This window comes from Leucoraja erinacea, chromosome 4, assembly GCF_028641065.1.
Source record: "Leucoraja erinacea ecotype New England chromosome 4, Leri_hhj_1, whole genome shotgun sequence".
In the NCBI taxonomy this organism is placed as follows: Eukaryota; Metazoa; Chordata; class Chondrichthyes; order Rajiformes; family Rajidae; genus Leucoraja; species Leucoraja erinaceus.
The window spans coordinates 92,397,725-92,459,449 of record NC_073380.1 but is presented as its reverse complement, the minus strand read 5'-3'; the positions used below and the strand labels follow the sequence as shown (position 1 = coordinate 92,459,449).

The 61,725-nt window shown below is 41.6% G+C and overlaps 1 protein-coding gene across 1 annotated transcript; it reads right to left on the bottom strand.

The window, feature by feature from the left end:
- Positions 1–1,595: 1,595 nt before the first annotated feature.
- slc35b3 (solute carrier family 35 member B3) lies at positions 1,596–43,680 on the bottom strand. The gene is made up of 9 exons (XM_055634793.1): positions 43,255–43,680; positions 42,993–43,114; positions 32,930–33,084; positions 30,880–30,987; positions 22,039–22,136; positions 19,557–19,649; positions 13,482–13,593; positions 4,157–4,226; positions 1,596–2,162 (listed from the first exon to the last, which is right to left on the bottom strand). Exons 1-9 carry the CDS (start codon positions 43,450–43,452, stop codon positions 2,015–2,017), a joined length of 1,104 nt encoding a protein of 367 aa, XP_055490768.1. The 5' UTR covers positions 43,453–43,680; the 3' UTR covers positions 1,596–2,014.
- Between the last annotated feature and the right edge of the window lie 18,045 nt (positions 43,681–61,725).

Below are 61,725 nucleotides of genomic sequence, written 5' to 3'. Positions count from 1 at the left end.
AGAGCATTCTCAACATGACCATATATGGGCTAACCCTTCCTCTCTCTGAAGAACCTGTCAATCTTGACAAGCAAGTGGATGTACAATGCAATCTTGACAAGTAAGAGGATGTACAATGCTCAGTGAGATAAAGTATTGCTGAATCGCTGATTATTGAAGTATAGATATATCTGATTAAACATTACCCCTTTGTGTGGGGATAGAGTTGCTCTGTATCTACATACTGTAACAGTCACTACTACATCCGCCTGGCGAAATAAAGATTTTACTACTTGATTACTAATTTTATTGCGTTTTCGTCTGTTTGAAGTGAAACGAACCAAACATGTGGAATACATCAAGTCCAAATTTCCACCTGAACTTTCAACCTATCACATCAGAATAAAACAAAATGTCTTCATATCCATGGTGCAACTTTTGTATTGTTACATTTTCCACACAAATATCTGAACATGCCATTTCTTTGGATTACACTGAAAATTTTAAAAATAGATGTTTAATGGGAATTAATGGCCATCAGCCAGTCAGAATTCAAGATTGCAACAAATTAAACCAATTGTGCTCAATCATCCATAGTCTGACTCCTTCCCCATTTTATGATTTGCACTCTGAAATTATTTAAAATGCAACAACATGCACAGATATAATTATATTATGTGTAACAGTATATAGGCTACAAATACAATGTTGTATATTCATTGTTAATGATCCAGTCATTGAAAGTGTTATCAATATTTTAAACCTAAGGAAACAGAAGCCTGTTCATATCCCACATTAAAATGTCTGCTACATAAATAATGATGATTAAATGGATGTAAATTCTTCCAATAAACGCATTAATGCACAAAAAAATCTACTAACTACAAAAAAATTGAAATTTTAGCAATATGCTTTACTTAGTTTCTTCTTTTTGTAACAAAATACATCTAAACTTCAACACGTTGAAATACAACTTAATTAAAAAAATAATCATTAAGGATTAAAAAGGCATTGTGCAAAAACAGAAAGATGTAAAGATCATAACACAAAGTTGGTTTGGTAATAGGGTAGTTTGAGGAACACTGCAATGTGTTTGTACTTTTCTGGCCCTTGCCTTTTCTCATGCTCTTAATGAAAAGTAAACAGCAGACTAGGTTTGAGGCACTAGATGATACAAAATATTTTGGCAATGTATGGTAATCATGTTTTACTACTTTTTTTTTGCAATGTAGGAAGTTAAGTACAATAAAGAAATCTTGACCGAGCTACGGTCACCATCCAATAAACGTTTCATGACATACCTCATCGTAACTATATCATTTAATGCACATTTTCCAAATGCATCTCACTTGCTGTGGATTGATCTAGGAATACAATCAATTTGCATCAAAAATACTTAAAAGGTGAATATATATATATAATATAAATATATACAATTTTTGATGCAAATTGATCAAGAGCGAGACATGCATTTGGAAAATGTGCATTAAATGATATAGTTACGATATATATATATAATTGTACAATCATGATAAATAACAATAAGTGCTACTATACTATAATTACTTCAATTAAACTGCACACACATGTGATGAAAAAAAACACACACACACACATTTAGCCATAATTGATCCCAGTTTGTAATTTCCATTGAAGAAAATCTAAAGCAAAACACATATTTGATTCATTTACAAATCTTAAAAACAACAGGCCACTGCTCAGAATTCAAATGAAGAACAAAGTACAGAGGGAGCAAGTGAGAGAATTGCAATTTGTAAATCTGGAATTTTGTACACATTATTAGCAAACAATCATTGTGATATTTATGGTAAACATTGTCCAAACCTTGCATTGTTCCCTTTACCACATGTGTACAATTCGTACGATTGATTAAGTCTGTTTATCATCCAACTAACATCATCGGTTGTATTAGTAATGGGCATACATCACAAGTGCGCTTCTGCAGAATGTCCTGTCAAGGCCATCCAGTGACGGCTTTGCTCAATCATGTCAGAAGTGAAAACCAGTATAGGATCTACACCATCTGGGACAGTGAACTTGTTTGTTTTTTCTGAATTATATTCCAAACGTTACGCAGTGAAGGCAGCCTAATTCTGTCCTTATTTTTGCTGTAAATATTCAGGAAGATTCCAATTATGACCAGAAGACCTGACCATATATAGCTTGAAGAGAAATAAAAATATATGATTAGTAATGTAGAACTTCTAATGATCCACCAGACAGTTGAAACTTTGATATCAGTAACACCCTATCAATGTCAGTGAGCACCACTTACCTGACAGTAATATTTCTGTATTATTACATTAGAAAAATACATTGAAAATGGATTCATTTGTATCTCTCCGAGTAGCCTCGCAATTTACTGTAATCAACTGACAGTAACAAAAAAGTTAAAAAAAATAAACATGAATAAATGTGTGACAACCATTCTTACGTTCTTCCAAAATGAATAGAGTGGGATGAGGGAAAGAAAACAAAATAAAAATAGCAGAGGATGATGTTATTAGTGAGGACAAATACATGGTCAGAATAGAGGAAAACTATTTAGTGGTCATATATTAATGAATACACATCAACTGTTTGTGGTCTAATTCTCTCTGCGATAATCTATCACCAATGAGATCCTGAAGCTGCTGTACAGACATACTACAACCATAGTCTTTTTTAGTGTCCATAGAATAATAAGAGTAACATAATTCCATTTTAATAAATTTATATGAGATAAATTAAAAGGGCAACATAACAACTATAATAGTTGTTATAACATGCCATTCAATAGGTTCAGGGGTTATAGTGGGCTAAATTTACAAATTCAGCAGTGTGTTTAATTCAAGACATAATAAAGACTTTTATACTGGATGTTGTTAACAAGGGACAAATTACAAATCCTAAAGGGATATATGGCTGCTCCACAAGCTATTGGTCATAGAATCAAATTGCATGACTTTGACCATCAAAGCTGATTCCATTTATCAATAATTTGTGTTAGGAGCACAGGTTATACAAGTTAGACTGCTTTTAATTTGTGAGAAAAATATAAAGTTGACAAGAACTATCCTGCCAAATATGATGAAGAGTCCAAATACAATGGGACAATTTTTTAATTGGCAAGATGGACACGAAATGATGGAGCAATTCAGCGGGACAGGCAGCATCTCAGGAGAAAAGGAATAGGTAACGTTTTGGGTTGAGACCCTTTTTCAGACTGAGTTACGGGAGGGGGAGACTAGAGATATGGTAGGGTAAAGTGTAAAAACTATAAATCAAAGCGATCCGTAGAGGTGGAGAGCAAGAGGAAACACAGAAGGGGAGCAGCGAGAGTCTTTCTGAGGATCCTTCAGTGCTTCTACTCTGGGGCTGCAGAAAGCATCTTGTCCGGCAACATCTTAATCTGGTTTGGGAACAGCTCTGCCCAGGACAGGAAGGCTCTGCAGAGAGTAGTGCGTTCGGCCAAACACACTACGGGAACTACACTCACCCCTCTGCAGGACCTATACACCAGAAGGTGCAGATCCAGAGCCAACAACATAATGAGGGACCCCTACCACCCCAGCAACGGACTGTTCCAGCTGCTACAGTCAGGCAAACGCCTCCGCTGAAACGCTGTGAAAACAGAGAGGATGAGACGGAGTTTCTTCCCACAGGCCATTAGGAATGTAAACTCTTACCTCACCAGGGACTAATTCACTGTTGTGTTGTGTCTTTTTTTAATTATTTTTTCTAAAATATAAATACTGGTTCTGTTCTAGTCTGTCTGTTGTTTTTGCACAATCCGCAGGCATTGCCACTTTCATTTCACTGCACATCTTGTATGTGTATGTGACAAATAAAGTTGACTTGATTTGTTGGTTGGTAGCAAGAAGTAGACTTTCATTCTCAAAATGTAAAATGTTACAAGTGCAAGATGTTTTGAATGCTTCCCTAGAGAAGGGAACCTTACTGAGAAACATTGAAAAATTAAAAAAGTAGGACTATATATGAAAACAAAATGAACATGGGCAATGTTAACCATCCTACATACTGCTCTGCCAGAAATAATATACCTATTTGAGTTGTTTGAGTGGTGTGGGAAGAACGTCAGCTTTGATATTAGACTGCATTACCACTTCATATATCAAATGTGCCACTTTTGTACATAAAAAGAAGAATTACTTACTGAAAGGTAAAAGGCTTGGAAAAGATGAGAAATGAAAGGCACATTGTCATTGCTTTTCTTCCAGTGGTTACTGCAAAGAAAAAAAATAATGTTTATCTCTATTAAGGACATGGAGCATCTTAATTCATCAAAAAAAACATAATGTTCTAAATATTTCCTCAAGAAATTAATAAATACCAATATGTTTATAGTTAATTAGCAAAAAAAGATACATTCGCGATGGTATAGTGAGTGAATAACTCTCTAAACAGCTTGCCTGAAAATTATTTATTTTTCCAAAATAGCATACCAATTATAAAAGCAGACATAATCTATTTCAAACTCTGTAGTGAAGATGACTATTAGTTATACTCTATGATTAAAGAACCACAACACAGTAAAATAACTTACATAATTTCCCAAAACACTAATAGATCATTTGTTGAAGTGTGATCATGACTGTAAAACTGGAAACATGACAGCCAATTTGCAATCTACCACTAAGGAGAATATGATAGACATAGATAAACCATTTTTATGTTGACTGAAAAAAAAATACTGGCCAGTATAACACTATATAACGCAGTCTGCGGAAGGGTCCCAACCCGAAACGTCACGTCCATTTTCTGCTGCCTGACCTGCAGAGTTACTTCAGCATTTTGTGTCTATTTTTGGTATAAACCAGCATCTGCAGTTCCTTTTTCAAAAGAGTGCCATGCCATATTTTACTTTCACCTGAGACTCAGAAGGTATCCTAGTTGACAGTTGCAGGTTAAAATTACAATTTCCATATTCTTTGATATTGCATTTGAATGGCATTTTTCAGATCAAATTTTAAACGTGAGACTTGAATCCATATTCCAGAAACAAGAGTGCTACCATTGAACCAAAGAGGTTATGCCAGCTAAGGTTAGGGTGCTATGGCTTCAATAATACATCGAAGCAGCAGTAGGACATTTGGCCCCTGAACCTGTTTCAACATGCAGTAAGATCATGACTGATCCCTCAGTACAGGCATCCAATGATTACCTTAACATTTTAACATTTATTGATCACATTCTTTAATACACTCAAGAGGCAGAGGCTTTACAGCTTCTTGGATAGATTCATTACTCCCTGGAGCAAAACATTTATTCTCATCTCTGTTTGAAAGCCCTGCTCTCACCTTGAGAAGATGGCTTCTAGTTCCAGGCATTGCAGCAAGGAAAAATCAACTTACACGTTAACTTGAGAAGTTTATGTATTTGAATGAGATCATCACTGATTCTACAAATTCTAATGCGTATAGACCAAGCCTACTGAATTTCTCCTCACAAGAAAGTTCCACAACCAAGGAATCCACTTGGTGAACCCTTACAGTCCTCCATCTATCACATGTATCTGCTTCTTTAAGTAGGAGGAGCAGACCGTTGTCCAGATGCAACCTCACTGGTATACAACAAGATTCAGGTCCCTTTGAACAACAACTCTCCATCTCTCTTCATTTAAAAAATAATATGTTTTGTTTTATTCCTTCCAAGTTGGATGACGCTACATATTTCTACACTACATCCGCCTGCCCATTCACGTAGGTTGTTTATATTGCTCTGAAGGCTCTCTGCTACCTCATCACATTGCAAACTAGTTTTGTATCCTCGGCAAACTTCAATATATTACATTTGATTCTCTCATCCAAATCACTGATATAAACTGTGAACAGCTGGGGCTCCAGTACTGATCTCTGCGGCAGTCCATTGGTCACAGTTTCCCAAAATGAAAATAACCTGTTTATTCCTATCCCACTTTCTGTCCATTAACCTAAGCCTTAATCCATATGAGTATATTATTCTTAATATGACTAACATTAATAATCTCTTGTTAAGCAGCTCATTGAAGGTTTTTGAAAGTCCATGTACACCACATGTATCGTTAAAAATGTCAACACATTTGATAAACATAATCTTCATTCATAAATACGTTCTATATTTAAGAGGGAGTTAGGCTATATTTAAGAGGGAGTTAGATGTGGCCCTTGTGGCTAAGGGGATCAGGGGGTATGGAGAGAAGGCAGGTACGGGATACTGAGTTGGATGATCAGCCATGATCATATTGAATGGCGGTGCAGGCTCGAAGGGCCGAATGGCCTACTCCTGCACCTATTTTTTATGTTTCTATGTGAGCTAAAGATGGCTGCAATACTATGGCTAACAAATAGATGCCTGCATTATATGTATTCATGATGCCAGACTAAATGATCAATAATTCTCTAGTTTCTCTCCCCTTCCTTTTAAATAGTGGGGTATGTTTTCTATCATCCAAGCTGTGGGAGTTCTTTTTTGGAAGAATACAATGAGTTCACCTTCCACATCTACATTCTACACCGTCAAAACCAAAATGTAGGTTATCACGTCCAAGAGATTTATTGGCTGTCAGTTCTATTAATTACCCCAGTACAGTTATACACTAATGCCATCTCTTCAACATATTTTCTATATTAAGGTGCCCAAATCTAAAACACTTCAATGTACTCTAATTGTGCGCTTATACCTTTGTATATTTTATTTTTCTATTTACAAGATCAAATTAATTTAAGATCAGAATGCAGAATTTCTAATTGTCCTCGTTTATCCACAGCTGTCATTACTTTTAATCAGCTGTATCTTCAACAAAGACTGAATATAACATAAAAGAATGTGCAGAATCAGGCCATGACTGTGAACACTTATTCTTTCATTCATTTCTTAAAGCTGAAGGAGTATTAAAATGACTTTGGATTTACAGAAAATATAGATTTCAACTGGCTTTCTCAATACCTGAGCTCCAATCCTTTATATTATTTACATGCAGTAACATTTTTAATGTTATGCCCCACGCTATACAAATGACTTCCAGAGATCTAGATAATGGTATTGGTTTGTTAATGCCCCATGTACCAAGATACGATGAAAAGCTTTTAAGTTGTGAATGATCCAGGCAAATCATACTATGATATAAATGAGATATTGTTTGCTCTAGGTTGGAGAAAAAGGGACGAGTGTAAAACAATTGATCTGGGCGTTGTATGACATATCCTAGCATTTTAAGCTGAGATTCAAATGTATGTCCGACCACAACTAGATTCTGCTTTTGGTTAATTTTGAGGGTCTTTCTAAATGAATGTGTGAAGATTTGATGCAGTTCATTTTTATTAGGGAAAAGGAACTAAAATACAAAACTGCCAACCCCACTCAAATACTAGTATGATAAATGAGGAAAAATATATCAGTAATAAACAAACTGTCTTCATCTGAGGTTGGGAATAATGCATATTATCGGGGAGGACTGCTATCTGTCTGTGTTGTACCTAAGACTGAGAGTGTTTGAAATGGGGAAAAAGTACAATTTCCCCTGCATTCATACCCCTATTGAACTAAATGAAGAGGCTGCACAGTGGCGCAACGGTGGAGTTGCTGCTTTACAGCACCAGAGACCCAGGTTCAATCCTGACTATGGGTGCTGTCTGTATGTAGTTTGTATGTTCTCCCTGTGACGTTATGGATATTATCTGGGTGCTCCGGTTTCCTCACACTCTCCAAGGATGTATAGGTTTAGAGGTTAATTGGCTTTGGTAAAATTGTAAATTGTCCCTCTAGTGTAGGATAGTGCTTGTGTTTGTGGATCACTGGTCGGCATGTACTTGGTGGGCCGAGTGCCTGTTTCCATGGCTGTATCTCTAAAGTCTAAAGAAAACATTGGAAAGAGCCCTGGTTTTCAAGGGAAATTGGACACTTGGTTCGGAAAAAGAGAGAGGTCTACAATAATTATAGGCAGCATGGAGTGAATGAGGTGCTTGAGGAGTATAAAGAATGTAAAAAGAATCTTAAGAAAGAAATTAGAAAAGCTAAAAGATGATATGAGGTTGCTTTGGCAAGTAAGGTGAAAGTAAATCCAAAGGGTTTCTACAGCTATATTAATAGCAAAAGGATAACGAGGGATAAAATTGGTCCATTACAGAGACAAAGTGGACAGCTATCTGCAGAGCCAAAAGAGATGGGGGAGATATTGAACAATTTATTTTCTTCGGTATTCACCAAGGAGAAGGATATTGAATTATGTGAGGTAAGGGAAACAAGTAGAGTAGCTATGGATACTATGAGATTCAAAGAAAAAGAAGTACTGACAGTTTTGAAAAATATAAAAGTGGATAAGTCTCCAGGTCCTCACAGGATATTCCCTGGGACATTGAGGGAAGTTAGTGCAGAAATAGCTGGGGCTATGACAGAAATATTTCAAATGTCATTAGAAACGGGAATAGTGCTGGAGGATTGGCGTACTGCGCATGTTGTTCCATTGTTTAAAAAGGGGTCTAAGAGTAAACCTAGCAATTATAGACCTATTCGTTTGACTTCAGTGGTGGGCAAATTAATGGAAAAGATACTTAGAGATAATATATATAAGCACCTGGATAAACAGGGTCTGATTAGGAACAGTCAACATGGATTTGTGCCTGGAAGGTCATGTTTCACTAATCTTCTTGAATTTTTTGAAGAGGTTACTAGGGAAATTGATGAGGGTAAAGCAGTGGATGTTGTCTATATGGACTTTAGTAAGGCCTTTGACAAGGTTCCTCATGGAAGGTTGGTTAAGAAGGTTCAATTGTTGGGTATAAATGCAGGAGTAGCAAGATGGATTCAACAGTGGCTGAATGGGAGACACCAGAGAGTAATGGTGGTGTTTGTCAGGTTGGAGGCAGGTGACTAGTGGGGTGCCTCAGGGATCTGTGTTGGGTCCACTGTTGTTTGTCATGTACATCAATGATCTGGATGATGGTGTGGTAAATTGGATTAGTAAGTATGCAGATGATACTAAGATAGGTGGTGTTGTGGATAATGAAGTAGATTTCCAAAGTCTACAGAGAGATTTAGGCCATTTGGAAGAATGGGCTGAAAGATGGCAGATGGAGTTTAATGCTGATAAGTGTGAGGTGCTACATCTTGGCAGGACAAATCAAAATAGGACGTACATGGTAAATGGTAACGAATTGAGGAATGCAGTTGAACAGAGGGATCTAGGAATAACTGTGCATAGTTTCCTGAAGGTGGAATCTCATGTAGATAGGGTGGTAAAGAAAGCTTTTGGTATGCTAGCTTTTATAAATCAGAGCATTGAGTATAGAAGTTGGGATGTAATGTTAAAATTGTACAAGGCATTGGTGAGACCAATTCTGGAGTATGGTGTACAATTTTGGTCGCCCAATTATAGGAAGGATGTCAACAAAATAGAGAGAGTACAGAGGAGATTTACTAGAATGTTGCCTGGGTTTCAGCAACTAAGTTACAGAGAAAGGTTGAATAAGTTAGGTCTTTATTCTCTGGAGAGCAGAAGGTTAAGGGGAGACTTGATAGAGGTCTTTAAAATGACGAGAGGGATAGACAGAGTTGACGTGGACAAGCTTTTCCCATTGAGAGTAGGGAAGATTCAAACAAGAAGACATGACTTCAGAATTAAGGGACAGAAGTTTAGGGGTAACATGAGGGGCAACTTCTTTACTCAGAGAGTGGTAGCTGTGTAGAATGAGCTTCCAGTGGAAGTGGTGGAGGCAGGTTCGATTTTATCATTTAAAAATGAATTGGATACGTATATGGATGGGAAAGGAATGGAGGGTTATGGTCTGAGTGCAGGTAGATTGGACTAGGGGAAAATAATTGTTCGGCATGGACTTGTAGGGCCGAGATGGCCTGTTTCCGTGTAATTGTTATATGGTTATTAAATTGCCTGCATTTTCAACAGACTAATGGCATAGATAAGGTCACAAATCACTTGCTCTTGTATCAGGGTGGTCTTTGCAATGTTCCTTTGGGAGCTGATGATCAGCTAGGCACAACATTATGCAGGGCTTTTCAAGAATGCAAGTAGCAGGCTGCACTCCCAGAATGGCTGTTGGAGACTGTTTAAATGTTATGTGCTCTTGACATTCACAAATATCCAAAAACATTAACAATTAGAATAAAATACAACAAAAACAATTAAAAGTTCTATTATTCTAAAAAAAAAGCTAAAACATTCCACACTTGAAAACCAAATAAATCAAATAAAAAGCTTCATGCCATTCTTCTAGTACGTTTCCTCTAATTTATTTCAATGGAACTGCTGTCAAAAATGGTTCTGAGGCAGATTTCCCAGGCCAAGAGCCAAGACTTTTAAGAAATTTGTTCCCTTGATTTCAACGAAGAGTTGACTGCCATAGCACAGCTGTCCAGGCACCTGGATGTTAACTACTGTTTCAGCCTGTGCTGAGGTATCCCGTTCAGTTAGATGTTTTAAAGCCAGCAAATCTGAGCAGATTGACCAACTTTTAAATGGAAGATCTGCCGATGTGTCATTTTAAACAAGAGCAGTACGATTAGACAAAAATATTTTCAAGCTAATGTTTGACGTGTTGAGATGTCTTAATTAATGAACGGGCCTCTGAATTTCATGTAATATAATAAACATATTTTGATTCACAGATCAAAGATTGCACCAAAATGCATTTCCTCATAAGGAAGATATAGCCTTGTGGGATTGTCCTGAATTAAAGAATCACCACTTCCTCATAAGCTAATAAGACTCTTTCACGTTCTCCAAACCTTCGATTAAATCAAGTGGCACAATTTCAAAATAAAAGCTTTGTGTCGGAAATGTATGACAATACGTTTCCACGTCTCCTCTCCTCTTCCAATCACTTGGGCTAACTCGAACCCGATCCAGACCCAAGACTACAAATATCAAACGTGGAACAAAGAATTTAGAATTAAATGTATCTAACTATTGGAGAGTAGGCTATATTAATGATGGAAGATATGGTAAACATGAGCTGCCTCTTTGTTATTATACATAAATGACTAACTTCTAACTTGGCCACATGTAGGAAACTAAAAAAAAAAAAATTCCCTATTCTGATGGGTTTTTTCCAGCCAAATATGCTTTGAACGGATTTGATTTCAAACAGCATCAGTATCCTTCTAAGATATTTAGTGGTTATGTGACCCAATAGAAACTCATTGTGGATGTATATTGTTTCCAGTCATTCATTGGTCAAAATTTTGGTTTGGTCTTTATTTCTAGCACTAAGCAGTAAATAACAATTGGCAATAGCTTGACCTTTGGTTTATCATAATTAACCAGTATTGAGTAGATGATCAGGAATATTGAACAGACTATTAGATCAATCAACAAATATCAATAACTGGCAACATAGCAAAGGCTGCATATTCCATATATTTAATGGTAGGCAGTGGTGCTTCAGATTGAGAGGACTCGATTTTATTTCAAAGAAGGTAATTCACATTGTGCAGAACAGATGAAATTTTTATTACTAGGCCAAGTGGGACCAGTTGGGCCCCGTTTCCCCAATGCAATATTCCACCACTCACCCGTTCCCCCAACTCAACCTGTTCCCCCAATGCACTATTTCACCATTCACCCACAGCCCCCAACTGTACAGGCACGGCTCATTTCCCCTCAACCTCCAGCACTCCCTCCCCCGCCTCTTCACCCACCCTCTTTTTTCCTCTCTCCTCCTACCCTCACCCACCACTCCCTCCCTCTCCTTTCCCCTACCCTCAGTCACTTCCTACCTCCCTCCATAACACCTCTCCCCTCCCTACCCCCGTCCTCTACATCTATCTCCATGCTCCCCCATTCCTCACCTCTCCCCTATCTCACTCCCTCACTGAACACAATGTTTAAATAAAATGTCTCCTCCTCCCCTTCCCCACTCCCTCCCTCGCCTTTCCCCTACCCTCAGTCGGTGCTCCCTGGAGCCAATCAATTGTCCCTACGTGCGGGGGTGGGGGGGGGTCGGCGCTCACGCCCCCCCCCCCCCACACAAGGAAGGAAAACCACAAGTTTTTTTTCTGTAAATGAAATCTCCCTCCCTCCCCCCTCTCCCCTCCCTACCCCCCTTGAGGTGGAAGCTGCTGATCCCATTGTGATGTAATTGTGGGCTGAAACACTGCTCATGGGCAGTTTGTGTACATGAGATCCCATTGTGATGTCATTGTCGGGTGGAGCACTGCTCACGGACAGTTTATGTAAATGAGATTCCATTGTGATGTCATAGCTGTAACTGCCACTGCAACTTCAAGTCATTTTTCTCAAAGTGGGGTTTTGTAAAGTAGAAATTGTGAATAACGTAAAATATACCATCAATCTGAAACAAACTTGACACACCGCACCACAGGACAAAGGTAAGGTGGTCCTAACGTTGTAGTGCAATCGTGTACCGTTTTGGCGTAATTCAGGGCAGGACGGGCACACACACAGACAAGATGAGAGTTTTAGTAATATATAGATTATCTATCCTGGTGAAAACTAAACGGATAAATAAAATTCTTGATGGGTTGCAATACACAGAAATGTAAAACTGATGACTAGCAACCATCACTTTGCTACCTTAATAGTTGGGCGAGTCCAGAACCAGGGGCCACAGTCTTAGAATACCCAAGTGAAATATGAGGTGCTGCTCCTCCAATTTGCAGTGGGACTCACTCTGGCCATGGATGGTTTACTGGATGGATTTAAGAGAGTTAGATAGAGCTCTGGGGGCTAGTGGAGTCAAGGGATATGGTGAGAAGGCAGGCACGGGTTATTGATAGCGGACGATCAGCCATGATCACAATGAATGGCAGTGTTGGCTCAGAGGGCCGAATGGCCTCCTCCTGCACCTATTTTGTATGTTTATCTATGTTTCTATGAAAGTACTCAACAATGCTTGAGAAACTCCACGGGTGAGGCAGCATCTATGGAGCGAAGGAGTAGGTGACGTTTCGGCTCAAGACCCTTATTCAGACTGATGTGGGGATCGGGGGGCAGGAAGAAGAAAGGAAGAGGCGGAGACAGTTAAGAGAGCTGGGAAGGGGAGGGGAAGGAGGGAGAAAGCAAGAACTACCTGAAATTGGAGAGGTCAATGTTCATACTGCTGGGTGAAGTATGAGGTGCTGCTCCTCCAATTTGCGGTGGGACTCTCTCTGGCCATGGAGGAGGCCCAGGACAGAAAGGTCAAATACGGAATGGGAGGGGGAGTTGAAGTGCTGAGCCACCGGGAGTTCGGGTTCATTAATACAAACTGTGCAGAGGTGTTGGGCGAAGCGATCGCCACGCCTGCGCTTGGTGCGGAGGTGTTGGGCGAAGTAAACGCCAAGCCAGTCTGTCTTTTTGCTTATTTTGACCTATTTTACCATAAGTTTTAGTTTGTCCTGTGTAACCTTAATTAAGGAGAAAAAATTAGTTTAGTAAGCTTTTGCTTACAATTACAACTGGCTGGCAGGCTTCAATCTAACATTTTCAACCAATTTGACATTGTAGTAAACCTTAATAGTGAATACAAATATGAATTGCATATTACCTGTTACAGCAACTAGTGCACCAAAAAGCTTTATCAAGGCTAGTACGAAGGAAATTCCAAAATATCCCGTCAATGAAAGCATAAATGCATATCCATAGGTCTGCATTGGATGCTGTAAAACAAATATGGAAACCAAACATTACAGGTCATTAATGATGTCAAACTACACAGGGTCAGGATATTTTCAACAATGGCCAGTGTCACATTTCTACACTGTGACACTGGCCATTAAGTAACTTGAAAGTTTGTAAAGCATTAGTCTTTGGAAGAGTAAAATTTCCAAGCTAAGTCAATGAACTAATTTGTATTAATTCTTGCCCTTCGCATGGAAAACAAAGCAACTGGCACTGATATCTGAAAAAAAAGATTTGTAATACATATATCAACAGTTCAAAACTTTACCAGACCAGATAAGTTAGTAATTATTGATTAATTGATATCAAGTCTCAAGCATTATTCGATTGAGGATAGTAGCAATTCAGAGAAAATGAGCCTCAAAAAACCCCGCAAGAAACTGGATAAATGTTGAATTTAATAGTGGCAACATAACAGGAAGCAAACAGTGCCCTCCATGTTTGGGACAATGACCCATCATTTATTTATTTGCCTCTGTACTCCACATTTTGAGATTTGTAATAGCAAAAAAAAAATCACACGTGGTTAAAGTTCACATTGTCAGATTTTAATGAAGGCAATTTTTATACATTTTGGTTTAACCATGTAGAAATTACAGCAGTGATACAGTTATACAGTCTCCCCATTTCAGGGCACCATAATGTTCAGAACACATGGCTTCACAGGTGTGTTTAATTGCCTCCTTCATGCAGGTATAAGAGAGGCCTCAGCACCTGGTCTTTCCTCCAGTCTTTCCACCACCTTTGGAAACTTTTATTGCTGTTGATCAACACGAGGACCAAATTTGTGCCAATGAAAATCAAAGAAGCCATTATAAGACCGAGAACCAAGAATAAAACTGTTAGAAACATCAGCCAAAACTTAGGCTTACCAATAGCAAAGAGACTGGCAGGGCAAGGAAGACCTCCACAGCTGATGACAGAAGAATCTTCTCTATAATAAAGAAAAACCCTAAAACACCTGTCCGACAGATCAGAAACACTCTTCAGGAGTCAGGTGAGGATTTGTCAGTGACCACTGTCCGTAGAAGACTTTAATATGTTGAAAAGAAAACTGAAGGGGACTATCCGCCAAAACAAGCATAAGCTAAATATAGCTGCAATATAGGCTTGGCAGAGCATCACCAGAGAAGACACCCAGCAACTGGTGGTCCATGAATCGCAGACTTTGTGCAGTCATTGTATGCAAAGGATATGCAACAAAATACTAAACATGACTACATTCATTTACATGACATTGCTGTGTCTCAAACATTATGGTGCCCTGAAATGGGGGGGACTTTGTATAAACACTGCTGTAATTTCTACATGGTAAAACCAAAATGTATAAAAGTGGCCTTTATTAAAATCTGACAATGTACACTTTAACCACATGTGATTTTTTTTCTATTACAAATCTCAAATAGTGGATTACAGAGGCAAATAAATAAATGATGGGTCTTTTTCCTAAACATTATGGAGGGCACTGTACTTACTGACGAGGTATAAGGCAAAACTTAACTGTAAATTAGAGGGTGCAGTGGGAGAGGGTCAGTACAAAGGAAAATATATTCCATATCTCCCTTCCTTTAGGAACATTTAAAAACTGCTTGCGCAGATATAGATTGTAATTTTGGCCCATGAAGGTGCTAAGCTATTTACATGCTGCATAGTGTTATTAAAGTGCATTTAAAACCACCTCCCTTGTAGGTTAGGAATGCTAGTCATCTGGAGTAAAAATATTTTTGATATTAGCTGAGTTGTATTCCGAAACTGCTCTTAAACTCAGTCTACGCCTCCATGGCTGATCTATCTCGCCCTCCGAACCCCATTCCCTTGCCTTCTCCCCATAACCTCTGATCAAAAATCTATCTATCTCCAAAAAATGTTAAAAATATCCACTGACTTGGCTTCAACAGCCTTCTGTGGCAAAGAATTCCACAGATTCACCACTTGCTGACTAAGAAATGTTTCCTCATCACCTTCCTAAAAGCACATCCTTTAATTCTAAAGCTATGTTCTCTAGTCCTAGACTCTCCCACTAGTGGAAACATCCTCTCCAACTTCCACTCTATCCAAGCCTTTCACTATTCTGTATGATTCAATGAGGTCCCCCCTCATTCTTCTAAACTCCAGCGAGTACAGGCTTAGTGCCGACAAACACTCATCATAGGTTAACCTGCTCATTCCTGGGATCATTCTTGTAAACCTCCTCTGGACCCTCTCCTGAGCTAGCACATCCTTCCTCAGATATGGTGCCCAAAATTGCTCACAATTTCCCTCTTTTTTTCTTTGTAATTCTTGGTAAATGAGTGTAGTACATTATCGAATTGCAAAATAGGCTTAAGGTTATGGATTTGAAGGAATAGAAAGTGTATGCATTGATGGAACGCTGAAGCATTTGTGGAACCTATAACCACATTATCAAAAGTTGTGGGTGAGATGGTAAGGAGTGAATATCGTGCAATAAGGTGATTCATTGGGGTCGGGGAAGCATTAATCCTCATCCTAGTTTACAGCAGTGTGATAAAAGCATTTACCAATTATTTGAAAAGCAAACACTGCAAATGCTGTAAATCTGAAATAAAACAGAAAATGCTGTAACACTCGGGCGAGTAGACAGCATCTGCAGAAAGAGAATCAGAGTTAACATTTCACCTTGATCTCGGTTCAATAGAGCTGGGAATGAAAGCAAACATGTTATAAGTTTAAACTGCAGTGAAGTGGGGAGGTGATTAGGAGAAAGGGAGTAACTCCGATAAGGTGAGACCAGGGTTGCCATGGAACTAATCAGTAAACTATATTACATGGTTGATATGCTATTGGCATTGGATAGAGAGAGACATAGCTGGTAGAGCAGCTGCCTCACAGCGCTAAAGACCTAGGTTTGATCCTGACTGTTGGATTTCTTCTGGGTGTTCCTGATTCCTCCATATAGCAATGATGAGTGGTTTGTAGGTTAATTGTCCTCTGTAAACTGCCTCTAGTGTGTAGGAAGTGGGTGATAAAGTGGGATAACACTGAACTAATGTGAACGGGTTAGCATGGAGTGTGTGAGCTAACGGACCCTTTTCCATGCTGTATCTCTAAACTAAACAAAGGAGCATAAGATATATGAATTGAGGGTACAGCCTGGAGGGTGAGAATACAGACAAAGAAACATGAAAGTTAAGAAATATATAGCTACAGTAGGATAGCTCCAGCAGATCTCTCTAACCTTTCGCCTAATAAACCTATTTACAAGTTACCCCCATGACAATCCTGGCCACTTCTTATCCCTTTGTCCTATCCATGCCTCCTCCTTCCTCTTGCAATTTAAAACTAGCTTATTTTCTTTTCCCCAGGTCTGATGAATGGCCTTCGACCTGAAACGACTCTGTTTATCTCTCCACACCTGAGTGCTTTCAGCATTTTCTGTTTTACTTACCTAGTGTAACTTTATTTTCTACAAAAGAATCATAAACGCAGTTGGTAGAATGAAATGAACGGAGCTGGCATTGGAAAGGCAAAATAGATGAGGGACACTGCCAATGAAACCTTAAGTGAGTTAGCTGACACAAATCCAGAGATCAATTTGAACTCTTAAAAGTATGTGCATAGCAATCTGTGGGGTGAATTTGTGGAATGGTCTGGAACAGGAGATAAAACTTAGCACAAACATAATTCAGTTTAAAAAGATGTACAAAAACACTTTTTTTAAAAGGATATTGGGATGAGGATAGGTGATTGTGAGTGGGATATTTGTTATACTGATTGTATTGGGAAGGGTGATTATAGGGTGATGGGTTGTATATATGACTAAGATACCGTATAGTATATGAGGGTTTTTTCTTTTCTTTTCTTTTTCTCTCTTTGTTGTATGGCTTTGTAAATATTTGATTAGTGTATAAATGTAAATAATTTGGTGTACATATAGCTGCTTGTGTACATATGGTGTACATATAGCTGCTATATTTGTATAAGATAATTATAAGCAATTGAATAAGGGGTGGGAATTAATAAGCTTTGGCTTCTTCCTGCTCCTTTTCGGACACATACGATTTCATTTATTTATAGATATTGTTTATGACACTTTATAAATATTCTTGTTTTGTTTTTTGTATGCTGTTTCACACTTGCTTTTTATTCTTTTCTTCTGTTCGAAATAAAGAATCAATTTAATTGTCATTTGGAATCAATATTGTCATAAAGAATCAAATAAATAAATAATAAATAAATAAAAATCACGAATACCGTAATGCAAATATCAAAAGCCTTTGAGATGTCTTATTAAGGGATATTAACCATTATTCAACAATTGAATTTCAGAAATGTGTGTTATGGACCACAATCACATGTGGACAGTTATGCTGAAAATTGTACTGACAGTCTTATTTTTTTTCTTATAAACTTATTACAAAATGGTATGATGTTCAACATGCAAAAAATACAACCTTATTGTGCCACTTCAACTAGACTGTATATCTGTACAGCTGGCAGGAGGGAATTGAACCATCGGGAGCATACTGTACAAAAATGAACAAGCTGAAATAAAACAGGCTCAATGTACCAGCTTGCCTTTATCAACCTACTTTATTTAAAAAAATATGGTTAAATCAGTTTTGTAACCATATGTTTAAATATCAGTTCTATAAAATGCACTTTGGACTTCAGCAGGGACTGAGATATCTTTTATCACCAAGGAATTAAAGCCAGTGGGAAACTACATTCACTGAAGGAAGAAGACATCTTGGATGTCCAAGAGTGGAAAGTTTCATCTTGGGGGCAGATATGGCACAGACGGAAGAATTGAGAGTAAGTAATGGCATCCTTGCAAGTGGATTGTTGCAGAAAACATTTATAAGAGGGATTATCGATCATTACGTCTTCCTCTTGAACTGTGTAAATTTAAGCATTTTTAAGGTATTGATACATATTGGTACACAAACGTAAAAGGGAAACTTTTTGCCAAAACAAAAACTCCACAGAGAAATGTGCAAGAAGAAACAAAAATACCAGAAATGTTCAGCAGTTCATGCAGCATCAATGGTGAAATAAACAGAATTTGTGCTCGACAGATACTGCATGGCCTGCTTCCAGCATCGACAGTATTTTCTTTCTTCATTTAAACATAGTGGTGGATTTTACTCAATGTTTGTTCTGGGCTCAAATTTCCCCCTCACCGAAATATAACATTAAATCAAATTGCATGAAGAAGTGTTGCTGACTTGAATTTAAATATTGGTGTGGATTCACAATTTATTGTACAACAGTTTCCTTCAATGGATCAGTACCACAATACCCAATGAGACAAGAGGCAGGGATACTTGTTACAATTCCCTGTCTGTACAGTTTTTTAAACTGAACAGCTTTCTATATAATTGTTTATTAGTGATTTGAAACTACACTTCATATTCTCATTAATCTGATTGGTCTAATAATAGCTTCATTTCCTGCTTTCTTATGGACAAGGATAATGATTGTTTAACTTTGATGCTTTGTATTTTTTAATACACTACAGGTTCATATCATTTTGGCAAAGCACCCGAGAACTGTAATAACTGCAGAACATTGCCTGCCCACTAGAGTAAAGGTGTGTAAAATGGAAAGACATTGAAGAGGAATACAATGGAGAATTGGTTCATTGGATTTAAGTAATTCATATACTTCACTTTGTTCAGCCAAATTTTATCCATAATGTGTCAATCATCACTGCAGTGAGTTTCTGTACAACAGTAAAAGGCAAAATAGAACACAAACACATCCTAAATAAGGAAAACTAGTACACAGAATCTAGATCATTAATCATACAGCATGCAAGCAAACTAGAATTGGAAACAAAATGCACTTTAAGTGTAACACGGATGGAGCAGTTTTAATCATTTAATCAAAAATGTCCGATTGGATGAACATAAACATTTCACTTTCTTTGAACTACGTTTAAAGGCAGACATTAAGAATATATATGGATAAGCAGACTTACCTGAGAACAAAAGACAAATGCAGGGCTCAGTCCACGGGTACAAAACAAACCCATTAATATATACACAAAACCTATTGAATAGGAATATAAAACCTAGGAGCAAGAGGAGACATGTACATTAACAATCCTGGATGTGCAGCTGTTCAAAATGAAAGCCGTTACTTATACTGGTATACAAACTGGAGAACGGTGCAAGTGATAAATGTGAGGCAACAAAGGTGCCAGAAGGCAAACACCTGGAACCTTGCTGAAAATATATGGTTTGATCCGAATTTCCTTTCAATACATGACTCTTATATTAGCAAGAAATCCCTGAGATAAGTAATGGTTGATCCTTCGTATAAAAGTTGGATAAATAAGATGACTCACACCAGTAGAACACATTCACACATAACTGGTGAGTCACATATTGATTGATATGCGCTGAGAAATTACGATGTGATCAATAGAAGGGAACTAATGTGTAGGAAGGAACTACAGATACCAGTTTACTCCGAAGATAGGCACAAAATGCTGGAGTAACATAGCGGGACAGGTGGCATATCTGGACTCTTGACTTGACTTTCGAATCCCATGCAGTCATAGAGAATGTGAAAACTGCACATAGATACCACTGGTGGTCAGGATTATAAAGCTCCAGCAATGCCTTCTACACTATTGTGTTGTTATTTCTCACATTTCATGGTTCCGTTCAAACACTTTCAACCTTAAACATTAACCATTTTCCCCTTCGCAGAAGCTGCTTAATCTGCTGAGTGTTTCCAGTATTTCTTTCTTTTATTTCCAGGATCTGTAAAAAATTGCTTTGATTGAACCCGGGGCACTGGCGCTATAAGACAGCAGCTCTACCGCTGTACCACCCTGACGTCCCGCGCTATGACAAAAGAATGGTTCACTATGTGAACATGGTATGCAACTTGGAGGGGAATATACAGATGATGGTGTTCTCATTCGTCCAAAAATCCTATGCTTCTTGTTGGCAGTGATTTGGGAGGTCCAGAGTAGTCATGGTGAATAACTGCAGTGCAATTTGCAGATGGTACCCACTGCACTCCTGGTATGGGATAGTGAGGGAAATGAGTGGTTTGGGTGATGGATTGGGTGGCAATCGAGCAGGCTGTTTCATCTGGATATCGGCCTCCTGAGAATTATTGCAACTGCATTCATCCTTGCAAGTGTTGAGTATTCCATCAAACTTGTGATATTTGCTATATAGAGGTATGGGTTGTGAGGAGAGGTTAAGGGCTGTCAATCTCTGAAGGAAACCCACCCCTTGACTTGCTGTTTTAGCCACAATATTTATATGAAATAAGAACAGAAAATGTTGGATATATTCAGCACTTCAGAGAGAGAAATAATAACTATAATAACTTTATTTATAGAGCACTTTAAAAACAACCACTGTTGCAATAAAGTGCTGTACATGACTAATCATGGACAAAAAATTATTACACGACAATAAAAACATTAAAAGAGAGAGTAAAAACAATAAAATTAAAAACATTAAAAGCACTAAAGCAGGAGCAGTCTCAAACAGGGTCAAAAGCCAAGGAATATAAATGTGTTTTAATACTGATTTTGAAGATGGACAGTGAGGGGGCCTGTCTGATGTGCAACGGCAGAGTTAACAGAAACAGAGTTAACATTTTAAATTGTAGACACAAAATACTGGGGTAGCTCAGCTGCCTGTCCCACTGAGTTACACCTGTATTTTGTGCCGATCTTTGGTTTAAACCACCATCTGCGGTTCCTTCCTTAACACTTTAGATTTTCATCAGAACAGTATTTATGAGGTTGATGCAGGACATTGATAATGGGGAATCTGGTATGGTCAACAAATGACAAGGGGTAGACATTTACTCTCCGCTGGGGAAAAATATTTTGTTTATCTATCCTTTCTATACCTCTCATAATATTTTATCCTTCTATAAGGTCACCCCTCAGCCTCTTTTGCTCCAGGGAAAGCAAGCTCAGCCTATCTAATCTCTTCCCATTACTAACGGCACCAACCTGGGCAACATTCTGGTGAAGCTCCTCTGCACTCTCTTCATCATAAGCGAATCATTCCTACAGTGTGGCAGCCTGAACTGCACAGTGCTCCACCCTATCAAAGAACATTACTGCAGACAATGTTCTTTCCAAGTGTCAAGTTCTCTGCAGCCTATGGACAATTTCTTGCTTCACTCCCATTATTGTGACATCTATTCATGCCAAACCTAGTCCAGTGATTAACCTTCACAGAAAAATAACTTTCCATATGTTCAATATTATATTCAATATTGAACATATATTATATTATGTTCATGTTGAATTGTGCATTAAAATAAAATAAAAACCATCTTGATCAAAATACAAAATGCAGAGTATGCAGAATACAGATTAGTTAATAATCTTTAATTAAAGTGAAAAGGATGCACTCTGTAATGCTGTTACAAAGCTACTGATATAACAGGACAACCAGTTAGTAATTGAAGTTACCTACCATTTCTGAATTTGAACCATTGTGCAATTTCATTGCTTTCTCTTGTACATTTCCAATAGCTGCATCTGCACAGAGTGCCATTGAGATAAGTGTTATTCCTAAAGGACACAGATGTTTTAGAATGACCATCAGCATAAGAAACACAATGTTTGTGTTTTAATTTATGTTATTAAAGAGCAAGAAAAACTTGATTAAATTTGCAATGCAGTTTGCAGTGACTGCAGAAAGTGTTAACATCTCAAAACATTGGTTCTGTAAATATTTCAGTATCTCTAAAACACATTTTCTAATGTATTTACAACCTAGAATTTCTACAACAACTCTTGAATTTAATACTTGGTCAGCCTAAATTGCCTGCAAATAGTTAAGTAATCTGTGGCTGTCGAGATTTAAGAACAGGTTTCGACCCAAAACGTTGCCCATTTCCTTCGCTCCATAGATGCTGCCTCACCCACTGAGTTTTCCAGAATTTTTGTCCACCTTCGATTTTCCAACATCTGCAGTTCCTTCTTAAACAGGTTAAAAATGATATAGTTTTCATATAGTGGTCTAATTATAAGAAAAAGAGTATGCAGAGGCTCAAGGTAGCATACAATGATGCAATGAGGTTGCTGCTTCGTGTCCCTAGGTGGCATAGTGCCAGTCAATTGTTTGTGTCCATTAGAGGTACAACCTGTGAGGCACTCTTAAGGCAGCTGATGTTTAGTTTTATGTGTCGCCTGGACAAGTCAGAGAACCACATAATTGAAGCCCTAGTCAGCCCTCTGAAAAGCTGCTATAGATTCACTTCTAGGCTAAGATGGCATTGGTGCAATAGCTTGTATATCTTATAGGCTAATATGCAATTTTTAATGTATTTTTTGTATCTCCTTATAATGTATGATGTGTTATATGGACCTGAGTCTGAAATAAAGCTTTATTATATACCCTGGAAAAAACATGCATTTATGGGCGGTAAACTTCAGAATCAACGTGAGAAAGGGAGGGAAACTGGGAATGCAAAGGTCCCCGGGTGTTGTACCTCTTGTGAACAGGTTCGCCCACTTAGAAGCCGTCGGGACAGAAGACGTTATCACACTGAGCGGCGGACTGGCTTACGAAGCAAAAAGGGCTGTTGAGTCAAAACCAAAGAGGCCAACGTCAGGCAACGCCATTGTAGTTGGAGACTCCATTGTGAGAGGTACGGACAGGGGTTTCTGCGGCAACAGATGGGATTCGAGGATAGTGTGCTGCCTTCCTGGTGCCAGGATCCAGGATGTCACGGACAGAGTGCAGAAAATCCTCAAGGGCGAACAGCCAGAAGTGGTAGTGCATGTTGGCACAAACGGTGTTGGAAAGAAGGGGATGAATATTCTGCAGCGTGACTTTAGAGAGCTCGGAAAAATGCTGAAAAGCGGGACCTCCGGGGTTGTTATCTCTGGTTTGCTTCCAGTTCCTCGTGCTGGCGAGAGCAGGAACAGGGAGATACGGGACCTGAATGTGTGGCTGAGAAACTGGTGCAGGGGGCAGGGATTTAGATTCTTAGATCACTGGGATCTGTTTTGGAGTAAGGGTACAAAAGGGACGGATTGCATCTTAACAGGTGGGGGACCAGCATTCTGGCAGGCAGGTTTGCCACTGTGACACAGGTGGTTTTAAACTGAATAAGGGGGGGTGGGGTGTCAAATGGGATAGTCGAGGATGGAGTTAAAGAGAAAGAGTGTAAAGGGATGGTTAATGACCCCAGAATTAACGGGAAAGGAAGCTCACAAAGGGATAGGAGAGTATGGCCAAGTGTAATAGGGATCGATGTGAAAGGTGAGATGCGTAAGGAATTAAAGGTATTGTATATGAATTTGCGAAGTATAAGAAGTAAAGTAGATGAGCATGAGGCTCAGTTAGAGGTTGGTAGACATGACATTGTGGGGATTACTGAGACGTGGCTGCAGGTGGATCGGGCCTGGGAACTTAATATTTAGGGTTATACATCCTATAGAAAGGCAGGTGGGCAGAGGAGGGGGGGTAGTTCTGCTGGTGAGGGATGGAATTCAGTCACTTGCGAGGGAAGACATAGGGACAGACGAGGTAGAGTCACTGTGGATTGAGTTGAGGAATTGTAAAGGCAAGAAGACACTAATTGGTGTTATTTACAAACCCCCAAATAGTAGCCCGGATGTAGGGTGTAAGTTGCAGCAGGAGTTAAAACTGGCATGCAACAAAGGTAATGCCACTGTGGTGATGGGGGATTTCAATACGCAGGTAGACTGGGAAAATCAGGTTGATTCAGGACTCCCAAGAAAGAGAGTTTTGTAGAATGCCTCCAAGGTGGATTCTTAGAGCAGCTTGTAATGGAGCCGACCAGAGAAAAGGCAATTCTGGATTTAGTGTTGTCCAATGAACCAGATATAAGAGAACTCGAGGTAAAGGAACCTCTTGGAGGTAGTGATCATAATATGATTAGTTTTAATCTGCAATTTAAGAAGGAGACCGTTAAATCGGAAGTGGCAGTTATGCAGTTGAACAAAGGGGACTATGAAGGCACGAGAGGGGAGCTGGCCAAAGTAGACTGGAAAGGGATCCTAGCAGGAATGACGGTGTAACAGCAATGGCAGGAATTTCTGGGCATAATCTGGAAGACGCAGGATCATTTCATTCCAAAAAGGAGGACAGATTCTAAGGGGAGTAGGAGGCAACCGTGGCTGACAAGAAAAGTTAGGGATAGAATAAAACTAAGAGAAAAGATGTATAACCCAGCAAAGATTAGCCGGAAGCCAGAGGATTGGGAAACTTTCATAGGACAACAGAAGGAAACAAAACGGGCAATACGGGCTGAAAAGATGAAGTACGAGGGGAAGCTGGCCAGGAATATAAAGGACAGTAAAAGCTTCTTTAGATATGTTAAGGGAAAAAGAGTAGCAAAGTCAAATATGGGTCCCTTGAAGGCAGACACGGGTGAAATTATTATGGGCAACAAGAAAATGGCAGAAGAGTTGAATAGGTACTTTGGATCTGTCTTCACTAAGGAAGACACAAACAATCTCCCAGATGTACTGGAGGACAGAGGATCTAAGGGGGTAGAGGAACTGAAAGAAATTTTCATTAGGCGATAAATAGTATTGGGTAAGCTAATGGGACTGAAGGATGATAAATCCCCTGGGCCTGATGGTCTGCATCCCGGGGTCCTCAGGGAGGTGGCTCTAGAAATAGTGGACGCATTGGTAATAATAATAATAATAATACATTTTATTTATGGGCGCCTTTCAAGAGTCTCAAGGACACCTTACAAAAATTTAGCAGGTAGAGGAAAAACATGCAAGGGGAATAAAATAAATAGTCGAGACATGACTAGTACACAAAGTAAAGACAGAATTCAATACAAAACACAATATGAGGCCATTAATGCACAGATGAAAAGGGAGGGGGACGTGGGGCTAAGGATAGGCAGAGGTGAAGAGATGGGTCTTGAGGCGGGACTGGAAGATGGTGAGGGACACGGAATTGCGGATCAGTTGGGGGAGGGAGTTCCAGAGCCTGGTAGCTGCCCTGGAGAAGGCTCTGTCCCCAAAACTGCGGAGATTGGACTTGTGGATGGAGAGGAGACTGGCTGATGTGGATCTGAGGGACTGTGAGGGTTGGTAGGGGGAGAGGAGGTCAGTGAGATATGGGGGGGCCAGATGGTGGAGGGCTTTGTAGGTGAGGATCAGGATTTTGTAGTTGATCCGGTGGGAGATGGGAGCCAGTGAAGTTGTTTGAGGACTGGAGTGATGTGATGCCAGGATTTGGTGTGGGTGATGAGTCGGGCGGCTGCGTTCTGGACCAGTTGGAGTCGGTTGTGTAGGTGGAGCTGATGCCAAGGAGAAGTGAGTTGCAGTAGTCCAGTCGGGAGGAGATGAAGGCATGGATGAGTCTTTCAGCAGCGGGAGGTGTGAGAGAAGGTCTGAATTTGGAGATGTTGCGGAGATGAAAGAAGGAGGTTTTAATGACATGGCGGATGTGAGGCTCAAGGGAGAGGGTGGAATCAAAGATCACGCCAGGGTTGCGGGCTTGGGGAGACAGTGGTGCCGTCGATGGTGAGAGTGGGGTTATTGATTTTGCTGAGTGTGGCTTTGGAGCCTATGAGGAGGAATTCTGTCTTATCGCTGTTGAGTTTGAGGAAATTATGTTGCATCCAGGTTTTTATAGCTGACAAACAGGGGTTGATATGGGAGAGAGGGGGGGATTGTGGGGGGATTTGGTGCCGAGGTAGATCTGGGTGTCATCAGCGTAACAGTGGAAGTCCAGGTTGAAGTATCTGACCAAGAGGGAGGATGTAGATGATGAAGAGGAGGGGGCCGAGTACGGAGCCTTGGGGAACGCCTTGAGTGACTGTGGCTGAAGCAGAGGTGTGGTTGTGGAGAGAGATGAAGTGGGATCTGTTGGAAAGGTAGGAACGGAGCCAGCTGAGTGCAGAGCCTTCAATGCCGAGGTCTTTGAGTCTGGTGAGCAGGATGTTATGGTTCACTGTATCGAAGGCTGCGCTCAGGTCGAGGAGGATGAGGATGTTGAGGGAACCAGTGTCAGCAGAGGTGAGGAGGTCATTGAAGACTTTGAGGAGAGCAGTTTCTGTGCTATGGAGGGGGCAAAAGCCAGATTGGAGGGGTTCAAGTAGATTATACGCAAGGAGGTGGGAATGAAGTTGCGACGCAACAATACGCTCCAAGGTTTTTGAAAGAAAGGGGAGGTTTGAGATTGGGCGGTAGTTAATGAGAGAGGAGGGATCATTAAGATTGGTGTAACAGCAGCAGTTTTGAAAGCGGAGGGGACAATTCCTTCGGACAATGAGGAGTTGAAGAGATTAGTGAGGTAGGGGCAGAGAACGGGGAGGCAGGACCAGCAGGAGAGTGGGGAGAGGGTCGAGGGAACAGGTAGTGGGTTTGGAAGAGCTAATGAGTTTGGAGATTTGGAGATTTGAATAAGGGTGACCAGGTCAAACTGGGTGATCATTTTCCAATGTTCAATAGATTCAGGATCAGTTCCTGTGGATTGGAGGATAGCTAATGTTATCCCACTTTTCTAGAAAAGAGCGAGAGAGAAAACGGCGTATTATAGACCAGCTAGCCTGACTTCGGTGGTGGGAAAGATGCTGGAGTCAATTATTAAAGAGGTAAAAATGGGGCATTTGGGTAGCAGTAAAAGGATTAGTCCGTCAACATGGATTTATGAAAGGGAAATCATGCTTGACTAAACTTCTGGAATTCTTTGAGGATGTGACAAGTAAAATGTATGAAGAGGTGCCAGTGGATGTAGTGTATCTAGACTTTCAGAAAGACTTTGATAAGGTCCCGCACGGGAGACTGGTGACTAAAATTATAGCACATGGTATTGGGGGGTAGGGTGTTGACATGGATAGAAAATTGGTTGGCAGATCGGAAGCAATTAGTAGGATTGAACGGGTCCTTTTCAGAATGGCAGGCATGGCAAGTGGAGTGCCACAAGGCTCGGTGTTGGGGCCGCAACTGTTTACCATATATATTAATGATTTGGAAGAGGGAATTAGGAGAGCAAGTTTGCGGATGACACAAAGCTGGGTGGCAGTGTGAACTGTGAAGAGGATGTTAGGAGGTTGCAGGGTGACCTGGACAGGTTGAGTGAGAGGGCAGATGCGTGGCAGATGCAGTATAATATAGAAAAATATGAGGTTATCCACTTTGGCGGCAAAAACAAAGGGGCAGATAATTATCTCAATGGGGTAAGGTTAGGTAAGCGGGAGGTACAGCGAGACCTGGGTGTCCTTGTACACTGAAAGTTGGCGTGCAGGTACAGCAGGCAGTGAAGAAAGCTAATGGAATGTTGGCCTTCATAACAAGAGGATTTCAGTATAGGGGTAAAGAGGTTCTTCTGCAGTTGTATAGGGCTCTGGTGAGATCACATCTGGAGTATTGTGTACAGTTTTGGCTCATAATTTGAGGAAGGACATCCTTGTGATTGACGCAGTGCAGCGTAGGTTCATGAGATTGATCCCTGGGATAGCGAGCCAGCCATATGAAGAAAGATTGAAAAGACTAGGCTTGTATTCACTAGAGTTTAGAAGGATGAGGGGTTATCTTATAGAAACATATACAATTATAAAAGGATTGCACAAGCTAGATGCAGGAACAATGTTCCCAATGTTTGGTGAGTTCAGAACCAGGGGCCACAGTCTTAGAATAAAGGGGAGGTCATTTAAGACTGAGGTGAGAAAACACTTTTTCACCTAGTTGTGAATTTATGGAATTCCCTGCCACAGAGGGCAGTGGAGGCCAAATCACTGGATGGATTTAAGAGAGGGTTAGATAGAGCTCCAGGGGCTAGTGGAGTCAAGGGATATGGGGTGAAGGCAGGCATTGGTTATTAATAGGGGACGATCAGCCATGAGGAAATGAATGGCGGGGCTGGCTCGAAGGGCTGAATGGCCTCCTCCTGCACTTATTTTTTATGTTTTTATGTTTCTAAGAGGATGGGGCAAGAGGTACAAGGAAATGGGAAATGAAGGGCAAGGGAAACAAGGGAAGGCACAGGTTTGGAGGGATATGGGCCAAATGTTGCTAATTTAGGTTGTGATTGGTATGGACGAGTTGGGCTGATGGGCCTGTTTCCATGCTGTATGATTCAGACTCAAGGTTGAGTCACTAGCCGTGAGCATTGGTAATTGAATTTACATGAAGGGCGGACAGGGAAGTTAGAGGATGGTAGTGATTGGTTGGTTAGGATGGTTAGAGGATGGTGGGGCTGAAGGGGAAATTAAATTAACCAGGATGATAAAGTACTCATTGCAGAGGCAAAAGAGGCAGAATGATATGTTAAGTTGTTGGTTTGGGAAGAGGCAAGACAAAAAAAAAAAAAACAGGCAAAATGCATTGGAGAAGATGAGCTGTCCTTGAAAAGCTGCCAAATTTGGGGATATAAGCCACATCGCAGTGATAAAAACCACATCACACTCAAGGTTGTTCTAAAGCAAAGCATAGGATGGAAGTTTTAATCAATGCAGGGCATCAGAACCAATGAGCAAAGTATAAATCAGAACCATTGAATTGCTCATTTAGGCTGTGGGCCGAGTATCGAAAATGTGTCTAGAATTTAACTTTTGTGATCCATGTCTGGTATCTACTTGGAATTTGGCACACATTTAAATAAAATATAATTGAGAAGGAATTCATAACTCGTCAGTGTCAAGTTGCACACTAATTAATTAAGCTAATTAGAAAATTATATAGATAAAGTAAGCGCCATCTAGTGCTCAATGCTCAAATTATTCTATGGGAGCCTAATTCGGTGCTGAGGTCTATTTAAACCATATGTATAGCATTATACTATAATATATATATATATATATAATATGACGTGAATATGACTGGAGTTATATATAATCATATTCCGTTTCCCCGTTTACTAAATTATATTCCGTTCACCCTTTTACTGAACCCCACTGACTGCCAGTGGGCTGAGTGGGGGTCACGGCCATAGTGGGACTGGGGCAGTGCCAGGCTGGGGGAAGGCTAAGGCATCCTCCACTGAGAGGAAAATGCCTAACCCTAACTCACCCCCCCCTCCAGAGCTGCCCACGGCTGGGGCTGGAGCCGCTTTGGGACCGGCTGCAGGCTCCGCACGTGTGGCTGCTCAGCACGTCCACCTCGGCCAGCATGCGCTTCTGGATCATCATGGTGATGATGGTGGGGAGGATCACTGCCCTGCATGCCATGCCTTCAGCACCCCTATAGCGGCGGCTCGGTCTGGCTGGAAGTGAGGAATGGGATAAACATCAATTGAACTTCCAATACCCGCTCAATGTGATCATAAGCTGGGTGATCAATACATGATTGTTCAACAAGGTTAGCCCCGAAAAAAGAGGGTGCTATTGTAATTTGTCGTTCATCAAAAGACAAGGGCTTCTGCCATAATATGTCCCGTGTAGAATTCAAGGCAAAGCCATCACACAGTTGTGCTCTTGACCACTGGGTGACTGCAATTCCCTAACCCATTAGTTTAACCAGTTTCTATTGCTTCAACTGACTTTTGTCTAGAAGGCTACTTTTACTTCATTATTATTTCACCACTGCACTAAGAAGAAAGAATTTTTGCTTCTCAAGGCAAAATTGTCCAGAACAAATGAGATGTAGTCAAGATTATATGAATGTCAAGACATTTTACTCCAACAAAGAAACTGCTGGTCAGTGAAAATCAAGGTGCTTCTGTGTTATTTGGTGTGCCCGGATATACAAAAAATAGTTGTGAATGTATGTAAGGAAATGAAATTTAGTCTCTGAAGTGACTATCAGCCATTTTATTTGCCCCAAGGCACTTGACCTTGTGTATTCACCATATGAAACAGTACTCCTTATATCAAAACAGTTCACCTGAATAATCTCCAAATTCCAGAGCTACCAGGAAGGTTCAGTCAATAATAAATTGGCTCATTTTTTCAATCAAAAATATGGATTAAAAATAAACATTTACACCATCTGCATGAAAATTAATTGTTACATGCCTTAATTGTACTCTAATTTTGTTTATATAATAAATGTTTATCTATCACTGCTTTAAATGTGTCATATTACACATTGAATTTAAAACAGTAGTTTTTTAATTTATGCAGGAAAATATTATATAATGGTAGATATAATGAGAATTGGACGGAAAGGAATTCAAGGGTTTCACCAATAGCACTGTTCAAAAGATGCTACTAAATATAAATGGATTATATTAGACCCAAATGCTTTTGTACACAGGTTCACAACTATTCAATAGCAAACATTATGACATCCTGGATGGAAAATATAGTCAGAAGTGATATAAAGAACAGCAAGAGTCAAGTCATTAATAAAAGTATTCTTTAATATGCCTTACCTACGAAATTGAAGTTAGGTGTCACTTTGCTATCAGCCAAAGTGAACCAAATCAGACCAAAACTCATGCAAAGTGCAGCAGATATATCTGTAAAATTGTAGCGTTTTCCTGTTGGAGAGATATAACAGATTACACAGATGACAGAAGAATGTACATTGGTGCATTGTTTTATGTAACAAAAAATCCTCGAATCATAAAACTTATAAGAAAACCAATATCTAATAAGTACACAAACAAAATATGTGAGATACAGATCAGTTTCAAAAATAATTGACCATGCAGCCTATTTAATAATACTAACGACTTTTAACACACCTTTGTAAAATTTTTCCCATATATCAGCTCGTTGGTTGGTTGGACCTCGCCCGAAGTCTCGTCGATCAGTGGGACAGGGAACCCGCCCGAAGTCTTGGCAGACGACGTAACCAGGAGGGAGCTGGAGAAGTCAGACACGAGGAGCAAGGGCCGGTAGGGTAATGCTTCCAGCGCCTTCAAGATAGGCTGGAGGAGGCGCCCCCGGGACAGAAAAATGGCCAGACATGGAGCGGAGAGGGACATTGATTCACAGGAACCGCTCCAGAACACCGAGGATGTGGGTTGACTGGACTTTGAATGATGGCGCAAAAAATGGTGGCGCCCACATGTGTAACATATGCAAAATGAATTTCATTGTGCAGTTACATGTGATAAAAATAAAGCACGATTGAACTATTGATACTTTAATTGTATGTAAAGTGTTATCCAGCTTAAAGTATAGAATATATATCAATGGAAAAGTTGATAGAAACAGTTTAGAAAATTGTTCCATCTTTCCACTCTATGCACAACAGAGATATTTTATTGGCATCCTGCCAACATGTAACTCCCTAAAAATTTGCAGATCATTTAACTCAATGTTACTTGCAGACTTTGCTGCGTTAATCACAATAACTATATTAAAAAAAAACTTTATTATCTAGGAAACATTTTGTGAAACGTTATATTTTTTCAAGCTTGCTTGTTCTTTTGGATAATCAGTCTTGCCAACGGGCTAGCAAAGTTTCAACTCATGATGAATATTTAGATCATGATGTTTTCATAATAAAGACAGCTTACTTTCAGCTCCAACTTCCACCCACATTCTCTAACATTCTCATTATCAGCTTTCATAACAGTAGCTCATCTCCCGAGGCTTGTATGTTATCCTGCACTGTCTCATTTACCCCATTTTCACTTAACCATCAGATATAAAAGTGCAAAGGAATGTTGCCAAGATTGGAGGATATTAGTTATGGGGAGGGACTGGTTATGCTAGGTTTGTTTCCCCTGGATATAAAGGAGGCTGCTAGGTGATGTGCTTCAGGTACATAAGATTATGAGGCATGTAGAATCATATGAGGCACAAATAGGGTAAATAGTCAGAATCTTTTTTCCCTCTTGCTAGGGATATCAGTGTGAGGGCACGGGTTAAAGCTGAGAGAAATGTGTTTTAACGGGGATTTTAAAGGAACAAGTCTTTTTTTAAAATGCAGGAAGTGGTCAATATCTGAAATTCAGTTGTGCTTGTGGTAGTGTCAAATAGAAGATGATATTCACAAGACATTTAGACAGGCTTATGGAAGGCATAGAAGGATGCAGTTCTAAAGTGGGCAAATATTAGTATTAATGGACATAAAAGCTGGCATGGACGTGTTAATATGAAGGGTGTGTGCTGTCAATTATGTGTTATATTCGAATCTGCAAAAATACCTCACAATACTTATCTATTTAACTAGCAGACTTCAGTGTAAATTTAAAATGAAGGGCCACCATATATTTTACAACTTGCTATGAGAGGTAATAAAATCCAAGAGTTATTTTACAGTGGTAAGCAAAAATTGTCTATGAATTGATATTTTAATTCAAAGGTTCACATAGAATTGCAAAGTCCACATTCACAAGAATGTGTTAAAATAGTTTACTTTCCCCTGGTGTAAACTGGACTAAAACTCAAAAGACAACAAAAATTCTCTTAGATAACATTGCATTTGAGGAACTGTAATATTTTAGAATTTACAACCCTTTTGTGTACCTTGTATGAAGACTCCTCCTATCATTACAGGAATCAGCTTGCAGCATTTAAAGATTATTTGAGTTGGATAATTCAGATAACCCAGCGAAGTATTTGACAAACCCATCGTTCCCACTGTTAGAAATGCTATGAGCATATACGTTTTCCAAGGGATTCTGTAAAATAAGGCACACATTCTGGTATTTTATATACTTTGTTCGTAAACCATAATATGTAACCATTGCTTAAACCGTCTCCCCCACCTGGTTTGCCAGGTGAGGAGGGGGCTGTGGACCCCCAGCAGGACCAAAAACAAGACCTGTCAAAGGGCGTATGAGCTTCCAGTGAGCCAACGGCCATCCACACTTCAGTAGAAGTTGTGATCACTGTCGTACATAGCATTGTAAGGCACCGTGCCTGTTGATGTTTTCAACGATGTAATGATGATTGTTTAACATGTTTAAATAGTACAGTATAGGAAAAGAACAATGTCATGCCATAGTAATTTTCAGTTCACAGGCTTTAATTAAAAATGCTTCAGTAAAATATTCAAATCTGCAAATACATAAATCACACTTAATCATAAAATATTATCTTTTGCATTGTTTATTTTAAGTTCATACTCATTGCACCATACTCAAAGCTTTTGTTTCCATTTTTTATTACAATTGCTTTGTAGGTTTGAATCAAGTCCAATGTCTTATTTCTAATTGCAAGTACATTATGTCCATGTTACCTGCTAACTTACTAGATCTGAACTGCACACTTGCATGTTCCAACTCGGGTATCATTTTAAACTTGCTCAAAAGGCACTAAAAGGGCATCTATGTTGTGAGATTGGTCCTGGGTCTGCATCAGAAGCACAGATGGAACCAGGATCTAGAATGCGGGTTGATGTGTCCAGAGCTGGGCTCCAGAGGTTGAGTTAGAACTGGAGTGGAAAGTGCAGATTGGAAATACGGACTAGAGTGTGGACTGACTGTGCAACCAGAGCCATGGTTTGCAGTGCTTGTCCTGACTTAATGAGTTTGTTATATCTATGGAGGTGCAATTACCAGTGATCTTACTGAATCTAAAACTTTATGTATCAATCGGAACTCTGTGCCCCCGCAATTCCTGCTCTTATTTATGTTTGAAATTAATTGTGAACAGTCTTGTGCAAATATTGAACCAAATTGAAACAATGTGAATTATTAAAATTAACAAAGTTGGATCATATTTAAGCACTCTCTGTATAATACATAGAAAATTGAGAAAAAAATGTAATAAATGCTTTTTCTTCTTCTTTGGTTAAGTATAGTTTGCTTCTAATTACATTCTGAGTCCCTTGAGAGACTTGCAGTCTACAGACGGGCAGATAGTGCTGAAAGTATTGCAGCATAATTTGAGTTGCTGTATGATTGTTTGCGCTAGGTATCTGCATGCTTTCACTGGTCAGGCCTTACTGCCTTCTCCCCGTGTTTGAGGAATCTTGGCCTTGGGACTCCAGTTGGATTATTGAGGAAAATATACCTACTGACATCCACAAGGCCACAACGGTGCTTTATAAGAAATTAAGTGCATGTATAATAATAAACACAAAATGCAATAGATTTCCAAAACATAAATATCTGCAATTAATGTTTAAAATTAATGCTACTAATTTCCTTTAATACAGGTGTCAGAGGTTATGAGGAGAAGGTAGGGGAATGGGGTCAGGAGGGAGTGATACAGTGCTCTCCATAATGTTCAGGACAAAGACCCACCATTTATTTATTTGCCTCAGTACTCCACAATTTGAGATTTATAATATAAATAATCACATGTGGTTAAAGTGCACATTGTCAGATTGTATGAAAGGGCATTTTTTTAACACATTTTGGTTTCACCATGTAGAAATTACAGCTGCGTTTAAAGATAGTCCCCCCCATTTCAGGGCACCATAGGGTTTGGGATACATAGCTTCACAGGTGTTTGTAATTGCTCAGGTGTGTTTAAATAACTCCTTAACGCAGGTATAAGAGAGCTCTCAGCACCTAGTCGTTCCTCCAGTCTTTCCATCACCTTTGGAAACTTTTAATGCTGTTTATCAACATGAGGGCCAAAATTGTGCCAATGAAAGAAGCCATTATGAGACTGAGAAACAAAGATAAAACTGTTAGAGATATCAGCCAAATCTCAGGCTTACCAAAATCAACTATTTGGAACATCATTATGAAGAAAGAGAGCACTGGTGAGCTTACTAATCGTAAAGGGACTGGCAGGCCAAGGAAGAGCTCCACAGCTGATGACAGAAGAATTCTCTCTATGATAAAGAAAAACCTCAAAACACCTGTCCGACAGATTAGAAACACTCTTCAGGAGTCAGCTGGGGATTTGTCAGTGACCACTGTCCGCAGAAGACTTCATGAACAAAAATACAGAGGCTATACTTAGTTAGCCGCAAAAATAGGATGGCCGGGTTACAGTTTGCCAAGAAGTACTTAAAAGAGCAATCACAGTTCTGGAAAAAAAGTCTTGTGGACAGATGATACGAAGATTAACAGTGTGATGGCAAGAGCAAAGTATGGAGGAGAGGAGAGAAGGAACTGCCCAAGATCCAAATCATGCCACCTCATCTGCGAAACACGATGGTGGGGGTGTAATGGCCTGGGCTTGTATGGCTGCTGAAGGTACTGGCTCACTTATCTTCATTGATGATACAACTGCTGATGGTAGTTGCATAATTAATTCTGAAGTGTATAGACACATCATATCTGCTCAAGTTCAAACAAATGCCTCAAAACTCATTGGCTGGCGGTTCATGCTACAGCAAGATAATGATCCCAAACATACTGCTAAAGCAACAAAGGAGTTTTTCAAAGCTAAAAAATGGTCAATTCTTGAGTGGCCGAATTAATCACCCGATCTGAACTGAATTGTGCATGCCTTTTATATGCTGAAGAGAAAACTGAAGGGCACTAGCTCCCAAAACAAACATAAGCTTACAAAATTCTTAAGGGGTTGGACAGGCTAGATGCAGGAAGATTGTTCCCGATGTTGGGGAAGTCCAGAACAAGGGGTCACAATTTAAGGATAAGGGGGAAATCTTTTAGGACCGAGATGAGGAAAACATTTTTCACACAGAGAGTGGTGAATCTCTGGAATTCTCTGCCACAGAAGGTAGTTGAGGCCAGTTCATTGGCAATATTTAAGAGGGAGTTAGATGTGGCCCTTGCGGCTAAAGGGATCAGGGGGTATGGAGAGAAGGCTGGTATAGGATACTGAGGTGGATGATCAGCCATGATCGTATTGAATGGCGGTGCAGGCTCGAAGGGCCGAATGGCCTACTCCTGCACCTATTTTTTATGTGAGCTAAAGATGGCTGCAATACAGGCCTGGCAGAGCATCACCAGAGAAGACACCCAGCAACTGGTGATGTCCAAGAATTGCAGACTTTGTGCAGTCATTGCATGCAAAGGATATGCAACAAAATACTAAACATGACTACTTTCATTTACATGACATTGCAGTATCCCAAACATTTTGGTGCCCTAAACACGACTGTAATTTCTACATGGTGAAACCAAAATGTATAAAAATGGCCTTTATTAAAATCTGACAATGTGCACTTTAACCACGCGTGTTTTTTTCTATTACAAATCTCAAATTGTGTAGCACAGGGGCAAATAAATAAATGATGGGTCTTTGTCCCAAACATTATGGAGTCTGAAGAGGGGTCTCGACCCGAAACATCGACAATTCCTTCTCTCCATAGATGCTGCTAACCCGCTGAGTTACTCCAGCATTTTGTGTCTACCTTTGATTTACCAGCAACTGCAGTTCATTCTTAAACATTATGGAGGGCACTGTGGATCAGCCATGATTGAAGACAGAGTGGACTTGATGGGCCGAATGGCCTAATTCTATTCTTATCCCCTCTGACATGACTGTTCCTTATATCATTTGCAACTGATCAAAAAAACTCAGTAAGATCACAATCAAATTAACGAAGAATTGCACAGCATAGAAATAGCTTTTTTTGCCCACCATGTTCATGCTGACCTTTTTGCTCATTGAGACTAATCCCAGAAGCTTGCTCCAGGCCAATATTGTTATGCGTTTCCTATTTAAGTGACTGTCTCTTAAACGTGGTGATTGTATCTGATTCCACAACATCCTCTGGTAGTGTGTTCCACTCACACTCATTTGAACAACAAATTCCCTCAAATCCTCTTGAAAATTCTGTCGTCTCCCATAAATTTGAGCCCAATTTCTTTCGATACCCTTACCATGGAAAAAGATTATGATTATGCCTCATCTTTTTAAATGTGTCTTATTAATTCATCCTTCAGCCTCAATCACTCCAGGAAAACATGTCCAGTTCCTCCAATCGTTTCCATAACAAAAATCCTCCATTCCAGGCAGTATCTTGCAAAATCTTCCCTGCATTCATTTCAGCGCAACCACATCTTTCCTATAGTGTAGCAATCAGAGCTGTGCACAATACTCCAAGTGAAGTTTAACCAGTGTTTTGTAAAATTGCAACATAACATTCCAGCTTTTCTATTCTGTGCCCTGACCAATGAAAGCGTGCGTGACATATGCCTTATTTACCATCCTATCTACCCCTGTTGCCACTTTCAAGTAACTATGGAACTTAAACCCCAAATCCCTGTTAATCAACAACCTTAGAACATGAACATTTACTACCCTAGTGAGAATGTATCAAAACATATCAACTCACAAATGTTGAAATAAAGTTCTATTTTCCAACCTACCTCACTGTCTACAGCTCCACACATTTCTGTGTCTTCTGCATGTTTGCTATCAACTTGATAGTCCCAGCACCAATCCCTGGGGTACACCATTGGTCACAGATTTACAAGCAGAAAACATATTTCCACCACTACCTCTGTCTCCTATTGCCAAGCCAATTTTTATTTATTTTCTTTTATTTTATTTTTCCAGCTTTTTTGTGTAACCTCCAATTTTTATTTAATTTAGCCAGATGCTTTGGATTTTGTTCTGGAGCTTCGCTAATTGTACGTGTCTAAATTGTAATTCTCCTAATGTGGACCAAGTCAGTGCAAAAGCTATAGGCAATTCAGGTGCAATTTAAGTGTGGTCCAAATCAGAATTCTGTTATCCACTGTATCGGGTTAAAAAGAAATTTGATAGTATCTGGCACTGCCTAAAAAACTTCTCATGCCCATGGATCAAAATCATTTATTTAGCATCAGACCTGCTATATGGCTGGAAAAGCATTGCTTGTATTGTGGCATGTTTCATTAAATGCTGGTTGCAGACATTGCACCTGTGAGGATCAATGCCGGCCGCTGTGAGAACTTGCAATAGATGAATTGAGAACACTATGTTAGTATTGACATATCTTTGCATTACCAAGGAAATAAAAAAAAGAAAAAGCTGGAAACATTTGTGGAAGGAAATGCAACTAAACACATTTTTTCATGAATCTTGCAAATGGAGATCTCAATCATTATATAGCTTTTATGGTGCTGGGGTGATCTATAATGTTGTTTCAATGCTTTAAACGGCAGTACAACACATCTAGCTCCCAATATTCTTATGTGCACCAAATTGATTATCATTATCTGTCTTAAATTTTAATGACCAGCACATTACCTTATTGAAAATTGATTTCATGTGCAATGGAAGCAGAGTCTCTTGACCAGAGTAGGGGAATTGAGGACCAGAGGACATAGGTTCTTGGTGAAAGGGAAAAGATTTAATAGGAATCTGAGAGGTAACTTTTTCACACAAAGGGTGGTGGACAGAAATATTTCAAATGTCATTAGAAACGGGAATAGTGCCGGAGGATTGGCATACTGCGCATGTTGTTCCATTGTTTAAAAAGGGGTCTAAGAGTAAACCTAGCAATTATAGACCTGTTAGTTTGACGTCATTGGTGGGAAAATTAATGGCAAGGATACTTAGAGATAATATATATAAGCATCTGGATAAACAGGGTCTGATTAGGAACAGTCAACATGGATTTGTGCCTGGAAGGTCATGTTTGACTAATCTTCTTGAATTTTTTGAAGAGGTTACTCGGGAAATTGATGAGGGTAAAGCAGTGGATGTTGTATATATGGACTTCAGTAAGGCCTTTGACAAGGTTCCTCACGGAAGGTTGGTTAAGAAGGTTCAATGGTTGGGTATTAATGGTGGAGTAGCAAGATGGATTCAACCGTGGCTGAATGGGAGATGCCAGAGAGTAATGGTGGATGGTTGTTTGTCAGGTTGGAGGCCAGTGACTAGTGCGGTGCCACAGGGATCTGTGTTGGGTCCACTGTTGTTTGGCATGTACATCAATGATCTGGATGATGGTGTGGTAAATTGGATTAGTAAGTATGTAGATGATACTAAGATAGGTGGGGTTGTGGATAATGAAGTGGAATTTCAAAGTCTACAGAGAGATTTATGCCAGTTGGAAGAGTGGGCTGAAAGATGGCAGATGGAGTTTAATGCTGATAAGTGTGAGGTGCTACATCTTGGCAGGACAAATCAAAATAGGACGTACATGGTAAATGGTAGGGAATTGAAGAATGCAGGTGAACAGAGGGATCTGGGAATAACTGTGCACAGTTCCCTGAAAGTGGAATCTCATGTAGATAGGGTGGTAAAGAAAGCTTTTGGTGTGCTGGCCTTTATAAATCAGAACATTGAGTATAGAAGTTGGGATGTAATGTTAAAATTGTACAAGGCATTGGTGAGGCCAATTTTGGAGTATGGTGTACAATTTTGGTCGCCTAATTATAGGAAGGATGTCAACAAAATAGAGAGAGTACAGAGGAGATTTACTAGAATGTTGCCTGGGTTTCAGCAACTAAGTTACAGAGAAAGGTTGAAAAAGTTAGGTCTTTATTCTTTGGAGCGCCGAAGGTTAAGGGGGGGGGGGACGATAGAGGTCTTTAAAATGATGAGAGGGATAGACAGAGTTGACGTGGATAAGCTTTTCCCACTGAGAGTAGGGAAGATTAAAACAAGGGGACATGACTTGAGAATTAAGGGACAGAAGTTTCGGGGTAACATGAGGGGGAACTTCTTTACTCAGAGAGTGGTGGCTGTGTGGAATGAGCTTCCAGTGAAGGTGGTGGAGGCAGGTTCACTTTTATCATTTAAAAATAAATTGGATAGTTATATGGATGGGAAAGGAATGGAGGGTTATGGTCTGAACGCAGGTGTATGGGACTAGGGGAGAATACGTGTTCGGCATGGACTAGAAGGGTCGAGATGGCCTGCTTCCGTGCTGTAATTGTGATATGGTTATATGGTGTATGGAACAAGCTGCCAGATGAGGTAGTTGAGGCTGGCACTATCCCAACGTTTAAGAAACAGTTAGACAGGTACATGGATAGGACAGGTTTGGAGGGATATGGACCAAATGCAGACTAGTGGGACCAGTGTAGCTGGGATATATGTTAGCTGGTGTGGGCAAGTTGGGCCAAAGGGCCTGTTTCCATGCTGTATCACTATATGATGTTTATTGTCCACAAATGCTACTACCAAAAATTACCGTGTGAAATGGTAACATTTTGGTTTATCCACTTTAAACTTTTTAGCGATAATTAGGCCATAAATTCTACTCAAAACAATTTCAGACGAAGCTTTGGATGACCTCCTCCACCGTCTGTGGCAATGCATTCCAGGTGGTCAAGATGGGGAGACATACCTCCAACCTCCTCACCCTGAGCACAGGATCCCCCCAGGGTTGTGTCCTTAGCCCCCTACTGTACTCCCTGTACACACATGACTGTGTGGCCAGGTTCAGCTCCAACTCCATCATCAAGTTTGCTGTTGACACTGTGGTGGTGGGCGTGATCTACGATAACGATGAGAAGGCCTACCGGGAGGAGGTGGCTGATCCGGCACTCTGGTGTCAGGACAACAGCCTCCTCTTGAATGTCACGAAAACTAAGGAGCTGATTGTGGACTTTCGAAGGGCTCAACATCCGAGGACGTACACGCCACTGGAGATAAATGGGACTACTGTGGATAGGGTGGGCTGCTTTAAATACCTGGGAGTCCACATCACAGAGGATCTGACATGGACAACACACACTGCCGCACTGGTGAGTAAGGCAAGGCAGCGCCTTTACCACCTCAAGCAGCTGAGGAAATTCAGAGTCTCTCTGAGGATCCTTCAGTGCTTCTACTCTGGGGCTGTAGAAACCATCTTGTCCGGCAACATCTCAATCTGGTTTGGGAACAGCTCTGCCCAGGACAGGAAGGCTCTGCAGAGTAATGCGTTCGGCCGAACGCACTATGGGAACTACACTCGCCCCCCCCTGCAGGGCCTATATACCAGAAGGTGCAGATCCAGAGCCAGCAACATATGAGGGACCCCAGCAACGGACTGTTCCAGCAGCTACGGTCAGGCAAGCGCCTCCGCAGTCACACTGTGAAAACGGAGAGGATGAGACGGAGTTTCTTCCCACAGGCCATCAGGCCTGTCAACTCCTATCTCCCCAGAGACTAATTTACTGTGTGCTGTGTCTTTTAAAAAAAAATATTCTAAAATGTAAATACTGGCTTTGTTCTATTGTTCGGTTGTTATTGCACAATCCGCAGGCATTGCCACTTTCATTTTACTGCACATCCTGTATGTGTATGTGGCAAATAAACGTGACGACTTAATTCACCACTGATTGATCATAGATGTGAAAACATCATAGATATGAAAGATGTCCATGCATTATGTAAGAACATAACCCAATCACCGGATGTTGCTGAACCAAAAATAATAACTGCGCGATAGGACGTTATTCGATATTTGATAAGGTCCCACATAGGAGATTAGTGGGCAAAATGAGGGCACGTGGTATTGGGGGTAGAGTGCTGACATGGATAGAGAAGTGGTTGGCAGACAGGAAACAAAGAGTAGGGATTAACGGGTCCCTTTCAGAATGGCAGGCAGTGACTAGTGGTGTACCGCAAGGCTCGGTGCAGGGACCGCAGCTATTTACAATATACATCAATGATTGGGATGAAGGGATTCAAAGTAACATTAGCAAATTTGCAGATGACACAACGCTGGGTGGCAGTGTGAACTGTGAGGAGGATGCTATGAGAATGCAGGGTGACTTGGACAGGTTGGGGGAGCGGGCAGATGCATGGCAGATGAAGTTTAATGCGGATAAATGTGAGGTTATCCACTTTGGTAGCAAAAACAGGAAGGCAGATTACTATCTAAATGGCGTCAAGTTGGGAAAAGGGGAAGTACAACGGGATCTGGGGGGTCCTTGTACATCAGCAGGCAGGTACCGCAGACAGTGAAGAAAGCGAATGGCATATTGGCCTTTATCACAAGAGATTTGAATATGGGAGTATAGGTCCTTCTGCAGTTGTACAGAGCCCTAGTGAGACCACACCTGGAGTATTGTGTGCAGTTTTGGTCTCCTAATTTGAGGAAGGACATTCTTGCTATTGAGGGAGTGCAGTGAAGGTTTACAAGGTTAATTCCCGGGATGGCGGGACTGACATATGCCGAGAGAATGGAGCAGATGGGCTTGTACACTCTGGAGTTTAGAAGGACGAGAGGATATCTCATTGAAACATAAGATTGTTAAGGGCTTGGACGCACTAGAGGTAGGAAACATGTTCCCGATGTTGGGGGCGTCCAGAACCAGGGGCCAGTTTAAGAATAAGGAGTAAGCCATTTAGAACGGAGACGAGGAAACACTTTTTCTGCAGAGTGGTGAGTCTGTGGAATTCTCTGCCTCAGAAGGCGGTGAAGGCAGGTTCTCTGGATGCTTTCAAGAGAGAGCTAGATAGGGCTTTTAAAATAGTGGAGTCAGGGGATATGGGGAGAAGGCAGGAACGGGGTAGATTGGGGAAGATCAGCCATGATCACATTGAATGGCGGTGCTGGCTCGAAGGGCCAAATGGCCTACTCCTGCACCTATTGTCTATTCGGCCCATCGAGTCCGTGTTGGAATGAAAAATGTTTGATTGAAAATATTTTGAACTACCATGTTACACAAAACGCCAAACAGGTTTAATAATCTCAACTACGTGGTTCTAAATGACTGTTGTTTACTTTTTAGATTTCATGTCTGCAATGGGGATTACCAAAACAGGAGCATAACTACAAATCAATTACCTCTTCCTCTTGTCCTGCGTAAATTGAAGCTCGATCAGTCCGAACGTGGAATAGAAAGCAAACTGCACCAGAGTTAGGTACCAACCGAAGGGTTTGAAACCTTCCAGTGAGAAAATGAGCTCCTGGGAACCAAGAGAAGGGATATTAATGCCAATGCAACAGTAGGCAGTGCAACAGGCGCAATCGGCACGGGCATGTGACACCGTGGCACAGACTTGTGCGGAACAGCATGCGGCGGCTGTAGATTAAACTTGCCAATGACCTGCATATATCCATAGACGAGATAGAAAACGAAGACCCCGGCCACGCAGATGGCAAACTGCATGGTCCTGGAGAAGTCGCTCAGGTTGAAGCCGATCACCCGCAGCTCCTCCGCCGACTTGATGTGCGGGGACATGGTGTCGGGCTGGTCGGGGACGCTAATGGAGATGTGCTTCCTGGAGCCGTTCATCTCAGCCATCCAGTGGGCCCCGCCCGCTCGCTGCCGTAGGCCTCGGGCTTGGAGTCACCGCAATAAACAAAGCCGAGCTGGTCGCCTTCGGTGAGCGTCTCACGGCCGCATCGTGAACACATTGAAGACTCGCCGTCCTCGCGGACAACAATGGCCGGCAGCGCAGCGCAGCGCAGCCACTTCCCCACCGGCGGGCGGGCGCGCGGACTGGCGGGCGGGCAACTGTCATCACCCGGGCAACGTTGCCGGCCGCTCCGCTCCGCCCACTCACTCACTCACTCCCCCTGGGCATTCCTGGCCCCACTGCGCCTGCGCAGGCACGGCGCCGGGAAATGCGCATGCGTAGTCGGTAGCCGACCGCCCTAAATGCTGCCGATGCGCCTGCGCGTTGCCGGCGCCCCCTCCCCACCATCGTGGCCGTGTCAGCACTGTCTGGTAAACCAAGTTCAAGTGAGTATATTGTCATGTGTCCCTGTATAGGACAATGACATTCTTGCTTTGCTTAAGCACACAGAAAATAGTAGGCATTTACTACAAAACAGATAAATGTGTCCATATACCATGATATAAATATATACACACATGAATAAATAAACTGGTAAAGTGCAAATAACAGAAAGTGGTTATTAATAATCAGAGTTTTGGCCGACCAGGACATAGAAACATAGAAAATAGTTGCAGGAGTAGGCCATTCGGCCCTTCGAGCCTGCACCGCCATTCAATATGATCATGACTGATCATCCAACTCAGTATCCCATCCCTGCCTTCTCTCCATACCCCCTGATCCCTTTAGCCACAAGGGCCACATCTAACTCGCTCTTAAATATAGCAACCACGTAAGCTACCAATAAGAATCAGTGAACTCTCTATCGGACTTCTTTCTTCTTTTGCATTTTGCATTTATCATATGATTCCTTTAACATATAGCAGAGGACATCCCTCTGTCTTTTAAATACGCTGCCTTTTATGCTTATAGACAGTTCAGGGAGAGAAGGGGTTGTTCTGAGAGCCGGGATACACGGGACTCAAAGAAATACACGAAATGCTGCAGTAACTCAGCGAGTCAGGCAGCATCTCATGGACAGGACGGTGATGTTTCGACGAGGAATCTTCTTCAGCCCTCGGGCCTTAGTTGGAGGGAGGAACGTGGGTGAGAAATTGGTCCCAGAGGTTTAGTTGCCCGGTCTGAACTTCACTGCGTTTCAGGCATAAGTATCAACAAATCTTCAAATGCTGGATGTGCCAACGTAATTGGTATGTTGTGAATTGAGGGGTGTGGATCATGCGTAGGCAGATGAGATTAGTACATCCTGGCTTAACGTAGGACACAGGAACTTGAAGGACTGGTTCCTGGGCTGTACTCTGTATTCTCCCAGGGACTTCACCTTGTATTCCACCTGAATAGACACAAATTGTGAAGGTAGCTCAGCAGGTTAGGCAGCATCTCTGGAGAAAAATAATAGGTGACTTTCAGACAGGGTCAGAATCATTCAAAACGTCAACTTTTCCTTCTCTCGAGTGAGATGCTACCTGACCTGCTGAATTAGTCCAGCATTTTGTGTCTATTATTGGTATAAATCAGCATCTGCAGTTCTTTTCTACACATTTTGTACCCCACCTGGTTCCATGTGTCCCTTCTCATCTGGTTCCACCTATTGTCTGCCAGCCCTGGTCTCACCCAAAGTTACTAGAGGAGCTCTAGTATCTTTGGTCTCACCCTTCCCATTCCCTCTGTACTGCCCATCACGGCATCACCCCTTCCAATCCCGATACAGGACCTTGAGCTGATATTCTGAGTATTTCTCTGCCTCTGCAGATGCTGCTTTGCCTGCTGAGTTATTCCAGCAGTCCTTTTTCTGTGGTTTGTTGTGCTGTAAGTTCCTGCCCTGTTAATCAAAACCACCCTGCAAGGAATAGGGAGCTGACCCCTCCTCTGCTTGGTGGTGCTGGAAAGTATACCTACCAATCACTTCCCTAAAATATCAAAATCAAACTGCTGGAGGAACTTGGTATTTATTTGAATGAAAACAACTTTATCTTATGTATCATTCCTCAGCTAAAAAAATCCAATTTGCCCAACTCTCCCCCAGAATCTCTAAAATGTAATCACTTATTACCTGTACTGTGATTGAAACTGCATGTGGGGCTTACTTTCCCCTGTCAACTATTGCATGCTAGTCTAGCATATCTACTCTTTTACGTTGTATGTTAGTAATAATTATAGGTGAGACATGGGAGGGAAGAAAGTGGATTTGGGGGAAGTAGAGGGTGGGTGTTTTGGGAGATTATTTCCCCCTCCCCCCCAACCTCCTTCGCCGTGACCCACCTGGGCTCCCACCTTTTTCTCCCATCCACTCGCCCCACCACCCTTTCCCCTTTTCCAGATTACTTCTCTATCCTTCCCAGCACTTTGACCCTTTATGTTGTCTCTTCATTCCATCCACAGATTCTGTTTGGCCTGTTGAGTTCTTCCAACAGTTTGTTTTTTCTCAACTATCCAGAGTGCCAGTTTAAGCACCCCATCCATGTAAGCTACCAATAAAAATCAGTGAACTCTCTTATCGGACTCCTTTCTTCTTTTGCATTTTGCATTTATCATATGATCCCTTTACCATGTTCCACCTCTTCAAATGCATTGTGCTTCTCTCTGCAACTGACTAGACCAATGTACTCCTGAAGTCAAAAGCTTTCCTCTTCCCTGTCAACCTCTGCCAAATTTTGAATCAAAAATAAACAGCATTATTGTTATCCCAATTCTGTGAAATAGTCGTGTCTAAGAGGCTTTTAGATAAGATACTAGACTAAGTGCAGACCCATTGGGTCTACTCCCCCAACGCAATATTCCACCACTCACCCATTCCCCCAACACAACCCGCTCCCCCAACGCAATATTTCACCACTCATGCATAGCCCCCAACTGCGCAGGCAGCCCGTCATCTCCCAGCACTCCCTCCCCCTCCTATTCACCCTCCCTCTTCTTTCCACTCTCATCCTCCCCTCACCCAATCCCTCCCTCACTTCTTCCTCCCTCTCCTTTCCCCTATCCTCAGTCACTCCTGCCTTCCTCCATAAAAATAAACATCTGCAGTTCCTTCCACCACAGGTCACCAACCAGATTCGCCCTCCGCCCACTCCGGCCCAGCTGCTGCTCAGCCCGTCCCTGCCCGCCCACTGCTGCCGCTCGGCCTGTCCCCGCCCTGCCCACCCGCCTACCTGCCTGCTCATTGCCTGCCAGGCCAGGGGGGGTGGGGGGAATGGAGTCAGTGTTCATCACGGTGGGCACTACGAGTTTCGACGAGCTGGTGGAGAAGATTTCCGAGAGGACCGTGAGGGTGAGTTACCGCAGCGGCGGCGAATGAGACGGACAGTCGCAGCCATTGACCCGGGTAGACGGGACTGCCATTACCGCAGCGGGCGGGGGAGAGGGGTGAGTGAGGGAGAGAGACGGGACCAGTGCCTCCAATTAACCCCCAACCCCCTGCAGCTGCCGCTAGTGGTGGGGAAAATGGCTCCATTTTGTCTTCTTACCAGGCATTCCTTGCTCCAATTACCTAATTGGTTGCAATTATAACACGCTCCCATAATTATAAATGTTCTGAGGGTAATTGTGAAACTGTTTACAATTTCATCTTGTATGATATTCAGTTTTCCCTATAATGGTATGCCCAATTCTCTCGTTTTGGTAAATTACTTGGGTGGGTTCAGGGGAAGGGGTCAGGTTACTTTGTCCATAAATTCTGGACTGGCTGGTGGGTCAGGACTGTGAAAATGGCTTAGTTTGTGAGAAAGGTGTTTGTCTTATTGGTCCCTGACACTCTGGCCAGCCTCCTCTTTGCCCTCTTGGATCCCTGAAATCTCCTGGACTTAAAAACCTCCGATAATTTCTAGGATCTTGGATGTTTCTCTATCCTCTAGGATCCCGAGTGCCCCTTTGATCGTGAAAGTTCTCTCTCTGACCCCTTCCTTCCATTCGTTCCCTTGTCGACTCCAATGTCCAATCCCACTACAAGTATAGCACTGTTTGGGTCTGGATCTGGATAGTCTGGGACTTAATTTCTCCCATTCCATTCTTCCTCAACATTTGCCGACTCCATGGTCCTAATTCAGAGCTTCGTGCCTCCATTTTAACCACATATTCAGTTTCCGATTTTACTGCAGGATGACTTTCCTGCCCACTACCATCTTTCCAATGGTATCTTATAGCTCTGGCCATTTGACAGGCACGGTTTTCCGACCAGTCCATATTATTAGTTCTGATTGATTCAGCCACGTTGGGAGAAAGACAGTTTGGCACAGCATTGCGGAGAATTTGCCCCACCCTGAAAATTTAGGTCACCCGATCGATCCAAGTAGAATTCCGAGAATCATTCCAAGAATTCATCTGCTCCCTCTCCCTTTTTTGGTTTTATATCTAATATCCTGGCTAAGTCAATTGGTTTCTGAAGAGCATACGTAAGGGCCGATAAAACTGCATCTTCTCTTACACCATTGTCGGCTATTACATTTGCTAATGCTTCATGTGTTGGATGTCCCAAAGTTGTTAGAAATCTGATGTGTTCGGTTGGAGTGATTATTTGTTGAATTGTAGCCCATAGGTCTCGGGCGTCTGCATGATACCCACGCATTGTAGTTCTTAAGTATTCTACAAAGGAAACAGGCGACTTCTTTCTACCAGGGATCTTGCTTAACACTGCCATCATCTCGTGGGGCTTCCATGGGGTATGGACGGGGAACTGCCTATGAGTTACTTGTTTTGCTTTTGTACTTTCTGCCATATCGGGATCTATCTCGGTATCTTCAATTATTGTCTCACTCCCAGATATATCTTCCTTTTCCCTAGGGGGTTCACGGTAGCTTTTAAATGACACCCTCCTATCTCTCGCTACTCGTCTAATTCGTCTAGGTTTAGGCTCGCAAAAATATTCTGGTGGCTGTACTATGTCTCTGATACCCTCTTACTCTTTAAATGCTGGGGCTACCTTCTTTGTTCTGCTCCTGGTATCGTGAGCCACTGGACTATCTGTCAATAGAGGAGTAGATAAAGTCAAATCATCTTGTGCTCTGATGGTTGCCATTTGTGAAGCAGACTCAAATGTGGAATCTGCAGGTGGTGTTAAAGGTACTGCAGGCTCTGGATATCTATTGTGTGCATAAATTATACAAGGTGTGGGTGGAGCCTGGTGAACGCAAGAGGGGCATGGTGGATGGAAGTTGCAAACACTTTCCCAATCTTCCAAATATTCGTCATCTCCCCCTTCAAAGACAATGCCAACCATCTGGTCCTTGGACTCTAAATTCATCGGTGCCAGTTTCCCCTCTGGAGATCTGTCTACTTCCCATTCCTAATGCTTTCTTATATCTCCACACCCTTCTCCCCTGGTGCCTGGAGGTCGATTTAATTCATCAATTTTAAGTTTTATTCCTAGTTTTGACATTTTATTTGTCCCAATCTGCAATTCTCATGACTTCTCTATTCGCCTTCTGTTCCTCATAATATGTTCCCCATAATCCTATTAACTCCTTCGCTACCTCACTATTACTATTTTGCCAAATAATTCACTCTATACACTTATGAAGTTATTTCCCTTCAATGTTCTAATGCCTCCCTTCAGCCATAATTTGTCCCCTAATCTCTTATTTAATGCTCCTGAAAAAATTCTCAACCTCTCAGCTTTCTGTGGAAATTCATTGCATATTAATTGCAATGGGCTTTCAGATTCTTCAGTCATATCCCACTCCAATTGATTTCCCATATTTGCAGACGATGGAAACAAACTCCTAAACCACTCATACCTCCTTAACAATTCACACTTTCCCCACAATCTCCGAGGCTATCAAACTCGCTCCCAAACTATGGCCAAAAGCTCCGTAGCGCGTCAACAGTCTCGCACTTCTCACAACACAATTGCCCAATCAATCCTTTCAATCGGGTACCCAAATTCCTCTACAGTTTCCCACAAATCCACACAATCTCAACTTCAACAATTTTAACAATCCTCAATCATCAAAAAGTTAAGGTGCTCCAGTGAAGAATCAGATACAGTCAAACACACTTCTGCAGCCAGTCTCCCTTTCCCAGAACAACCTTAATCTAAACACATCTTAATCTTAATATTCAGGGTTATACATCCTATAGAAAGGACAAGCAGGTGGGCAGAGGAGGGGGGGGGGGGGGGGGGAATTCAGTCCCTTGCGAGGGAAGACATAGGGACTGACGAGGGGTAGAGTCACTGTGGATTGAGTTGAGGAATTGTAAAGGGAAGAAGACACTAATTGGTGTTATCTACAGACCCCCAAATAGTAGCCCGGATGTAGGGTGTAAGTTGCAGCAGGAGTTAAAACTGGCATGTAACAAAGGTAATGCCACTGTGGTGATGGGGGATTTCAATAGGCAGGTAGACAGGGAAAATCAGGTTGGTTCAGGACCCCAAGAAAGAGAGTTTGTAGAATGCCTCCGAGATGGATTCTTAGAGCAGCTTGTAATGGAGCCGACCAGAGAAAAAGCAATTCTGGATTTAGTGTTGTCCAATGAACCAGATATGATAAGAGAACTTGAGGTAAAGGAACCGCTTGGAGGTAGTGATCATAATATGATTAGTTTTAATCTGCAATTTGAGAAGGAGAAGGTTAAATCGGAAGTGTCAGTGATGCAGTTGAACAAAGGGGACTATGAAGGCATGAGAGGGGAGCTGGCCAAGGTAGACTGGAAAGGGATCCTAGCAGGAATGACGGTGGAACAGCAATGGCAGGAATTTCTGGGCATAATCCGGAAGACGCAGGATCATTTCATTCCAAAAAGGAAGAAAGATTCTTAGGGGAGTAGGAGGCAACTGTGGTTGACAAGAGAAGTTAGGGATAGAATAAAACTAAAAGAAAACATGTATAATACAGCAAAGAGTAGCCGGAAGCCAGAGGATTTGGAAACTTTCATAGGACAACAGAAGGAAACAAAATGGGCAATACGGGCTGAAAAGATGAAATACGAAGGGAAGCTGGCCAGCAATATAAAGAAGGTCAGTAAAAGCTTCTTTAGATATGTTAAGGGAAAAAGAGTAGCAAAGTCAAATGTGGGTCCCTTGAAGGCAGACACGGGCGAAATTATTATGGGCAACAAGGAAATGGCAGAAGAGTTGAATAGCTCCTTCAGATCTGTCTTCACTAAGGAAGACACAAACAATCTCCCAGATGTACTGGAGGACAGAGGATCTAAGAGGGTAGAGGAACTGAAATAGATTTTCATTAGGCAAGAAATAGTATTGGGTAGGCTAATGGGACTGAAGGATGATAAATCCCCTGGACCTGATGGTCAACATCTCAGGGTCCTCAGGGAGATGGCTCTGGAAATAGTGGATGCATTGGTGATCATTTTCCAATGTTCAGTAGATTCAGGATCAGTTCCTGTGGGTTGGAGGGTAGCTAATGTTATCCCACTTTTTAAGAAATGCGGGAGAGAAAACAGTGAATTATAAAGAATTATAAAATAATTTTTAAGAAGGGAGGGAGGGAGAAAACGGGGAATTACAGACCAGTTAGCCTGACTTCGGTGGTGGGAAAGATGCTGGAGTCAATTATTAAAGAGGTAATAATGGGGCATTTGGATAGCAGTAAAAGGATTAGTCCAAGTCAACATGGATTTATGAAAGGGAAATCATGCTTGACTAATCTTCTGGAATTTTTTGAGGCTGTGACAAGTAAAATGGATGAAGGGGTGCCAGTAGATGTAGTGTATCTAGACTTTCAGAAAGCCTTTGATAAGGTCCCACGCGGGAAACTGGTGACTAAAATTAGAGCACATGGTATTGGGGGTAGGGTGTTGACATGGATAGAAAATTGGTTGGCAGACCGGAAGCAAAGAGTAGGAGTGAACGGGTCCTTTTCAGAATGGCAGGCAGTGGCGAGTGGAGTGCCGCAAGGCTCGGTGTTGGGGCCGTAACTGTTTACCGTATATATTAATGATTTGGAAGAGGGAATTAGGAGCAACACTAGCAAGTTTGCGGATGACACAAAGCTGGGTGCCAGAGTGAGCTGTGAAGAGGATGTTAGGAGGTTGCAGGGTGACCTGGACAGGTTGAGTGAGTGGGCAGATGCGTGGCAGATGCAGTATAATATAGATAAATGTGAGGTTATCCACTTTGGTGGCAAAAACAAGGGGGCAGATTATTATCTCAATGGGGTTAGGTTAGGTAAGGGGGAGGTGCAGCGAGACCTGGGCGTCCTTGTACACCGGTCACTGAATGTTGGCTTACAGGTACAGCAGGCAGTGAAGAAAGCTAATGAATGTTGGCTTTCATAACAAGAGGATTTCAGTATAGGAGTACAGAGGTTCTTCTGCGGTTGTATAAGCCTCTGGTGAGACCACATCTGGAGTATTGTGTGCAGTTTTGGCTCCTAATTTGAGGAAGGACATCCTTGTGATTGAGGCAGTACAGCATAGGTTCACAAGATTGATCCCTGGGATGGGCAATTATTGATCCCTACAATAATTATAGGCAGCATGGAGTTAATGAGGTGCTTGAGGAGTATAAAGAATGTAAAAAGAATCTTAAGAAAGAAATTAGAAAAGCAAAAAGAAGATATGAGGTTGCTTTCACAAGTAAGGTGAAAGTAAATCCAAAGGGTTTCTACAGCTATATTAATAGCAAAATGATAACGAGGGATAAAATTGGTCCATTAGAGAGTCAGAGTGGACAGCTAGCTGCAGAGCCAAAAGAGATGGGGGAGATATTGAACAATTTCTTTTCTTCGGTATTCACCAAGGAGAAGGATATTGAATTATGTGAGGTAAGCGAAACAAGTAGAGTAGCTATGGAAACTATGAGATTCAAAGAAGAGGAAGTACTGACACTTTTGAAAAATATAAAAATGGATAGGTCTCCAGGTCCTGACAGGATATTCCCTAGGACATTGAGGGACGTTAGTGTAGAATTAGCAGGGGCTATGACAGAAATATTTCAAATGTCATTAGAAACGGGAATAGTGCCGGAGGATTGGCGCACTGCGCATGTTGTTCCATTGTTTAAAAAGGGTTCTAAGAGTAAACCTAATAATTATTGACCTGTTAGTTTGACGTCAGTGGTGGGCAAATTAATGGAAAGGATACTTAGAGATAATATATATAAGCATCTGGATAAACAGGGCCTGATTAGGAACAGTCAACATGGATTTGTGCCTGGAAGGTCATGTTTGACTAATCTTCTTGAATTTTTTGAAGAGAAAATTGATGAGGGTAAACTAGAGAAATTGATGAGGGTAAAGCAGTGGATGTTGTCTATATGGACTTCAGTAAGGTAGTTGACAAGGTTCCTCATGGAAGGTTGGTTAAGAAGGTGCAATTGTTGGGTATTAATGGTGGAGTAGCAAGATGGATTCAACAGTGGCTGAATGGGAGATGCCAGAGAGTAACGGTGGATGGCTGTTTGTCAGGTTGGAGGCCGGTGACTAGTGGGGTGCCTCAGGGATCTGTGTTGGGTTCACTGTTGTTTGCATGTACATCAATGATCTGGATGATGGTGTGGTAAATTGGATTAGTAAGTATGCAGATTATACTAAGATAGGTGGTGGTGTGGATAATGAAGTAGATTTTCATAGTCTACGGAGAGATTTAGGCCATTTGGAAGAGTGGGCTGAAAGATGGCAGATGGAGTTTAATGCTGATAAGTGTGAGGTGCTACATCTTGGCAGGATAAATCAAAATAGGACGTACATGGTAAATGGTAGCAAATTGAGGAATGCAGTTGATCAGAGGGATCTGGGAATAACTGCACAGTTCCCTGAAGGTGGAATCTCATGTAGATAGGGTGGTAAAGAAAGCTTTTGGTGTGCTGGCCTTTATAAACCAGAGCATTGAGTATAGAAGTTGGGATGTAATGTTAAAATTATATAAGGCATTGGTGAGGCCAATTCTGGAGTATGGTGTACAATTCTGGTCGCCTAATTATAGGAAGGATGTCAACAAAATAGAGAGAGTACAGAGGAGATTTACTAGAATGTTGCCTGGGTTTCAGCAACTAAGTTACAGAGAAAGGTTGAACAAGTTAGGTCTTTGGAGGGCAGAAGGTTAAGGGGGGACTTGATAGAGGTCTTTAAAATGATGAGAGTGCTAGACAGAGTTGACTTGGATAAGCTTTTCCCATTGATAGTAGGGACGATTCAAACAAGGGGACATGACATGAGAATTAAGGGACAGAGGTTTAGGGGTAACATGAGGGGGAACTTCTTTACTCAGAGAGTGGTAGCTGTGTGGAATGTGCTTCCAGTGGAAGTGGTGGAGGCAGGTTTGATTTTATCATTTAAAAATAAATTGGATAGGTATGTGGATGGGAAAGGAATGTAGGGTTATGGTTTGGGTGCAGATAGATGGGACTAGGGGAAAATAAGTGTTCGGCATGGACTTGAAGGGCCGAGATGGCCTGTTTTCCCTGCTGTAATTGTTATATGGTTATATGGCGGGACTGTCATATGAGGACAGATGGTAAAGACTAGGCTTGTATTCACTGGTGTTTAGAAGGATGAAGGGGTGCTTATAGAAACATATAACATTATAAAAGGACTGGACAAGCTAGATGCAGGAAAAAGGTTCCCAATGTTGGGCGAGTCCAGCACCAGGGGCCACAAAAGATTGAATAAAGGGGAGGCCATTTAAGACTGAGGTGAGAAAAAACTTTTTCACCCAGAGAGTTGTGAATTTATGGAATTCCCTGCCACAGAGCGCAGTGGAGGCCAAGTCACTGGATGGATTTAAGAGAGAGTTGGATAGTGCTCTAGGGGCTAGTGGAGTCAAGGGATATGGGGAGAAGGCAGGTACGGGTTATTGATAGGGGTCGATCAGCCATGATCACAATGAATGGCGGTGCTGGCTCGAAGGGCCGAATGGCCTCCTCCTGCACCTATTTTCTATGTATCTATGTATCTATGTTTCTACATGCAAATGAGCTCCAAACACGCGAGCAAAATCGTACACAGACAAGAGAATATACCACTTGTTACTGTCATACAAAACCACACTCCTATACAAAATACAAGCTTTTGTATAATATCCCATTCATTAACTGTACAGTTCCAAAAGCAAATCACAATATTTTTTAATCCTTCCTCGTGGTGTTTTCAACCAACAAAACAATTCCTTCGATACAGCGATCGGTAGGATTTGAACCCATGGCTGAATAGCCACGAGTCGGACTCCAATTACCAGTCTCAATCAAACTATGTTCTTATACAGTCGAATCGAACCACTATTACAACAGTGCAGGGCTGGCCAACATTGCGGGGCCCAATTGGGAACAATTTTCATAGAAATATAAATTAATAATTATAAATGAGTCACGTGTCGTGAGTAATATGACAGTCAGTCGACTTTAAAAAAAATCTTAAACCGCGAATGCGCAGATTGTTCTCTCCGCAAAAATAAATAAATAAATAAATAAAGTAACAATTCAATTTGCCCAAGGCTTCCAAATCTCCTTAGTTCTGAATTACTGAATGGGTGGAAAGATGGTGGTAAAAACGGGAGCACACTGGGACAATATGAATCAGTTGTCATCTTATTGAATGACTATACTAGTTCAAGGGACCAATTGGGGGGGAGAGTTCCTTTCACAGCATGTGGGGAGTCTAGCCAGGGGTAAAGTTGCAGGGAGGGTGGGAGCGTTGAGAAGGAGGGGGTCGGGTTCATGCCAGTAACCCACTCACTCACCGCTGCCGCGGCGATCCGGGCACAGAGCCACCGCATTGTAGCAGGAGGGAAGTAGCTCGCGTGGCTACGAGCGCCCGCCATCACTGGTCAACGGAACCGACTTCCATCTCAGCGCCTTCTGCCGGCTCGCTCACCTCTGGCAGTGTTCTCCATCTGAACAGTGAGGGGACCAGCTCGAGAGCAAAGATCATAGAGTGGAGCGGGTCAGCGGGTGATGGATAACATCACAGCGGGCGGTGGATCTTACTCCTGTGTCAGCGCGAGCAAGGGATCAATTGACGTTACCCTGACATATGGAGTAAGCTCCACCGCCCGCTGTCCTGTTATCCATCGCCTGCTGACCCGCTCTTGAGCTGGATGCTGGCATGACCCCGACCGCTTCCTTCTCAACGCGCCTTCCCTCCCCGCAACTTTACCCCTGGACAGACTACCCACACTCTGTCAAAGGAACCCCCCCCCCCCCCCCCCCCCCCCCCCCCCCCAGCGGCACTGTCCTTTTACAGCCACTTCCTACTTTACAGCCGCTTCCCATCAGCTGCTAGTAATGAGGTTCTTGATGTTGCTGTACTGATGGATAACGAAGTCTATCTTTCTTGGCTAGCAACCTAAAGTTCGGCCTCCAAGATGCAGGTACATTTTCTAGCAATGTTATAAAATTTAGAGATTTAAAAAATCAAGTCTGCAATTTATCCCATCAGATAAAGCATAAAAGGAAGTTTAACTTAATACGTAATTCAGTATCATATCTTCAGTATTATAAAGGTTATGGCCATTTTATACTCGGAAATTAGCATCTTGTTCCCTATTGCTTTTCCATCGAATTAACACAAAAGCTGTGATCGATGACAGTCAAAAGCCTATAACTTTCTTTAAAATTAAGAGAACTGATTGAAATATTCTGAAACAAATATAAAACATCTTACTTGGATGACCTGAAATTAAGCATATAATTAGTTAATTACCTAATTGTAGCTAATTACAAAATTGACCGTTGTGATAAACACCCAGTCTGCCTTGAAAATTCAAAAATGTGATATTCTCAAGATCAGAACTAATATTATTGTATTATATGCTGTAAGTCCGTAACAGATAGGTAAATAAATTACAATTTCAAGCAATAGACCAGGTCTTTATGGAGAAGATCAGTTGCTAGCTGGTACATTGGCATATCTTGATCAGTAGCATCATCATACTCCTCAGATTGCAACCAATAAACAACTCTGTACACCTTGCTTTTCCTCAACTTTTCAATTTTGGCATTGTAAACTACAAGTTTTTGCTCTTCAAACCACGCATGACACGCCTTTCTGCCCACTACTGCCCATTAAGTATGTCCTGTAGATCCCATTTCTTTAGAAAAGGATAATTTTTAAAAATAGCCTAAGTATCCAAATAACAAACTAATCCCATTCACACAAGAATTCACAATATAACATGATTTTTAAATCTCAGTCATGAATTTATATGCCAGATGGAAGGAATTTAATGTTTAATTCCCATAGATTTATCTAGAAACATCCACTCAATATACTCAAAATCTCTGTAGAACCTGCAATGTCGTGTTACATATATATTGCAATCAGTGAGGTTGGGCAGGAGGGGGTGGGGGGGGGGGGGGGGGGGGGGTAGACGCTATAAGCCCCCTATGAGAAATGTTATCTAGTTTTGAAATTAAAGATAGACAAATGCTGGAGTAGCTCAGCAGGATAGGCAGCGCAGCGACTCTGGAGAGAAGACCCTTCTTCAGACTGAACTGAACTCTCGTCGGTGAGAGTACTTGTGATTGGCTGAAGAAGAGTCTCGACCAGAAATGCAAACCTCTCCCCAGAGCAACTGCCCGTCCCGCTGAGCCGCCACAGACAGGGAGTTGAAGGTAGACACAGGGGGGTCCACCTTCATCTTCATAGCCAAACAAAATACACAGAGTGCTGGAGGAACTCAGAGGGCAAGGCAGCACCCGCGGAAGAAACATATCACTTATCAGGAGCCACCACGGTCCAGGACTCTCCCCCACCCCCAACAGAAAGGAACCGCAGATGCAGCCATCACCGCAAAACATCTTAGAAGGAACTGCATATGCTGGAAAATCGAAGGCAGACAGCGGGTGAGGCAGCATTTATGGAGCGAAGGAAATAGCCAACATTTCGGGCCAGGTCTGAAGAAGAGTTTTGCGCCGAAACGTTGCCTATTTCCTTCGCTCCATAGATGGTGCCTCATCCACTGAGTTTCTCCAGCATTTTTGTCTACCGCAAAACGTCAAAGATTCCAGGAATGCCGAGATAGCTAGAGAGAGACGAGATGGGGAGCGGGAGAGAGAGAGAGAGCGCGCGCGAGAGAGAGGGAGGGAGAGAGTGAAAGACAGAGACACAACGTAGGTCGGTAGGTAAATTGAATGACTAACCTGCCCACCAAGATGCTCACCAAGAAGAAGCCCTCAATCATGAAGGTGAGTTTTAAAAAATTCTCAATGTGTCATCAATGCATCGATCTACATTCCTCAGTAAATGTAATTGTGTTTTGAACAAGTATTAATGACGCAACGTGAATTGTATTCAAAGGAACGTAGTTATACAATGTGATGACACATTGTATAACTACTTGTTAACAAGTGCTACTGTAGTAGTTAACAAATCGTTTGTGTCTGATGGCCGTGCAGCGGTTGTTATCCATGTTTGTTTTGTAAAAAAAATCCGTATGGCGAATGTTTAAAAAAAAAAATCATTATTTAACAAAGCGAATTTGTATTTCCATACGAAATATGGAAAATTAATGCGGGGCCCCCCTTAGGCGCAGGGCCCAATTGGGAGAAATCAGTCCAATCGGCCCTGCAACATTGTATCTAACATTCAAAATTTAAATCAAAGGTAATGCGCAGTGAATACAATGCGATAACGGCAAATCTTAAATACACTTTAAACTACAGCAAAAAAATTATTGTACACAGGTTAACCTAGAAGAAAATATATACACTTTGAATTAACCAGCACTTCAATATGAAGTCCTGAATTTAGTAATTTTAATGGAAAAATTTTCAGCTCCTTTTTTTCTTTGTCCAATTATTTTTTAGTACGCAGTTCAAATTCAATTTTTTAAGCAGATGTCTTTAGGATTATGAAATTCTCAGGATTTGTTAAAAGTATTTTTGGCCAATTTATACTTTAACCACTGAGTTCCCAGTACCTTTACAAGACTCCTCCCCCATCTTTTCAGAGATCCACATATTCCCACATAGGCGGGGACTCAAACCCACATAGGCTCACCATTGCAATGGGCTTCTTTTCCACCTGCTTGGTACTGGGTGTCAGCACGTAGTCGCTTCATGCTGGCAGTCGATGCCGATCTTTAGAGTGCCTTTCCAATTTGTACCCCCAGCAATGAGGCAGTACTTTGCCTCTTAGTACTGTTTCAACCTGTATTCAAATGTCCAGCCAATCGGATATCCAAGTCTGGGCAGGGCCTCAAACCACTCAAATATTTTCGATGTCAGGCCAACTCAATGGTATCTAATGGTTGGTTTTTGCAAAAAACGTGCTGTCATCTTAGTTTAGAGGGTCTTGAACCCCGGAAAAGGAGAGGGTCTTGAACCCCAAAGAGGCAGGAATGCCCTCAGTGCTTGCTAGACTACTGTTCTACGATCTCGTTGGGAACCCCAACCCAAGTTCGCGAATGACCAATCCTCTCCGACTAGCGAAGTGGGAAAACTGATGCGAAAACCACACCATGGTGCCGATTTCACCCCCACCCCCCCCCCCCCCCCCCCCCCCCCCCCCCCCCCCCTAGTCTAGTTCAGTAAAACACCGAGTCAAGCACGGGACCACTAATATTTTATTTTAAGAAACAATAATGAATCCCCCTACACAATACCTAACCATCGCGGGATCGATCGTTGTCTCTGCTTGTCCAAGCCCTTCAGCCTCGTGCAAGCAGGCACCTCCAAAAGGTTACGCAGTCCCAAGCGCTCCTCTATAAGATTGATAACGAACCTCGTGGGGGTTACCTTTTATCGGTCATCGAACCCTGTGGGGCAGATCTACATGGGGGTGGTGGCCCCTACAAACCAATCACAGATATCGATTACATTAAAGTGTTATTGACAGTTCCCCAACCCAATGACAAAGCACCCCATTACAATGTTTCTACAGAAGCTTCTGGAAATAAGTCAGTTGACCCAAGTAATGCAACATTCTCCTGGGGAGTATAAACAATTCAAACAAGGCTTCACACTTCAGCCAATCATCAAACAGTAACACAAACACCTTGCAACATTATTTAAAGTATTTACAATCCTTCTGCAGCCAGCCAATCCTGCTAATGCATCTGCAACACCTCTGGGTTTCTCTGAAAAGTACTCATACATTTTAACAATAGAGAGGACATCTGGGCCTCACCTTGTTTGGTATTTCAATCGAGGACCTAGACTTCCTGGCACCGATTTGCAGCTTTCAGCTTTACAGAGAAATTGATCAAACAGACCTTGCAGATGCAAAAGATCCCCCATTTTGTATATCTTTATTTTGGCCAATATTAACAATAGTGTTCAATAGCCTGATGGTTGTTGGGGAGAAGCCGTTTCTGAACCTGGATTTCTTCTGGGCTCCTATAACTTCTTCTCAATGGCAGAAGTGAAATTAAAGCAGGGTGGTGTAGGTCCTAGATGATGCTGGCAGTCTTTTTGGGGTAGTGCCCATGGTCTAGGCTTGAACATTTTGTAATTTCTTCATCTCTGTTAAATGTCGGCTGACCAGTTGGCAGACAATAGGGTTTAATCTCAGAAAATGTATTTCTTCTGGTGGTCTTCTAGAACCTACAAATGTACAAAAAGAAGAATTACGCACTGGTCTTCCCCTGTTTTCAGAGAAATGTGAAGTTTTCCTTAAATTTGCTCAAGTTGATTGGCCAAGTTCCTTGATGACCTTCATAGCAAAAAGATTTGAGTATAAGAGCAGGGGGGTTCGACTGCAGTTGTACAGGGTCTTGGTGAGACCACACCTGGAGTATTGCGTACAGTTTTGGTCTCCTAATCTGAGGAATACATTCTTGCCATAGAGGGAGTACAGAGAAGGTTCACCAGACTGATTCCTGGCATGACAGTACTTTCATATGAAGAAAGACTGGAAAGACTCGGCTTGTACTCGCTAGAATTTAGAAGATTGAGGGGGGATCTTATAGAAACGTACAAAATTCTTAAGGGGTTGGACAGGTTAGATGCTGGAAGATTATTCCCGATGTTGGGGAATTCCAGAACAAGGGGACACAGTTTAAGGATAAGAGGGAAGTCTTTTAGGACAGAAATGAGAAAATCATTTTTTACACAGAGAGTGGTGAATCTGTGGAATTCTCTGCCACAGAAGGTAGTTGAGGCCAGTTCATTGGCTACATTTAAGAGAGAGTTAGATGTGGCCCTTGTGGCTAAAGGGATCAGGGGGTATGGAGAGAAGGCAGGTATGGGATACTGAGTTGGATGATCAACCATGTTCATATTGAATGGCGGTGCAGGCTCGAAGGGCCGAATGGCATACTCCTGCACCTATTTTCTATGTTTCTACGTTACTACATAACTCATTGTGCTGGAAACCAAATAGAATTATTGATTAAATGAAAACTTTGAATTTAAATGTGTGATGGGTGTTATTTTTCAGTATTGCTTTCTGGAAAATATTTTGCAGGGGTATAACATGTTTGTACTACAAAGTATGTAACTAATGCTGAGTTGGATGATCAGCTATGATCATATTGAATGGCGGTGCAGGCTAGAATGGCCTACTCCTGCACCTATTTTCTGTGTTTCTATGTTTCTATGTCTAAGACGGGTCGCGACCCAAAAGGTCACCCGTTCCTTCTCTCCAGAGATGCTGCCTGTCCCCCTGAGTTTCTCAGCATTTTGTGACTATATGAGCGAGTTCGGTATTACAACTGCGCATGCCTAGGTCATGGGTCATTCGGGATAAACATTCTCTCCAGCTGAGCTACTATGTGTGTACGGACCTGCGTATTAATTTCAATGAGAATTATAACTAAATATATCCAGCAAATATGTCAGCAATAGGCCACAGCGTACTGCAGGCTGCACAAATCCACAATTATATTTATTTAAATTATTGACTCAATACAGCACAAGCCTTGAAAACGCACGAATGCCTGGAACAAACTTTGCAACCATCAAATCCCTGGCATTGGCCTGAGTCACAGCCATTCAAATTCAATATTGATTTGCACGAATTACAAGTTGTGTGGTCAACCAATTTGAGACAGACCTTACATTCCTATCTAAACAACCTTCCTGGATTAAAGGAATTGAGGAGAATGTGCTATGTGGGGGCTAGGTTGGAAATTTCCCATTGGATTCGAACAGGCTGGTTAAACTTTTGAGGGGGGTTGGCTTAAATAAAGATGCTGTCACTTTAACCTCTGGGGCTGGCTCCAGTCTATCAGGGCATACAGTTGGGAGCCGGGTCCACGTGACCGGGCGGTGATAATTATGAGAATTTGAACCGCAACCAAAAATAGAGACTTCTCTCAGGAGTGGGTCGCAGCTCCCCAGCTGACGGGACCTGTTCTCTCTCTCTCTCTCTTTGAATGAGGCGCCACCT

Excerpts from the sequence above, each read along its gene's own strand:
- slc35b3 (XM_055634793.1), bottom strand. The coding sequence starts at position 43,452 with ATGGCTGAGATGAACGGCTCCAGGAAGCACATCTCCATTAGCGTCCCC. Across the intron at positions 13,594-19,556 it reads CATTTGTCTTTTGTTCTCAG|CATCCAATGCAGACCTATGG; the intron begins GTAAGTCTGCTT and ends TTTGTTTTACAG. Across the intron at positions 2,163-4,156 it reads TCCAAGCCTTTTACCTTTCA|CTATATATGGTCAGGTCTTC; the intron begins GTAAGTAATTCT and ends TTTCTCTTCAAG.